The 72,089-nt window shown below is 35.2% G+C and overlaps 4 protein-coding genes and 1 long non-coding RNA gene across 5 annotated transcripts; 3 read left to right on the forward strand and 2 right to left on the reverse strand.

The window, feature by feature from the left end:
• Positions 1–11,181: 11,181 nt before the first annotated feature.
• Positions 11,182–14,723, reverse strand: LOC110686033 (6-phosphogluconate dehydrogenase, decarboxylating 1). Its single transcript, XM_021862602.1, has 2 exons — positions 14,430–14,723; positions 11,182–12,962 (listed from the first exon to the last, which is right to left on the reverse strand). The coding sequence occupies exon 2, from the start codon at positions 12,951–12,953 to the stop codon at positions 11,502–11,504; it is 1,452 nt and encodes a 483-aa protein (XP_021718294.1). The 5' UTR covers positions 12,954–12,962; positions 14,430–14,723; the 3' UTR covers positions 11,182–11,501.
• Positions 14,724–15,891: 1,168 nt separating this feature from the next.
• On the forward strand, positions 15,892–16,704 carry LOC110685686. Its single transcript, XM_021862213.1, has one exon. The coding sequence runs from the start codon at positions 15,892–15,894 to the stop codon at positions 16,702–16,704; it is 813 nt and encodes a 270-aa protein (XP_021717905.1).
• Positions 16,705–20,668: 3,964 nt separating this feature from the next.
• On the forward strand, positions 20,669–21,649 carry LOC110686034 (serotonin N-acetyltransferase 2, chloroplastic-like). Its single transcript, XM_021862603.1, has one exon. It carries the CDS (start codon positions 20,985–20,987, stop codon positions 21,564–21,566), a length of 582 nt encoding a protein of 193 aa, XP_021718295.1. The 5' UTR covers positions 20,669–20,984; the 3' UTR covers positions 21,567–21,649.
• Positions 21,650–21,667: 18 nt separating this feature from the next.
• On the reverse strand, positions 21,668–26,603 carry LOC110686036. The gene is made up of 2 exons (XR_002504142.1): positions 26,460–26,603; positions 21,668–22,486 (listed from the first exon to the last, which is right to left on the reverse strand). It is a non-coding gene; the product is annotated as an uncharacterized LOC110686036 (long non-coding RNA).
• A 33,052-nt stretch (positions 26,604–59,655) lies between these two features.
• Positions 59,656–61,918, forward strand: LOC110686037. Its single transcript, XM_021862605.1, has one exon. It carries the CDS (start codon positions 59,709–59,711, stop codon positions 61,557–61,559), a length of 1,851 nt encoding a protein of 616 aa, XP_021718297.1. The 5' UTR covers positions 59,656–59,708; the 3' UTR covers positions 61,560–61,918.
• The last annotated feature ends 10,171 nt before the right edge of the window (positions 61,919–72,089 follow it).

Raw genomic sequence — 72,089 nt, forward strand, 5'->3', positions numbered from 1 at the left:
TTAATTTTATAGAATTGAAATTATATTTACTGATTCTCTATTATATTTCTTCTTTAAAGTTACAGATTTTTACTGAACTGAACTTATTTTTACTGAATATTATTTTTTTAAGGTGAAGTGAACAGGACCTAAGTAAGAAAATTAAGGGCTTTCTAAAGTGTGACACCACGTTATGAGTTCCTGAACGGATACAAAGTAATAGGGGTATATATATTATCGCGTGGTGGTATATGAATTCAGATTATGTGTCATGCTATTGTCTAAGGCTCTAAGGTAGCAATAAAGGCATATGCCTTGTGCGGATAAGAGTTTGTGCTGTTTGTGCATGCTTGTCTATGCTAGTCAAAGTATGATGAGAAAATCCAAGTTTCACTCCGTGAAAAACATAGAAAATTTATCAGGTGCGGTGTTGTTGTAAATCTTGTAATTTCGCACAGCAGAGGTAGATCTTGGTCCCAATTTTTTCTTTTCACCAAAGAAACTTTGGAGGATTGTCGATCTGATGATTGGAAATGAACTTCTGGAGTTTACAAACACCTTTTCTACAATTTGCTGCTACAATCCCGTCAAAGGTACAATAGATGACGCTAACTAACGGATTAACGTCCTTGCTAACTTCATATTGTCAAAATAATTACGAGATTGCCACTGAGATTAACGTCCTTGACTCCCCTGTTTATTTCCGAGATAAACTTGGGCTTTCTCAAGTATGATGATGAATAATTTAGGGCGAATGAGTACTGTCTATCTATCTGTATTTATGTAGGTTTGATAAACACAAACCGTTGCTAACATGTGTTCCTTTTTTGCAATCTTATATATTTTTCCAATTTTTGTTGCTCTTCTTTTAGCAGTATTGTTCACTATAGTGCTATTCAATAATATTAGTATCTAACAAAATAGATAGGCACTCCTCTTAAATATGAAAAAAATCAACTCAAGAAGCACTAATAATGAATACGTTCAAATGGAATTATAAAAAAAAAAGAAAAAAAGAATTATATAAGTTTCATATTAGATGTATAATTGAGCTAAATTCATTACTGGATTTGATTATTAATAAATAGCTCGTCAATCATTAATTTAATAACTACATATTAAAACACACAATGTTAACTATATAGGTGCTATGATTCTATACTCTATGTAATAAGGGTTTTGAGTATTCACTTTTCAATGCGCACAAAACATTGAGAGAGAGTTTACAAACACTAAGAATAATACAAGATGTAGTTGGTCCGAAGGGAAGCTAGGGGTTGTAATGATGCTTGAGATGGGTGTCAAACATTGTGAGAGATACATACACACATAGAGTTCTTGAGATCAATGTGAAGGGTTGCAATACATGTGTGTTGAGAGAAGGTTGCTAATAATTGTCAATTGATTAGTGACATTTTGACATTTTTTTCCCTGCTAGCTTATCTTTGAATTTTGCACTTATTATTTAATTGTTCATATAATTTTGTTTACTTGTTACTTCACCACGCCTAACCTCGTCTACCTTGCCCCTTATAATTCAATTTGATAGCCAATGGCTGTGTTTGGTTAATAGCTTATTTGATTAACATTAGCTTATCAACTATTAAATAAGCTAGTTCAAAGTGTTTGGTGAAAAGCTTATTTAAAGAGCTTATTCCACTAAATAAGCTCTTTTTTGAAAAGCTCCTAGTAGGAGCTTTTTCCATTAGCTTATTCAATATTTAAGGTCAAATGACACTTATACCACCATTTAATTTATAAACCTATCTCAATTACCTACTCCCACAATTAGCTTATTGGTCATTTCACATACTCAAACAGATTTAAGCTATTAGCTATTTACCAAACACTTTTGTATAATCAGCTAATAAAATAAGTTAGTCAAATCAATAAATACAATCAGCTAGTCAAAATCAGCTAACACAATCGGTTTCAGCTTTCAGCTTTTCACCAAACACAATCAATCTTTTTTCTTCATCTTTCGATTCTGTACAACTCCATCATCATACAGTTTTCAAAGGTAATTAAATTAAGACGTTCTTAATTTCTTTTTCTCATTTTTCTTATATCATAAATTGGTCCATACCGTATTAACCAGTCCGATCTTCAAGTCTAGAAATTTATTTTTCCAGTCTTCGGTCCGATCCAGTCCAAAACCCTTTAAAAATCGGTCTTGGACTTGATCGGTATTTTGCTTAAAATTATGCGTAAAACCATTAATAATGATTAGATTATTCTCAACTAGTTTAAAAAACTTTAATCATATGAGCTTTTTATTTTTACTAAACATAAAAAAAAAATATGTTAAATAATTGCTTTCCTTTATTTTTTTCAATTTTTTCATAAAATTATTTAAAATTTTGAAAAAAGTTTTAAAATCAGTCCGAATTTTGGACCGGTTTTTGGTCCAGGTCTGGTCCTAGCTTAGCCAGTTTGGTCTTCGGTTCTTGAAATTTAAATTTTTGGTCCATCGATGAACAATCCTAGCTACTTATATATGGCTAAATCTTAAATTTTAATTTTTTTCCTTATGTTGACTTGCCTAAAGTCAACTTAATTCTTTAACCTTTTTTTTTTATTTGTCTATATAACGACATTTTATTGCTTCTTTTGTTAGCTATACTCTTTGCTAGCTTACCACTACCTAGCTTAGGGCTCTAATACCATATGTATGAAGTTTAGGTAAATGTGGCTCTCTTGATTAGGGAGTCGGACATTCTGTATATATTGAATAATACATAACCTAATTAATGAATTAACGTATATCCGTCCTTAAACCCTAATAAAATTAAATTTTATACTATTACATTTGAGTTGATAAAATATTAAATCAATTATGGGTCTAACCACCAAGGTCGTTTTTAACTCTATCATGATACATGAGTATCTCACAACGTATTTATCTCCCTATTTTTTAAATAACAATTGATTTTACTTTTAGTAAATACAAGTACTTGAATACAACTAGTTCAGTCAATTGAATGGATTATACACCCAACAAACTATTATTTCTATATTCTATATCTATATTATCCAATGAGCGATGAGCATATAAAATTGTTCTGATGGAAAAGTAGTAAACAACAAAGTACTCCCAAATTTTAACTAAAAGTTAGGTCAATATTGTTTAATAAATTGACTGATGCTTTGCTGATTTTTTTTTTTCTTCTTCTTTATCGTTTGATACATAAGTAATATTTTGACTTACTTTGGACAAAATTGTCTATTAAATCACAAAAATACAATTTTCACTTGGGAAAAATCACATACCCATCTTTATGGGAACTAGTTTATTGACCTTAAAATCTATCATTCGATAAACTGATTACCAAACATAAGTATTTGGAACTTTTTTTTTTAAATTCTTTTTTAAAGACAAAGTATTTGGAACTTGAAATAGTGTAAATAAATTTATTACACCCACAACATATTATAATTAATTTTCAACTCTTTGCTATACATTTCACCCCCCTACAAAAGTACTAGAGTTTAAAGGTCCTTTCTCCGTATTTTATTACTTGCTTCATTTCTCTAAATATTGAGTTTTAGGAGGAATAGTAGAAATTATTATTTTATGATGAAAATAAGGTTGATTGAAGAATAAAAAATTTTGAAAAAGCAAAAGTGAGTATAAGTGGGAAGGAGAGAGAATATGAAAAGATATAAGGGGACTACTAGTGGGGAGAAAAATAGTAAATATTGTTATAAGTTTCCAAAAAAGGAATAGGAGCAAGTAATAAAATACGAATGGAGTAGCTAGGTTTTTTTTATTACTAAAAAGAGGGATCTGACTAAACTAACATTGTTGAGTTCAGCTATGCAGGTCAACGATTGAGAGTAGAGGGGGGAGGTAAGGAAATTCCCCTACTCCCAAACAAGTATAGTTGGTGGGACTCAAACTTGTGATTTTAAAGTCATAAGGTGCCAATTCCACCATGCATCTAAAGGTGGCACATATGAGTGTAATGAGTCTATCATGTTCATTTTGAGTATATTTCAGTATTTAAAAAAAAAATTATATGTATGAATTTAAGCTATACTTAAATTATGGTCAAGTCAAATTTTTTTTATATATTACTTTGGATTTGGATTAGTGGAAAGGAGATCAGACCCCTCTAGCTAAGGATAGACTTAGTCGTAGGCCTGATCAAAAGCAACTCGACCCACTGGCTCGGCTCGAAAACTGTCAAATTTGACTTGATTTTAAATTTAGTTAAACTTTTGGGCTGACTCAAAATTTGGCCCGAAATAGCCGAATTTGGGCCGGCTCAAAGTCTTTGTCAAAAAATGGGTCTCTGTTTTGGCCAAGGCTCAGGTCGGCCCATGATCACCTCTACTTGAGGTGCGGTTTCCCTTACCCCTTCTCCTTACTTCCAAATATAATGGCTTTGCTCATCATATTGTTACCCATATTAGGTTGTTTAATGAGAGGTTTTGGCTCATTAGAATCTCTCTCCTTAAAAAAAAAAAAAAAGCAATTTTCATTTTTGATCGAATTTGTGTCATCTTAAATGCCCACGAGTCAAACATTTTTAAATAAGAGTTGATAAAGGGCTATTAAATTTCAATTTATATTAAATAAGTTTAGACAATTTAGATATACATATAAAAATCAGGTCAATATAATGGACCCTAACAGTAGTGTCATTTGTGACATACATATTAACATAAGCCACATAATTAATACTTATCAAACACACATTTGTGTTTTAATTTGTAAAAGTGAATGGCTAATAATACTTCTTGTTAAGATATTAATTAAAGAAGAAAACATAGAAATAATTAATGAATAAAAAGGTCACAACCAAAAGGACGGAATAAATAGGGTGATAGAAGTGCCAGGTGGAGGAATTAAATCCTGAGTACAAGTCAAAACATACTCCCAATGTAAGTTTAGCTAATAAAGCTTTTATGGGCATGCATGTGTTTAAAGATTGTTAGCTATTTGCTGTTTTGTTGCTTCTTCACTTCCTTTTTTATTTATTTTTTTCTTTTCCCTTTTTTATTTTTTGAGAGGTAAATTAAATAAATAAAGTTTGCATTACATTTTAGTGGTTATTTCAACCCACTCTATTACTCATTGCTCCTACTATATATCCTCCCAGGTCAAAACTCATAAACACAAATAAAACACTATCCTTTTTATTCTCTCTCTCCTAAAAACAATCGTATTTTAATTAAGTTTTTCATACGAAGGAGGTATGGAAGGCGGAGAAGAATGTAGCAGCAACGAGTCGGGATGGACCAAGTATATTGATCCAAGCGAGAATTATAACTACAGCGGGGTTGATGATGACGACGATGATGAAGTCCATCGTCGTCATCATCAACATCATCATCTTCATCATCAAGTCATCAACATCGTCAGACTTACAAATATGAAAAAAATAAGGATGATGATGATGATGATGATTCTTTTACTTCGGATGCATCATCAGGTCCGGGTCATTACCATGACGCCGAACCCGAAAACCAGCACCACCATCATAATCACCAACAAGGGAAGAAATCTAGCAAAGAAGTGAAGGAAAAGAAGAATCATACAACAAAATATGGTAGTGGAAAAGGAAAGGAAACTACAAATAAACCAAGTAGTACTACTTTTGTTTTGAAACAAAGAAAAGGTAAGAAATAAAAACCAAATTAGTTATTTTAATTTACTTGTTAGATTAGGTAGGGGGAGTTGGTAAAAAGGTTGGGTTAAGGGTAAAGACCAAATATCAAATTTGTAGGCAACTTTTTTCCTTTGCAATTAAGTTTATATTATATTTTATTTAGGAAAAAGGAGAAGAAAAAAAAATCCTGCTTGTTAGTTTTGCTTTGTTTTGTTTAACAGCAAGAATTTCGCCTGCATCCACTGATGTGTGATTTTCTGTTTTTTTTTTTTTTTTTTTTTTTTTTTTTTTTTTTTTGTAATTGTTTCAATCCATATAATATGTGTACTTAAATTTTACGAGTACGGATTATATTATTAAGGCGTTACACCACCTTTGCCTAACCAGGCACACTAGAAGTCCGGAGTGTATATTAGACATGTTATAAGAGGTATAAGGTTTTCTTAGACTACCGTAACTTAGATTATGCTATCTAAACATCATTCACTATTGTTTTTTCGCGATTTTTACATTAGGTCATGAGGAATGAGAAGATCAAATATGTCTTCTCCTTTCTCTTTCGTTGTTTGATTCCTAACTCGTCATTAAGAATATAAAGTCTTCTACTTTGATTCCCCACTCTTAGTCTCTCATTGTGGCTATGAATGGTGAAAACAGTTTCGTTTAGTACAAGATCGCTTCACACCTCACAATCTCACATGGTCAGGTCACCATTGTAGATAATTTAAGAATCATGTTTTGGTTCTAAATTCTAATACGTTAAAGCTGTCAAATTTTACTATTTTTGACATGATGGCATTTATTTTAGATTTTTAGCTGTATAATTCATAATGATGTGATGTCCAATTATTATCTCATAATCAGCTTCTTCCCTCTTCTTTATTTTATTTTAGAAATTTCTTTTATATTTGTGTATCTAAAAGCCAAATATAGAGTTCGAATCTTTTAAAGGGATGATTTTATATTTGTGTATCAAAATTCCTTTATTTCATAACAGATACACTTTCTAAGATATTATTTTAAAAAAATACTCGTAGTAAGCACGTGTTAGGTGTCATGACAACAGTGGTCCCTTTCCATTTATGATAATATGACAATTATTATGAAGGGAATAATATTGCTGTATAACAATACCGATAGTACAATAAGAACTTAATATGATCTTCGTCTTAAGAATGGAAAGGTCCAAATGTATTCTTAGGAATAGTGGTTCTTATCACATTCAATTTGACTACTTAAGATTTGAGATAAATTCGAAGTACTACTCTATACCTCAAACCCGTAACAATCAATCCGAATGGAAACGAAGGGAGTAATGTAATTACCTAGCTACCAACCAGAATGTGCAAATGAAAGAACTTTTAAATGACAGCAACATTTTGTTAGCAAAAAAAACTTTTAACCTCGTAGAAAAACCAAAAGTAGTGGGGGTGGTGATGGTGACATGCTGTAATGTTAAGAGTTGTGGGAAGCTCTTTGTTTAGGCTGGCACTATTCATCATCTTAACATGCCCTGAAGTAAAGAATATTTGGTATTGAGGGAAATATTGCATAATTTGAAGATAGGGTTCATGTGCAGAATTATATTCATGCACGTGGAATTTGATGTTACAACATGAAAGAAAATGTATCACAATTTTGATTAAATAAATTGACTTATGGATCTTTTTTAGTAAAGGGGTCCTAGAATTTCACTAGAATCTTTATTCTTTAACAAGTCATAGATACAAGGAATTTTTACAATTTTAAGGAAATTGTTGGACTATTTTGTAGGGTTAACGACAATCATTAGAAAGATAATAATGAGAAAAATGTATGAGTTTACCAGCTTAATTATTGGTTATTAATGAGTTATATAGTTCATGTTCACCTGATTCGAAGTAGGTCAAGAACAATAAACTTTTTTTTTTTTTTTTTTTTTGAATTTATAAATTTTATTACAAGTAATGTTTTATCGAGTGTTGTTGAATACAGAATAGATATGAGGGTTGGTTGAGGAGAATTAATGAGAAGTTTCCCATTCAATGATTGTAAAGGATCCAACAAGTAGATTAACTAACAATTCTTCTTGCAAATAATGTGGAGTAGGACAAAAATTGATATGTGTGTTCTAGGAAATTAGAAAGAATTGGCACATGAATATATCTACCAAAGACACCAATAATACAATTCCAGCAAATTTCAAGCTTGTGGAAATGTGCATCTTTTTCTCACGTATTATCATCAATCACAAGTAAAGGGAAACTAACAACTCACCATTCAATCTCTAAAGACTACTTATGCCATGGTTTTAAGTGGTGTACAAAGATAATTTTGTCTTGCAAAAAAACGGGTTATTATATTCAAAGAATCTAGTTTTCTAATCATTTTGACAAAATACTTATTTCAGTTTAGTTTAAATAGTAGTTAATATAAAAACGCATTTAAAAATGTAAAGAAAATTATACAACAGTCATGCTACGCTCCACCATGTAAATACTCGACTCGACTCATTTACGCTCCAACAGGTAAATACTCGACTTGATTAGTCGATTCATTTACACCCGAAAAAAGTGAGGAGGAAAAAAAAAAAAAAAAGAGAGAGTGAGAGAGAGAGACAATAACAGGTATAGATAAAATCAAACAACAGTCATGCTACGCTCCAATAGGTTCGCCGTTTACACCCAAAAAAGTGAAATAAGACAGTAACAGGTTAAAGTTGAGACAGAGAAGATAACATTCAATGTAATCTGTTGGGATATGAAGTTTCTAAGAAGTAGAACAGGAAAACAAATTCCTTGGGATGCAGTAAACCAATATGGTAGACAGTAAGAGTAAAAGCAGAGTTCATTTAGCATCTCAATGAGATCAAATATACATTACTATTTTTCCTACTCTTGTTGGACCAATCACATTTTTGAGTTCACTGTATAAGACTATAAGTAAATAGTGCTCCTTAAATGATATGTATGCTAGTGGCACAAATGGCTTTTGTGCCACAAATGCAATAGTGGAAATAGTAAATAGATATTACTATAAATCATGAAATTATCTATGAAAGAATGTTCTCAAAACATCAGGACATCTTAAGTAGCATGTGTATGTGAAAAATTGTCAGTTACGGTAACTAACAGGGTGGTGAAAAGTTTATCATGTATTCTATTATGTATTCAGAGCGAACTTTAGCTTAATTCATTAAAGGGTATAATGAAAAATCAATCGAAGTTCTGTTTTCACCTCAAGTACCCATGTCGACTATGGAGAATTCAATGCTATGTTATTAAACATACTCTCAAATCTTAATCAAGAAACAGACATTGAAACAAAACAAGCAGATAAATTAGCAACCTGTAGTTAATGAAAATTTCAGGCAGCAGGAAAATGGATTATTTTGACAGTCTGACTTGCAACAGAAGCAGGGGAGTGTCAGAAATTAAACATGTAAATAACAGCTGGAAAAATTGGGACAGAAATCTCCAACCGTAGGCACATGTTGTATAGGAAAGATGCAGCTGCTTGTAATTTACTACTGCCAGGCTTGCCTATATATGATTTGCCTACTTAGGTTCATAAAGCATCACCAGTGCAATTACTACCACACCACCTACATAGCCTTCTTGATCTAGCCAATCTAATTCTTTCCATTTGCTAACGCTTCTTTATTACTACCACAAACAATGTTGCTCGGACTCGGGTACTAATGTCAGACAAATGTTCGTATTCAAGTGTTTGACTCAGCTATTTTGTGAAAAAAAACTCCATGCTTTTAGTTGAAAATGACGGGTTGAAGTGTTTTATGCATATTTAATGGAAATTTGACACGAGTAGTTGAGGAGAAATGAAGAGCGCTAGTAACATAGAATATAATAGCGTTTGTTGCAACCCTGCAATCCAACAAAAACTAAAAAGAAGTTGAAGTGAGGAATGTATGAGGGTATCTGTCGAATTATTATTAAAAAAAGACAAATTAGCTAAAATCTGAAAAGATTTTCTTTTAATTTTCTTAAAACAAAATCTATTTACTTTACTGTCGCTGTTCAAATGCCAGCTCATCTACATACAGCATTCAATTTTAAGAAATAAAATATCTGAAAATCAGTTTCTTAAAACAAAAGGGATTATTAGAAGTAAATAGGTTTTACAGGGGTTAGGCAAGTTCATAATCATGGTGGCATTTCATTCATGTAGTTGAAATTCACCATCTTATATGTTTAAAATTCACACTAAGAGTTGGGATTTTATGTCTCATCTTGTATCCCACCTTGGCATCACTTTGACGATTTGACCCATCAACTTAAAATCAAATATTAGATGTTGGTATATGTGGATGCAATGCCATGTTACAACCAAAGATAATAAATTACGAAGTATAAGATAACAAACAGAATGGAACAGAAGATCCTAATTAAATATATAATCTTGGAGGTAAAGGAGGGAAATAGGCATAAGATTATCCGATCCTTCAGCAAAATCATGCACAAGAAAGAAATTTAGCAAATGTCAAATGCTTTAACAAATGAGGTGATCAAAGTCTAGCTTAGACAAAGTCGTACCAAAAACCTCAACTCGAAGATGAGAAAATTAGAGGAAGACTTCAAGAACTCCAAGAAACATAGCATCAAATTTTAATCATGGTTAATGCTCAAGGCCGTGCAGGTGTAAGAGAACAGGACCTCAGGCTTCAGGGGTGAGAAAGCTAATGTTATATGGTCTAGTCTTATTTCGTGCAAACTGAGCTCCAAAATAAACTGATAGAGCCACAAATGTACTCTTACTGTAGATAAATAACATTTATTTATAATTCATACTTGTACACATCTGAATTCACTTCAGTCAAAAACAGTCAATTTATTGATTTGCCGGCATAGTTCTGCTAGTAGTAGTATTTATTTATCAATTAGCCTTTGTATATTTATTTAATATAATGGAAGGATGAACCAATCAAAGAAAGAATATTGAATTTCTGAAAAGAAGAAAATGCAGGAAATCAAAATAAAAATAAGAATATACATTACAGGGTAAAATTAACCACCAATCTGGTACTAGTTATTTCTGTATTAACCTTATCCTTCAGCATTTTTTAAAAATACTATTTGATATTATTTGTGAGTTTCAGAATGCCAGAATTCAGAGTTCACATTTATAACTAAGCAGTGTTCAGTAATTTTGTTTCTTTTCTTTTTTTGAGGTAAGGTGCACAACAGCCATTCATGGGGAAATGGAAGAGGGAGAGGACGGGGAGGACACGAAGAGCGAGCTTGATTGCAGGAAATAAGCCTAGAAACCAAGAGGTGAACCAAATTCAACTTTTTAGGCAGTATTCAGTAGCTACAGCTAATTTTATCCTAGTTAAACTTTCAACGGTGTATCTAACAACAACCTCAAACTGAAGGGACTTGCAAAAGCTTTCTAATGGAGCAGGAATTTTTGATTGAAAAACTATAGAGTACTAGCGTAATCAAGGGGCTGTAATTCTGTATCACCTGAGGGTGCACACCGAGAAGTAGAGCTTAAAGATGATAGAGGTACAAAAATATAACGCAGGATGCAATATGGTACATGTGTTATCAGCCAGACAATGTCGTAGTATATAGAAGATTCTATCATGTATAAAAGAATTGATCCATTGAACACTCACACCCCTTAAACAGGATGGGAGTTTTGTCATTCGCAATGTGTTTCCATTTAAGACAGCAGATTTCAAAAGCTTCTAAACTTGAGTTCTTAAAGATTAGCGACATCCAAAAGATATGAAAGCTAAAGAGAAAAGGGAATCTATATAACACAATTAAGAAAGCCTTTCAAGATTAAAAATATTCTCTAACAAATAGAGTAAAAAATAAAAATCATAAAAAGAAACGCACAGCTCAAATTTGGTGGCCGGAAGCTGATTATTAGCGAGTTTGGATAGAAATCAGAAGTCTCAACTTAAATCTTGGATTTAGCGAGTTTGAACCACTCAGTGTGGAAAGAACCAGGCATGTCAACCCTTTCATAGGTGTGAGCTCCAAAATAATCTCTTTGAGCTTGCACCAAATTAGCAGGCAACCTTTCCCTCCTATATGAATCAAAATAAGCAAGGCTGGAGGACATACCGGGGGTGCTGATACCAGAACCGATAGCAAGGCAGACAACCCTACGCCAAGCAGATTGACGCTCAATCATCTCCTTCGAAAATTCTGGATCAATAAGGAGGTTTGCAAGGTTTGGATTCCTGTCATATGCCTTCTTGATGCGGTCCAAAAATATAGCACGGATTATGCATCCACCCTTCCATATCCTAGCAAGCTCACCGAGTTTCAAATCCCACCCTTTCTCAACACTCTTTGCACGGATCAAGTTCATTCCTTGTGCATAGCTACATATTTTGGCAGCATAGAGGGCCTGCCTAACATCATCAATCAATTTCTTCTTATCAACAACTTGGTCCGATAGGGTATCCTCAACCCCTCCAGCTTTGAAGACCTTGGCAGCTTCAACTCTTTCCTCTTTCAGACCACTGAGGAATCTCGAGTCCAAAGATGATGCAATGGTAGGGGCAGCAACAGATAATTCAGCAGCTTGCTGAACTGTCCATTTACCGGTACCCTTCATGCCAGTTTTATCCAACACTTTATCTACCAAATAACCTTCAGCTTTGTCATCTTTAATTCCAAAAATATCTGCTGTTATCTCGATCAAGAAGCTAAGAAGCTCTCCTCTGTTCCACTCTGTAAAAACTTCCTTCAACTCCTCATTAGAGAGCTTTCCAACTGATTTAAGCACATCATAAGCCTCTGCAATCAACTGCATGTCACCGTACTCAATTCCATTGTGAACCATCTTAACAAAATTGCCCGAGCCTCCTTTGCCTATATAGGTTACACAAGGGCCACTATCAACCTGAGCGGCTACCTTAAGAACGATGTCCTCAATGTTCTTGTAAGCATCAAAAGAACCACCAGGCATCAAAGAGGGTCCATTTCTTGCACCCTCTTCACCACCAGAAACTCCCATTCCAAGGTAGAGCAGTCCCTTTTCCTCCATTGCCTTTTCTCTTCTCTCAGTATTCTCATACCACTCGTTACCTCCATCAATGATACAGTCCCCTTTCTCCAAATAGGCAGACAAAGTTTTGATGCTTGCATCAACTGGAGCCCCAGCCTTTACAAGCATGATTACAACACGGGGCTTCTGGATTGAATTGACAAAGGATTCAGGGTCATGAAAACCATACACAGGAAGATTTCCTTCTTGTTTGGCTCGTTCAACAGTCTCATCAACTTTTGAGGTAGTTCTGTTGTAAACAGAGATGGGGAATCCTTTTTCAGCAATGTTAAGGGCAAGATTTTGACCCATAACAGCCAGACCAGCAAGACCAATTCTTGTTGGAGGAGCCATCACTTATACCTATCCAAAAATATAAATTATCAAGGTATAATTTTTTTAAACATACACAGATAGAGAAGTAAACATCAAAACTAGAGAAGGGAAGATAAATGGAAGGACTGCTATATTAGATGGAATTTAGGGATTCTTTGATAACGAGTAGATAGGGGCAAATTGAGTATATTCATATGCTCAGTCATGCTATTATCCACTGGCATTTGATAAAGAATTTATTGACTTTTTATATCTACCCGATGACCCCTTAGGATATACTCCTAATTATTTACATTGTGCTATTATTAAATATTATGTACTTATGTCCTTGTGTCATTTTATACATCCAAAATTGCTAATCAACCAAACAGAAACACAATCTGCTTATCTGCTATTTACTCAAGCTCAATACACCTCTAATATAATGAGCTATATGTTCATCAAATATGTTACGGAGTATCAGCTAATATCAAACATAGCATTAGAGGGTATTTGGTAAACAATAGGCAGGAGATAATAGGTTAGTCAATCTGCTATTTATTGGAGTTCACTGAATCATAGATTTTAAAGCTTATTGAAATTAATCAACAAGTATTATTTTTCAACATGCTATAATTAACCCTTTTCATATCAATTAGTTTCTTCATGCTACTACTTTTTGCAAAATGCACTCATGTCCTTATATCAGTTCATAACATCCAAACAGCAAACTGCTAACCTACCACACTGCTTATCTACCAACACTTCTGTAATTTGCTACCTACTCACTAACATAGCATCTTAAGGCTTAAGCAAGGAAATAAACTCAACTCCTCCTACAACTCATGAATATCACAAAAAGGCGGCCATATGGAAACGAAACACAGGGCTATTCCTATAACAAAAGAATTTTGATCAAAGGGGTGAGAATTTTGATTAAAAAACATCTAGCGCCATGAACACCAACAAGATTCAATGACATCATATCTGCCTGATCCTTGACACTGATGGAAAAGAGCGGGGCGAAATTAAGAGTATATCCTCATTAATCGAATCAAGGCATCAAGCCACTAGGAGTACACAATCTTATAACTTTCTCCAGAAAGTTAATCAAACTAAAGCAGGAAACTTTTCAGGCTTACTCATTTTACAGTAAGCAAAGCAAAATACAGACAAAAAAAACCAGAAATTGTGCCAATTCCATCAGAAATTCATCCAAATTTGATCTAAAATTATATTATCTCCTTGCAATCGAATGGATCTCTAATTCAAACCAATCACAAAACAAATTGAATCAAAAAAGAACCCCACAAAACTGATCATCAAAAAATATTGAAGATCACAATAGATCTTCATATATCTAAAGATGATAAGTAATTCTACCAACTAATTTCACAAACAAACACTAGAAAAACACAAAATTAACAAGAATTGAAAACACCCAGATCAATCAATTCCATCCATCAGCTTCCAGATTATCAAAAATGATATGAATAACAAAGAAAAATAATATACCTGCTTCAAAAATTGGTGGATAGAAAATGAAATGAAAACCCAGATAAAAAATAACGATTTGGGTTTAATAGAAATAATATAGAATTATTGGTGTAAAATGTAACGATGTTGAATCTTTGATTAAATACTGAGAGCCTGAAAAATGCTGCTTTTCTCTCTCCTTCCTAGGAAGTAACAAACTAACAACTCTCAGAAGCAGGTCAAAATTGGCTAACACGATTGAATAATTTCGTTTATTACAAAGTTTTTATGTTCTCATCATGGACCAACCAAACACCCCCACTAAAGATCGAGCAGCCTGAAGCGTCTCACCAACCACCTACCCACATGGCAATATTTCTACTTTTTGCCCTTATATTTGTTTTTTATTTCACAATTCGGCAATTTTCAATTTGGACGTCATTGTGACGAGTTTTAGTAAAGACCTGCCCCATATAGTCGAAATTGCCCTTGTTTCGGTTGACGATGGGGAAGGTTTGGTGAGTGAAAGAACGAGGATGTAGATAAAAATCTACCTGGTAATTGTATGTGTTAAAATCAAAATCCAATTTGGACATGTAAAATACGTTGGTTATTGAGATAAGTAAGATCTTGGGTAGTGAGATGGATAACGATGGTTTTAGTTTTAAGTCCATCCGTTAGTAGGGGCATTGGGGGGTGATAAAATGGTTATTAGAAGGGTAATGAGGCGATGATGGTTTTAGCTTTATAACAATTTGTCAGTAGAGTTAGTTAATGGATATCTATTAATTCGAGTCATCCGCTTTAAATAAATAAATGGATGAAAACCCAAATTGAATAGATAAGAAATGAGTGATGAATTGGATCGGGATCTCAATGGTGCTCCACTTCTTATGTTAATCATCCACCTTCTCAATAACACAGAATAATTGATTGTCTCTAAAAAAAAATTAAATTACACTGAGAATAGTGAAACTCCATTTCAAAAAATGGGTTAATGTTACAACATTGATTCAAAATCAGAATGAAATTGAAAATCAACTTTTCCAACCAAACTTTGCTCATCAAAATGAATATTTTTGGTCTTTCAATTTAATTGATTTGGTTGGTTGTGATTGATAATAGGTTAATGTTATCTTGTTAATATTCTGTACAGATATATCTAAGTGTAATTTAGTAAATATTGTACTCTCGTTATTAGGTTTGTAATCACCTATATATATTGAGTTAATGAGAATACTCCGACTAAGGAGAATTACACCATTCTACATGGTATCAGATTCCAATTAGGGCTTCTCTCTTCTCTTTCTTTTTCTCCTCTTACAAACCCTAGCCGATCCTTGGCCTTGCCGTGAACCACCACTGCCGCACATCACCAACAACTTTCGGCCTATCCTTCCCTTTTTCCATGGCAGGCGATGACACTCCTCCTCCCCCCCTCCACCCCTCCCTCAAACAACACCTTCCACCCGGCCTTTGCCGTTTCAAACATAAAAATCTCATGTCTATTACACTCGATCACGAAGAGGCACAATATGCAACGTGGGTTGAACTTTTTCAGATTCAGGCTTGTGCTTTCAATGTTCTAGATCATATTGATACTACCGTTTCTCATCCGACGGAGATTGATGATGCAACTTGGAAGAGGTTGGATGCTATTGTGAAGCAATGGATTTATGGAACCATTTCCAAAGACCTTGTTCACATCATCATGAAACTGAGTGCCACGGCTCAAGAATTATGGACCTGGCTTGAGGAGTTGTTTCATGATAATAAGCATACTAGGGCAGTGTACTTGGAGGAACAATTTACCAACACCAAACTCGAACACTATGCTAATATGTTTGACTATTGTAAGCAAATTAAGTTCCTTGCAGATCAACTTGCTAACGTCGATTGTTCGGTCTCCAATCAAAAGATGGTTATGCAACTTATTGCGGGAATCACCAAGGGTAAGTATGACACCGTCGCTGCAAACATCTCCCAAACCAAACCCACACCAAGCTTCAACAAAGCACGCTCCATATTCCTTTTGGAAGAAACTCGACAAAAGAAGCAAAAGGAATCGAGTCAACATGTTCTTGTGGCCCAATCCTCTCAAACCCAGTCCATATCAGCTGTGTCACAGCCCAACCACCAGCAGGCGGCAGCCGATCAGCGTGATGGTGGTGCTAACCGAGGAAGGGGGCGGGGTGATGGTATCAACAGCAAGCCTAAAGGCCGTGGAAAGGGTCGTGGGAACAATAATAGTCAACAACAACATCAACAATCTGGGCCACGGTGGCAAGCCCAAAATCAACAGGCCCCTCAGTAGGGTGGGCCGCTCACTTGGCAGCATCTTCCAAACGGGCAATGGGCTTAACCACCCTGCCCATTTCCAACCAGTCCGACCTAATAGCAGCAACAACACTGTGGGTCAACCCCTTCCCTATTGGGCCCTCGTCTAGTACAACAACAAGCATATTATGCTCAACCCAGTTATGACCAGCTTATGACTCCTAAGGAATTGGACCAAGCCTATAGCTTTATGAGTCTCCAGCCTGCTGACAATGAATGGTACATGGACACGGGGCCGCCACCTCTCACATGACTCGTGATTCAGGTAAAATTTCTAAATTGTTTAATTTGAGCATTCCTCAATATATTTTAGTTGGTGATGGCAAACGCATTTCGATTAATGGTTATGGAAATTCTACTACCCCTACACCTAATCCACCCTTCCATCTCAAGAATGTCCTTTATGTTCCTAACATAATTAAAAATTTAATTTCTGTTAGGAAATTAACTTGTGACAATTTTGTGTCTGTTGAGTTTGACCCTCTCGGTTTTTCTGTGAAGGACCTTTATTCGGGGACAACTCTAATGAGGTGCAATAGTGTGGGGTACCTCTATCCTTTCTCATCAGTTTGCGCTACAAATGGCTATAGTCATCTATCTCTATTTCTCCTTCAACTTAATTGGCATCATAGACTTGGATACCCCGGCGATCCTGTTTTTTATTTTCTTAGGAAACATAATTTCATTCGTTGTAATAAGAGAAATAGTTCTCATTTTTGCTACTCTTGTCCATTAGGAAAACATATACGACTTCCTTTTAAGTCCTCTACTTCTGTTACTTCTTCATGATTTGATATTATTCATATGGATCTATGGACATCTCCTATATTTCTAGCAAATTGGGTCACAAATATTACTTAGTTTTGCTTGATGATTTCTCGCATTTTCTATGGGTGTTCCCTATTAAATATAAATCTCAAGTCTATGATATTTTAATTAATTTTCGAGCATATATTCGAACTCAATTCGAAAAGGACATTAAAACTTTTCAAAGTGACAATGGTTGTGAATTTGATAATTCCCCTTTTCGAAAATTTTGTGTGGATAATGGCATGATTTTTCGGTTGCCCTAATACTTCTTCCCAAAATGGTAAAGATGAACGGATTATTCGCACAATTAACAATATGTCTTGCACTATCCTTTTCCATGCCTCTCTTTCCCTATCCTTTTGGGTTTATTCAGTGTCAATGGCTTCCTATATATATCTTAACATTCTTCCCTCCACAACCATACAGAATAAGACTCGTAGAATACCCTCTTACGATCATCTTCGTATTTTTGGTTGCCTATGTTACCCAAATCTAAGTGTCGTTGCGCCTCATAAGCTTGCACCTAGATCCAATCCGTGTGTTTTCTTGGGTTTTCCGTCTAATCATCGGGGTTATTTATGTTATGATTTGTCTTCTAATAGAATAATCATTTCGCGTCATGTCACATTTGTTGAAGATCAATTTCTTTTTTCTACTCTTCAAACTTTTACACAGAATGATTATGACTTTTTGGATTCGGGATTCAACAGTAGAATAAACCCCATGTTCATGCAACCCCTAAGCCAGGCCGACCCACATAGAGTCCCTCAATCCAGCCTAACTCACACCCATACTCCACAATCTCCTTAAACCCCCACCCAAAATCACGCCAACCAGTCTACTCCGTAGGTGGGCTGTGGCACACATGCTTCTGCCACAACCCAGTTGCGGAGCCCACTAATCAGCCCGCCTCACTCGCCCCAAACTCCCCCCACTTCCCCAAATGTGATCCAATTCGGGTCACTTCCTCACCCTAGCCCAATTCCTCACCTAAGGCAAATTCCTCAACCATCTCACACCATGCACACACGTGCCATGAGTGGGATTTTTAAACCGAACCCAAAGTATCAAGCTATTTTTCCACTTCCTAAAAATCCCAAATTAGCCATGCTTGACCAAAATTGGAATGCCGCCATGAATGAGGAATTTAATGCTCTTACTAAACAACATACTTGGGATCTTGTTCCAAGACCGGAGGGGGTAAATATTATTCGATGCATGTTGTTGTTTAGTACAGGGAAAATGGTGATTTGGAGAGACTTAATGCGAGACTTGTTGTCAACGGCAAGTCTCAACAAGTTGGTGTTGATTGTGATGAGACTTTTGAAGTTGGCTACCATTCGTACTGTGTTGAGTATTGCTATGGGTAGAGATTGGCCCATTCACCAGTTGAATGTCAAAAATGCGTTTCTTCATGGTGACCTCAAAGAAACTGTATTTATGCATCAACCATCGGGATTTGTCAATTCTAATGCTCCCACTCATGTTTGTCGGCTCCGCAAATCCCTCTATGGTCTCAAACAAGCTCCTCAGGCTTGGTATCAACGGTTTGCTAATTACCTCTTGCAGATTGGTTTTGTATGCAGCAAAATGGATAATTCCCTCTTTATTTTGCGACATGGTGCTAATGTTGCTTATCTATTGCTTTATGTTGATGACATTGTTCTTACAGTTTCCTCAGAAAAACTCAAGTGTGATATGATTGATCTTCTTAAGTCTAAATTCTCCATGTCTGACTTGGGAAAGCTAAGTTATTTTTTGGGGAAATTTGTAACACGATCACAGCACACTATGTTTCTCAGTCAGAGTAAGTATGCAGAGGAAATTATTCACAGGGAAAAGATGGACAGCTGCAAACCGGTTGTTACACCTGTCGACACTAAGTCAAAACTTGGGCCTCACGATGGTGAGCCAGTGAAGGATCCCTCCCTTTACAGGAGCCTTGTAGGTGCACTCCAGTACCTCACTTTTACCAGACCCGACATTTCATATGCAGTTCAGCAGGTCTGTTTATTCATGCATGCTCCTAGGGAACCTCATTTTAATGCTCTTCACCGTATTATCAAATATATCAAAGGAACTTTGGATTATGGCCTACATTTATACAGTTCTACTCCTACGAGACTTATTTCATACACAGATGCCGATTGGGGTAGTTGCCCGGACACTCGTCACTCCACTTCCGGGTATTGTGTGTATTTGGGTGATAATCTTGTCTCATGGTCTGCGAAACGACATGCTACTTTGTCTCGATCCAGTGCCAAAGCAGAATATAGAGGTGTCGCTAATGTCGTTGTTGAAATATGTTGGCTCCGGAATCTCCTTCTCGAGCTACATTGTCCTATACAACGGGCATCCATGGTTTATTGTGATAATGTTTCTGCTGTTTACTTTTCTTGCAATCCGGTACAACACCAACGTACCAAACACATTGAAATGGACATTCATTTTGTTCGCGACAAGGTCGCACTTGGTCACATCAAGGTCATACATGTTCCATCTCCATATCAGTACGCAGATATTTTCACAAAAGGCTTACCCCGACAACTATTTTTAGACTTCAGAGACAGTCTAAGCGTTTGACCTCCTCCCGCTTCGACTGCGGGGGTGTGATAAATAATAGGTTAATATTATCTTGTTAATATTTTGTAATGATATATCTAAGTGTAAATTAGTAAATATTGTATTCTCGTCATTAGGTTTGTAATCACCTATATATGTTGAGTTAATGAGAATACTCCGACTAAGGAGAATTACACCATTCTACAGGTTGTATTAACAAAATTGATTAGGTGGTATCATTTGATGATTTCTAGCTCTTTAAATCTATTTTACCAAACACCAAAATAACTTATTACGAGTACAAAAATTGCCTAAACAATTTCACAAATAAAGCTTGGAAACACATTTTTTCAAATCAATTTATTAAACTCTATTAGTTTTTTAATAATTTTGTGTCTAATCACCTAATTGCCCCCAAATATATGAAATCTCATCTATTTACCAAACAAGGCCTATCATAGTGTCATGTAACTTTGGATAGGTTTAGGCCTTTGGGTCGAGTAATCTAAATAGCCACAATCGCTAGGTCCATTACTAATTGGCCAAATATTAAACACAACCAACCAAGTCCATTTTATGAGTTTATCGAGTAATACACATCCACCAAGCCAAAAATGATTGTCACTTAGATCATTTCCCGCAGACAATTGAGCTCACTGGCTCAACACACCTTTCCTGCTTTTCCCCAACAACACAATAACAACCACATTTTTTTTATTTTTTATTTTTTATTTTTTTTTATTTTAAGGAAAAAAGGAATATTATTTATTTTTTAAAAAATAACTCCACTAAAATCCATGAACACACAAGACATATCATCATCCCATACCATTCAATTTCAACCATATTCATCTTTTGCAACACAAAATTTGGCACCCAAATACAATGCTCCTCCGCTCTAGCATTGTATTCACCCCTCTTCCATCACCCTCCCTCCGCCATACCAAAACTCACCCTCAAAGACTAACGCTCCCTATCATTTCAGCTCAGCTCCCTACAACATCCTACACCGTGTCCGACAACGCACTCGAATCTCAAGGCTTTACCCTTCACCGCAACACTGATGGTCTCAACCTTGATCACCTCAACTCGGTCTTTGTAGCCGTGGGGTTTCCGAGGCGGGACCCCGATAAGATACGAATTGCCCTTGAACATACGGATTCTCTTATATGGGTGCAGTACAATAAAACACAGAGGCCAGTGGCCTTTGCTAGAGCAACAGGGGATGGTGTGTTCAATGCTATCATATGGGATGTTGTTGTTGATCCTGTATTTCAAGGGGTCGGGTTAGGGAAGGCGGTCGTGGAGAGGATATTAGAGGAGTTGATGCAGAAAGGGATTACGAATATTGCGCTGTATTCGGAGCCTCGAGTTCTTGGGTTTTATAGGCCGTTAGGGTTTGTTGCAGACCCTGATGGGATTAGAGGTATGGTGTACTCTAGGAAACAGAACAAGAAGAAATATTGATCTTGTAAAGTTATGCACATGATACACGAATACTAATGTAGTTATTATGAAAGTTTTTAATTGCATTAAACAGTTCTTATAAATGGTTGTTACAGAGTATGTTTTTTTTTTTTTTTTTTTTTTTTGGGAAGTAATTTTGATCAAGAGAATAAAAAATATACAAGTACAACTCTAAGAGACCAACCTATCTCATGCTTCCGATATTTGATTAATAAACACACAGCAGGGGAGTTCTACTCGCCATCTAGTGGCGGGTGGCGGATGTTGCATACATAGTCCATAAGTCCTCAAAGTCAAAACTCTTTAAATCTACAAAACAAATTTTGTCACTCCATAGTTCAGAGTCCAGACGACAACCTCAGGAAGCCATGCTAAAAATTAGTTGTAGCATTGGACACATTCGCTGAAATGGCTTTGGAGTAATTTGGCACGAATCGGATGAACCAGTTACCAGCTGAAGCATCAAACATGTAGCCAAGTACTGTCAATCTGTATTCAATATCTAAGGTGGCAGGGAAGGCAACAATAATTAACATATATTTCCCAAAACTATATACTCCAATCATTGCGAATTTCTGTTCAAAATTACACAAACCAAAATAAGGTAAATAAAAGCTAATGAATGGTAGAATCACTAATCTGCTTTAACCCAATTCTATCTTAAAAAACCATAATAATATAAAATCTCTCTCAATTTTCTACCTTTTTTGCTCCTAGAGACCTGGACTGCCTCACATTTATTCCAGAAAGAAAAGGGTACTGATCATATGTACACAGGGCGCAGCAGGGTCTGTTGCTGAACGAAAAGGGTACTGATCATATGGACACAGAGCACAGCAGAGTCTCTCACAGCAACTCACTCATCCTTCAGCTGCTTCTTATGCTGCTTCAAGTATGTACACTCATATTTTCAGTTTTAACTGTAAAAAGAGATGCTTAAAAATAGCCAAGGAAATGGCTTAGACTTCCTTCGATAGTTGTGTGTATGAGTTGGACATGCCTTACATATTTTTAGGATAGAGAAATGCAAACTCATGTCAAATCTGAAAATGATTTCAGATTTGGATTTGGGTGAGAAGACAAATTTGATGAATGTAATGAATAGAAAGACATTGCTTAAAACCTTCCATCAAATTGTTTATTGAATTCAATTACCTCTAATACTCTAATAGATTGGCTAAAATATGAAATTTTTAGCAATTGAATTAATATCAACAAAAGCTATTATTTTATTATACTCTTATCAACTGATCAAAGTATTACTTCATGCGCATTGACTCTGGGTTTGACAAACCAAAGCAGATAGAGTACTACTGTCATGGGTTCAGCCAAATCAGTCCATGGAACCAAAGTGAAACTTCCACGCTTACCCACCATGCTAAAGCTGTACATGTCTTATACAATAGATGTAATTCTGTACACTTTTGTTTACTTTTTAGTTCCTAGAGTAAATTTATGTAAATGATTCAACTGAAGGATTTCTATTACCCAACAATGGAAAGTACGCAAGTCAAAATGCAGAAAGCTACCTTTTTTCCAGTTTGAGCCAATAATGATCCCTTTCATATGCAGAAAATAAGTTCATTACTTGATTATGCATTATTGCTTGCAAGTTGCCAATGGCACAGTGAAAATAGAGAAAAATAGATAATATAAGCATTTTGCAACACTCAATTTCAAAATAGGCCTAGATGATGTATTGTTATTATCTACTTGGTGCTGTCAAAGTAACATTGATAAAGCTGTCATTTGAGAACCCAAGACTCCATGTATTAGGTTTAGCATGGTCCAACATTCCCAGTCAGACAAAAAAAAAGGCCTAACACAAGAGAAGAGTTTATACAATGCACAATTAGCGAAGGACATTTCGATAAGCAAGAAGCAGTGACCAATACATAGCTAAAGGATGCAAAGAGTTGCTTACATAAAATTTTACATTTATCCTGGTTAATCTGTAGGCATCCCTTTCTCTAGATTACATCACAAAGTGTTGATACAATTGCAGTATTAACTTCAATTAGACAGATTTAAAGAATTTGGTTGAAAACAAAAAAAAGTTACATTTGAAAAAACGTTTTTAATCAGGTCATAACTTTCCAGGAGTACAATGAAATGTCTATTGCAGAACATATAAGACTTTGCATTCCCCACCCTTTCCCCCACCAAAATCAATACAGCAAGAAGTGGATTTTTAAAATATAATATTTAATAGGATAATAAAGGAATGCATTGTAACAGCTTAGTCTGAGAAGTCAGGCAATGTTGGGGTATAGTTTTTCACTTTTGCTTGCTTATATAATCTGCAGTTTAGAAAAAAAGTGTTCCTTCAACAAATGTTAAGCATTCAGTTATGAAGAGGAACCTCGAGGGAACTATACATGAGGTGTTTAGTTTTCTAGTGACTAAGCAAAGGTTTCCATACTTTCCAACTCTTGGACACACCAGCAATGGAGATAGGTGACTCATGAGAATGAGCTTTTGAATTCAAAATCAGGGAAAAACGACAGTACTTTTCAACAGGATAACAAAGGGAATGGAGACCAACACTTTAGTAGACCGCTGTATAGAAAAGATGAAAAGTGGTGGTCCAAACTCTAAACCCAGCAGTTTAACCTAGAAGGCTAGAACCCTACATTTTTCAATTGGAGCTACAGATGCCAAGAAACATAATGCAAAGGATTTTTCATTAAACCAAGAGCAGGGATGTAAAGAATACTCAGACCTTATACTAAGACAGATTACAGGGGCAAATTGGAATAGGGAGTCAAAGAGTTCCAAGTATGGTTTAAAGAACTAAAGAATACTCAGACCTTGAGAAAAGGATTTTTTAGGCACTGTTCTACCACAGCTCATAGTAATAGGTTTGTTTCAGCAACAAAATAAGTTAAACAAAACATTCAAGTAATCACCCATCACACTGTCAGTAAAAGCTTCTGGTACCAACCATAAACTAGGAAGTCCAACTGAGAAATCCAATTAGCTAATGCTGATAAAGGCATTAATGATGATGACAAAACTACCACAAACCCATCTTTGGAAGGATCAGGAACAAGATTTTCTTTGACTTCCCTAGATTTACCATACAACTTCCTCATCCTTTGTCCCCCCTAACTCATTAACTATCCTTAATGCAATTGCGAAAACTAAATGGAACAGGTAAGGAAACCTAAAACTGACAGCAAGCATAGCAAAATTTATCAAGGGCTCAAGGAGAAAATATCCCCTCTCCCACTTTGAGATTACCGTCCCATACTCGGGCACTGAAATAAGAAGTCAAGTGATAGCTCCAAAACAATGCAAAGGTATGCAGATTTTCACCAGGACTTCCCCAATAGTTTATGCCACCATTATAATAATCCTTATCTTGATTTCATTGCCATTGTTGTTATTATTGTTGTTGTCATGATTCCCGGACTTCACAAACAAGAAAACAGTTCATATGAAGAAAACATGTGTTACGCCTTGAATGCTTCAGTTGTAACTATACTGCAAGGCGTGCAAGCAATTGTCTTTGGCTGTAAAAGTAATTCAAGTGAGGTTTGATGCTTCTCTGTTATGAGATGGCTTTGGCTTGAATGTGAAAATTGCCTAATTATCCAAAGGCAGTACTGCAGAAGTTCAAGTGCAGCCAGCGCATTACATGTTCAGCTGCTATCTTTGAGAGCAAACAAATGTAATCCTGCTTATCCAACGTATTTAAACTTAAGAAAACCCATAATTTTATAGACTTAAGTCCTTCCCAACTTCCCATAAGATCCACAACCCTCGACTTAAAAAACGGAAAAATGCAACCTGCCATAGAGAAACTCAAATCACCCTCTTTCTCTCAAGCTAGACTACTTACACAAGTACACAACAAACAAATGAATATGTTGATTCATACCTCAAGAAAAGGATAGGCTCCTTACTACTAATAAAATAAACTTCTAAGCTTCAGTTCTATGTTCTATCAAATAAATCAAAATAAAACAAAACCAACGCCATATGTTCTGAAAAGGATGATATTCAAGATTCTATCTCTCATGTTCATCCCCAAGACTCTTCCTCCATTCGCTTCTATATTATGTTATATGCTTTTGCAACGACATTTTCTTCAAGTCATTTTGAACTCTTTATCAAAGTTATCCTATGCCTCTAGAATCTAGATACTTCTTTTAAAATCCCATTACCCCAACTAACACAACTAATTCTCCCTTATTTTATCCACAATTCCACTTTCCTACAAATATCAACAAACCTATTTCGACCCCTTAAGGTGTTCCCACATAGGCACATATCAATCTCAACGTACTACGCACATCTTCTTTAATAAATCTACTTACAACATTACAAATTAGAGAATCAACTATCCAAAATCCAAGACTATTCTTACCAAATTTAACTCCCAAGAGTGAAAATCATTTATACAATGGTGATTTTCCAAAAATGTTTTTCATCAAAACAACTGGAGCCTAATTGTTAATTGCTTGCAGAAGTAAGCACTCGATTTTATACTGAAATTCAAGATTAAAAAATTCACCTTACTTCATCAATTTCACCTTTTGAACTTATCTTGAGATAAATGCATGAGATTTTACCAAATAATGGAAATACTCCACAAAATGCAGATTATACACCTATTCTGGAAATCATCAATTAACAAGGAACTGACAATAATTAGGGTAAAATGACCAAATGAGAACAAATACATCGTATTAAACTATAAAATGAGCAACTTTAGAAGATCATAGCAGCTAAACTTTCACAAATTATTTGAGCATTTAAAAATTGCATTCAAATATCATCGAATGATTAAAAAAAATGGTAGAATTTATGAGGCAGTTGAAAAAAAATCAATTAAACCCTCCAATTGCAGAATTTATTATATTTGAGAGTGAAGAAATACATTCATACCTTGATTATACTTCAATGGAAAGAAAATTCATGTTTAGAATGTCGTCTTCTTTGAAATGTCGAGAAATTTGTCGCAATGAAAAGCGATTTCACTGTCGACTGTGAAGAGGAAATGCGTTATTAGTGTATAAGGAAAACTTAGAAAATAACACCATGAGTTTCTCTAAAAATGGATTATAATCTAATATATATATTATATATATGAAGTAGGCATTTTTTGAGAGTATTTGGAGCGCCACGTAAGAAATATACTTATTTCGACCAATAAGAAGAAAGATTTGTATTTTATTTTTGAATTACAAAAGTATGTCGCCACCTAGATAAAAGTAACGAATTAGATTTGATATATCTAAAATTTTAATGCCACGTAGATTATATCCACGAATTAAATTATTTTAATGAAAAAAATAAAGTAAAAATATAGGAAAAGATAAATTTATTAATTCAATACTACAAGTATAAGAAATCCAAAAAAAAAATATACTAAGAAATATTTAAATGATAAATACTTATAATAAACTTTGATACCTATTATTATGTTTAAATTTTGACCTATTATTATAAGATAAATTTTGACAGTATTTATGATAAAAAATACAAATTGTTCGTTAATTATAATAAATTAAAATTTGTGATACCTACCATTATAAATTGACACATCATACGACACAAATAAAATTTCGTATCAATAAAAAACCCCATCAAGAGAATTTTGTGTTAATTTTTGGTCATCAATGGCCATGTAATTTTTAGCTTAATTTTTAAAATCTTATGTTTAAATTAGTATTTCTAATTATTACTTACATTGTATTAATTTGGGATACTCAACGATTATATGTTTATGTTTTATTTACTAAATGTTTTTTTTACATGTAGATCTAACACATCATACGACACAAATAAAATTTCGTATTAATAAAAAAACCCCATCAAGCGAATTTTGTGTTAGTAATTTTGTGTTAGTTTTAGGTCCTCAATGTCCAGGTAATTTTTAAAATCTTATGTTTAAATTTATATTTGTAATTATTAGTTACACTGTATTTATTTAGGATACTTAACGATTATTTGTTTATGTAATGGCATACGATTAGATGTTGTATACTTAATTATGGATGGCTTTGATTATTTTTGGAGATGATGAAAAAATTCCAATGCATAGTTTTGATTTTATATCGCAACAATTTTTCATTTATTGGTAAATATATTGATTTATTTTATATAAATGTAAAGATTTAATTTATATCAATTTCAGTTTGGCTAACATTTCACGATTCAATTTAACTACTAATGTAGTAGGTTGGTTGTGGACGAGATTGGTGATTCTATCGAAATAAAATATATGGTAAAATAATGAATAATGATTTAGGATTTAAATTATTAAAAAATTATCATTTCACATTAAAGATGTTATATAACGGAAAAAAATCATATTTACAATTTATTTATATTTAATAAATTCATTATAAATTATAGTAAAAAAATAATTAAATATTAAACTTTTGTAATTTTGTCTGAAATTATTAAATACAATAAACAAATAATTAAAAATCTTAGATGATCTTAGATGAAAAAACCGTGCATCGCACGGGCTTCCATCTAGTATCATATATTTTTGAACTTTTATTATAAAACCACATAAAAATTCAGAAATTGGATTTCACCACCACTTAACGGATTCTTAGATGAAATCCGTTGGTGGGGCCCACAACAGACATGTGTCAATAGCTTATTGTTTAAAAAAATATATTAATAAAATAAAATAAAAACTAAAAACCCCTTAACCCTAACCCAGCCAGCTCCACCACCGGCACCACCCGCTTTAGCGATCATCAACCTTACCTAAGCCGTCGGCACCCCACCAAAACCGGTGAAACCAGCCCATACTCCCTTCCCCCTCCCCAAAAACCATCCCAGCTCCGCCTACCCTCACAGATCCATGAATTCGCACCCCTTTGAACCGCCGCAACCACCAACCATGAATTTGCACCAAGCAATCCCCGTAACCACCTTCGCAAATGCCGATTCGCACTGATCCGGTGGATTGTGGTTGGTATTTGCGGTGGTTAGCAACCCACAATCATCAATTGCAGCATCGATTAAGGGGGGAAGGGGTAGTTTTCGGGGAGGGGGAAGGGGGGTAGGGGTAGTTGGCTAGTTTCGCCAATTTTGGTGGGGGAAGGGGGTGTCGACGGCTGGGGTAGGTGGCAGCTGGGCTGGGTTAAGGTTTTTTTTTTTAATTGAAATTTTTCTTAACCAATACATTTATGACACGTGTCTTTTGTAGGCCCCACTAACGGATTCCAACCAAGAATCCTTTAAGTGGTGGTGAAATCAAATTTCTGGGTTTTTATGTGGTGTTATAATAAAAGTTTGAAAATATATGGTGTTATAATTAATTTTATGAGAAATTTGTGGTGTTATTTTCTAAAATTTTCTAGAAAAAAAATCCAACTTTTTATCACCTTTATCAACATCACATCAAATATTCAAAGGAAAAATTGTCCGGAATAATCCCACTTTTGGAGCATCCTCTAAAAATAATCCCACCTTTGAGTTATTTTTAAATAATCCGACCTTTATACCCATTCCGCTCAAAATGGTCCCAATCGGTCATGTAATTTGTTATAACAAGTAACCTGACATGTGGCGGCTTGTGATTGGTAAAAAATAATAAAAAAAAAACTAGGCAATAGGCACCCTAACCCCCACGCCACCCTAACTTCCGTCATTCGACCCTCCGGCAGCCCACCTCCACAACTGGTAACCCCCTTTCGACCCTCTCCATTCCTCACCCAGCGAAAATCGCCTCCACTTTCCCTAAAACCACCCCGATTCCAGCTCCTCTTCCCCTAAAACTACCCCAATTCCGATAAATTAATTGAGTTTCAAAAATACGGGAACCGTGACTGAGCTGCTGCCAGCCACGTTACTGCCACTTGCAGCATCCTGGCCACTACAGTAGCCTGTCGTCGAGGCCAGGCCGAAGCCCAGCCTCAGCACCGCCGGCCAAAGCACCCAGATTGAAAACCTAGCCACATCAGCCAGCCACCGCCCCTCTCCAAACTGTCACACCTGCTGCCCCTTCTTGTCCTACCACCAGAGCAGCTTGACTGAGCACCATGCCTAGCTGAAGCAATATCCAAACGCGTAGCCAGGCGAAGTGCTTAGCCACGCCAAAGGCTGCGTTATGGTGGGGGTTGGGTTGCATCGGGGAATTTGGGAATGACTGTTTTTTTTTTATTATTTTTTTTAATAAATAGAATAAAGGTAAAAAAAAAAAGTTAATTAAAGTTAAAACTTATTTTTTTGACCAATCACTTTGTCACACGTGTAAATTAAACTTAATAAAAAATAAAATTACTTACTCAACCGATTACAGGTCACTTGGGATCATTTGAGCGTGTTGGGTATAAAGTCGGATTATATTAAAATAACCTAAAGGTGGGATTATTTTGGGCGGAAGGTGGGATTATTCCGGGCAATTTTTCCATATTCAAGTGCAATGTTGTATTCAAAATAAATTCATAACTTTTGAACGGTATAAAGGTATTACTTGAGGGCTCGTTCGGTATTATTTCTGCCCCATAAGTTTTACTTGAGGGCTCGTTGTATCATTGTAATTTTCGGTTTTGGGGGTTTTTTTAATTTGTTTTTGTTTTTATGTTTTTTAAAGTCTTATGTCGACTTTTAAAAAAAAAAAAACTGAAAACTATAATGATACCCAACGTGCCATTGAGTATCGGTTTTGCTTTTTTATTTTTTATTTATTTACAACGGTCATAAAAGGGATTAATCCCCAATAAACCTACAAAAACAGCAACTAATACAATTTTACTTGTATTAGTATCGGTTTTGCTTGTAATATTGCAACTAGTTTAGGTCCCGTGCCATACACGATAATTTTCAATATTAATCATTAGTTTAACACTATTATTAAACTATAAAATTTATATCTAATTGCAAAATAGGATGAAAGTTCTGTAATTCAAAATTTAAAAAAGTTTATATTTCACTAAAAAAAAATAGAGGGAAAAATACTCAAATACATGCACGACTAATAAAAATAACTATAGATTACATCACAAAGTTATAGATAGGAAAATATTTTTGCATAGTATTGTATAAATTAAAAGAATTATATCTTAGTTAAATGTGTATAGATGGAATATACTTACCAAGTAGGATGAGAAATATAATTGTTGTAAGTATTAAATACTTCTCTCAGATGCTTTGGCAAAAAAAAAAAAAAAAAACATTTGGAGGAAATTTTTTTAACCAGGAGATGACATGTATCACATAGATAGATTTTATTCTAAGCTTCAATGATTAATTAATGAAAAGAAGGGAAGGGAAGATATACGAAATTTAATTTACGGGTACAACTTTTATTTTTCTCACGTTGAATTCATAACTTCAATATATATTTTGGATTTGATTCAGATTTCTTTTAATATGCTGTCATTTGAAATGTCCAATTTTAAATTATTTAAAAATGAGAGTAAAATATAAAACAATCAACTTTTAAATTTGTCGGATATTTAAAAATCAAGTATTTGATCCAAAACGAATATCCAATCCTATTTCTAGATGTTTGGATCTTTCAGATAAAATATTACCCCCTTTGTATTTTATTACTTGCTCCATGGGCGGAGTTTTAGGAAAAATAGTCGAAAGTAGTAAAATAAGAAAGAAGTGGGGTTGGCGGAAGAATAAAGTATACTCTGTATACTTCCTCCATTTTTTTTGTTGACACGCACCATTTGATTGTTGTACTATTCACCAATTATACTTTGACTTACTTTTGTGATCTATAGGTACGATAAAATATAGTCATGTGAGATCTTGTTTGAATCGTCCTAATGTATATATAATTTAACAATGTTTATGATTAATAATATTAATCATTTAAATTGTGCATTGGCAAGTGTGATAATAGAATGATGCCAACTAAAAAATCAAAGGTAGTATGATAGTTGAGAGGAGAGAGAATATGAAAATATTCCTCGATGTTTCGGAGAAGGAAGGGGAACAATAGTGGTGCTTAGCAGTGGATTTCAAGGAAAAGAAAATTTGGATGCTTGACTCTTTGGTTAAAGATCCCTTTGCAGCTCACGCAGACATAGTTACTGAGTTGGTGAGTGTAGAGCTTCAAAGTCAACACCTATTCATATTTGTTGTGCACATTGATTAGTGAGTTGCGGTTATGTGTTACAGGTTCAGGGGCTGGATGTGCTTGCTGGTGCACATCCGCAATGGGTACTTGATCAGATGCTCAATTGGCCTAGAAGAGTAATGGAAATGGCACAACAAACAGACACGTATGTTTATGTTGGTTAAAAGTTGTGGATCATTTAACTATTGTGATTTTATATTGACTCGAGTTGTTGTTAACTATTTATTGTTTGTTGGTTCTTTTCTTTGCATAGTTATTCCTGTGGTGTGTTAATGCTTGCATGCATTAAACATTGTGTTATAAATTTTGACACTCCTTTTTACATTGGTATGATGTTATGTTTATTTCCCTGCCTTTTAGTTAAAACTTACGGGCCTTACTATATGTTGACTAAATACAAATTCACTGCAGGAGAAGTCTATCAATCTCAGGACCAAGGTGTTCTTGGAAGATGCGTACAACAAGTTCAATGCTATCAAAGAAAAACTGGAGGGCCTTCTCCTGAAGAACGCAGAGCACCAAAGAGGAACGGGTCTGTAACAACTCAGTAGTCTTCATGCTGCATAATATTTTCATTTATGTTGTTCGACTTTTTAACTTTGGGTGTCTGTAATGAAATGTTGAAGGATTTTAGGATTTGTTAAGACATTGTGTATTTTAGGTAGGGGGCCTGTGTATAATTTGGGCCCATGTTGAATTTAGGCTCGTGTCGAATTTGGGCCAGTCTTTTGTGGATTAGAGTTACTATTTAACTTGGGCCACTTTAATTATTAGGCAACCTTCAATACATCTCTGTATTTGGTTTTCTTGTTCTTGTTGTTCATTTTCATTTTTCTTACATGCTTTTGTTGGATTATATCACAAACATCCTAAGTCATTACATATTAGGAAGACAATTAGAATCACTCGGTAAACAATCCAATGTTTAAAACTTAATATATAGAAGCCGAAACTTACAATCTTGAAACTGAAAACGTAGCAACCTAAGCAAGGAACAGAATTAGAATCACTCAAGTAATATCTTTCCGAGAAGCACAATTTTTTTGGTTAAGAACACAACATGTAATTCATCAACATTCTTCAAGGTAACCATTCATCACTGCTAGCGGTACTCTAACCACAACTAGAAGCTGTTGAGGAACCATCCTTATTCTCGTACAAGTATTTTGCATGCACCAAACGTTGGACATAAGCTGGCGGGTAGTATGCGTACGTGAACGGTTCAGCAATGACAAGGGGCAGATTAGCCATTTCGTCATATCCATTTTCAGCAAGCATCTTGCTTCTAAATTTCATTCTTTCCTCACTATCATTGCTGATGAGGTCTATCGGGTCATCAATTGAGAAGTTAAGCCATTAAAGTTTTATCTCCATTTTCACCTTGTCTGGTTTGTTTAACCTTTTCGGAGCAGTGAATCTCCTGCCAAGGAGGGCCAAACCATATTGCTCTCCATTTAGGCACTTGTACTTTATGGCATCCTCCACTGTGTAGTACCAGTCTTCTATGTGGTCGTCGAACAACTCGAAAAACCACGTCACGCATTTGCAATACTCTGGGTATGCCATACATTCCAGGATGGTTTTCCTCAAGGCCCGTAAGTTGAAGTTACAGTAATTTTGGCAACATCTACCAAATAAAACATAAAACAATACGCTTCTTTGCGAAAATGTCTTGCTCTTCCAATCTGAAACATTATTAAGAAAGGATAATCGAGATGAAAGTCAATACCTGTGACCGCGTCAACTAAACCCCCTCTTGCAATAGTTGCTAGCTGATGACTAAACATCATATCCCTACTCCGTTTAGGCATGTGGAAGTTCCTAATAACAAAATTCACGTCATGATTTCCATTATCTTTGATTTTTGGAACCCTTCTTAAGAGTCTCTTCCTCCTCCTTTTTTCTTTAGCTTTCCTTTTCGCTGCAATAACAACACAATAAGTTAGTTCCTAGTAAGTAAAAATTAAAAAACACAATAAGTTAGTTCCTATTTTAATGTGACCTTTGTTTCCCATGTTTGAGAGAAAATTTTCAGTGTTGAACAATATTACATGACTATTTTCGTGTTAACAAATGGTGGTGGTATAATATTATATCACTGTAGTACATACATAACAAAAATGGAGAGGCTAGTTATAGGCGTCATTCAAAGCGCGTCTACATTAATCATGTTGTAAATATGCTCGGCACTCATAGGAAGTGGGAATTGACATACGTTTAGGGACACGATTAGGGACAAAGCAAAGTAGGAAGCTGTTCACGGATCAATTAAGGCAACCACGAAAAGGGACAACGATAGGCAACAACGATTGACCCGTGAAGGTTACACCCCATTCATAATCCATGAGATTACTAACTCCATATGGTTCGAAACCACGAAAGGAGGATCGGGGATGATGGTACGAAGTGAGTCATGGAGTCACATTCGCCCGTATTGGCCTCTACATGATTCTTTTTGTGAAAAGTAATTCCTGCAATCTCAAAGGCTACAAACAAAGATTCAATTTTCTCCAAACTAATATTAGGCTAAATTGGTTGAATGTTAATGCAACATACAATTCTAAAATATTAGTGATCACTTTGATTAAACAACAAGATTAAAAAGGAACCTAAACCGGTCGTTTAAATTATATTATTAGGCGTTATATTCAATTACATATTCCCTTTAAACATGCAATATGGTGATCATAAATATAATAAAACCAAAATCAACATTGGAAGCAATTTAACCATAATAACGTTAGTCAATTCAAATCATAATAATAAACCTAATCATGATACTAGCAATAAGAATAATAAAAAGTGTAATTAAGGGAATTAATTATTCACGTTCCTCGCTTCTTTAAATTTCTACATCATGAATTAAAACGTTAGTAAATTCAATAAATATATAAATCAAATTGAAATTAAATTAAATAAAATTAGAGTTGATTTGGTCCAAACCCTCAATCGGTTCTACCTTTCACGCCTTGGTTTAAGTACGGAACTTCAAGTGTTGTTTGGACTATAGGGAGTGGTTAAGGGATGTATGGTGAGAGAATAGGGAAGACTAGTGTTTAGGCTAGAGCATAAGAGAGAGAAGAGAGAATAATTTGGTGTATAAGAAAGAATTGTTTGGTGCCCCGAAACTAAGAAACATGCCTCGTATTTATAGAGAAAATATTAGGGGTGAAGTACGAAACCCTAGAATTGAAGGCGCCGTGAAACAAAACCCTAGAAATTTGCCGTGTCACAGCAAAACTGCTGAGAAGCGGCAGATTATGACATGGCGCGATAGATTTTGTCGTAACGCGGCAAATCTTGCCGTGTCGCGGCATTTGTGTTTTCCAGAATTCCGTCCAGATTCATTTTTATATTTTACTTAAGCATTAAGCACGTGATAATTAGGCACCCTTTCAGCTGTTCCTGACTTATTTCAGGTTTAGGGTTTTAATATTTGTTAATCAGGCTTAATTAATAAATAACACGAAATGAATTAAAAAGGTTTTGGGCTGAAATGTGGATTAGACTGAGTTTGAATAAACATTTGGACTATTTGTTGACTGATTTGTAGGCTATGTTTGACTGTATGTGGGTTTTAAGCACTCCCAAGATTAAATGCTTGACCCGACCAATAATGGCAGTGAAAGGTTGTTCATCATCGGGTTTGGTTTTGGAGAGACATTTTTAGGTGTCTAGAAAGGCCCCCATTTTTACTGAGTTTGTAGAAACGTAAGTTTTGAAACCGATAGTTAAAGTAGTCGATTGGGACGGAGAATGATTTATGACGTTCTGCGATCCTAAATCACTCTGTGTACGCGGATACCTGAAGAAAGTGCTAGTTCCACAGATAAAAGAGTGAATAGATAGAACGCATATCTGACACCTGTACATGGTAACAAACACGTTTAGTAGTTTTCTACGTAGACTACTACGCCTCGAGCAGCCTACTAAATGATAGATGATCACTAAGTATTTGAAGAATGATGATGGTTCGATTATCCTCGAACGTGGGTCGTAGATGGTTCGCTTATCCTCGAACGTGGGCCATAGATGGTTTGCTTATCCCCGAACGTGGGCCGTAGATGGTTCGCTTATCCCCGAACGTGGGCCGTAGATGGTTCGATTATCCCCGAACGTGGGTCGTAGATGGTTCGCTTATCCCCGAACGTGGGCTGTAGATGGTTCGATTATCCCCGAACGTGGGCTGTAGATGATTTGATTATCCCCAAACGTGGGCCGTAGATGGTTCGCTTATCCCCGAACATGGGCTGTAGATGGTTCGCTTATCCCCGAACATGGGCTGTAGATGGTTCGCTTATCCCCGAACGTGGGCTATTGATGGTTCGCTTATCCTCGAACGTGGGCTATACCTGAGACCTGCAAAATGGGATTTGGCAAAGGACTTGCATAAATTGTGATTGACTTATTGACTAATTGACTTGACCAAGCTTGACTTGACACGACATGACATGTGTATGACTTAGTGATTGTGTGTATGTGTATGATTTGAGTGTGTGCGAAGACACAAGCAAATGAAAATGCAAAAGCAAAAAAAAATTCGTCATTTTTTTTTCATGTTTTGTCATGAGTGGAGGGTACCGACTTTCTCCCGAAAAAGAAACACGTGAAAAAATAAAGTAAAAATTTTGAAAAAGTTTTTGAGCTTCCTCAAAAGAAAAAAGATTGAAGAATAGAATAATTTTTGTACTTCCACGTCGAGAAAATTTTGAAAAAGTTTTTGAACTTCCCCAAAAGAAAAGACATGAAAAAATAAGAAGTTTTGAACTTCCTCGTCGAGCAAAGCGAGATGAATCGCATGGATCAAATTAAATTGCTTGTCTTGAAAATAATGTATGCATGATGAATGTTCGTAGGCCAGGAGGCTAAGGACAATTACATCATGTGACACAATCAATGAATGCACTTAGGTCATGAAGCTAAGCACAATAGTTTGTTGTCATTGTATGTTGCTTAGGTTAGGAAGCTAAGCATCATATAGTGTATGAAAAACAATCTTGATGAACGTTGCTTAGGTCTGGAAGCTAAGCACGTATATAGATGAAGTGATTGTTGAGTATTGCATGAAATAATGAATCTTGATGAGTATTGCTTAGTTCAGGAATCTAAGCACAACATGTAATGTATGAAACAACAAAAATTGCTTAGGTCAGGAAGCTAAGAAACTATGCCATGTTTCTTTTAATGAATGTTGTCCTGAAAGATTATGAAGCATATGCATTGTTGAAGTAAGATTTCATGATAAAGGGTTCCTAAGGGAAGGATATTATGGTTATGTGTGTGTGAATGAAGTGTGTGAAAGTGATTCTAAGGCTGGCTGCAAAGGCTATGGCGATGGGAATAGATGTGAGAAGAGTCAAAGATGATGACTCCTTAGGCTAGGTAAGCTAAGTGATGTGGGTTCAAGCCCCCCAAGTCTATCTCTAATTGGATAGGGATGAGCATTAGAAATGCTTCGACACTATCATGTATAACTATGAATGTGAATATGGTCGCACCACAATGTGAGGTTGCCTACGTATCCGTTAGGAATCAGGCTGAACGTAGTTCTAACCGAACTTTGCACAAGTATGTGTACACCTCAAAGTGGTCTTTTGAGGGTTGTAACCTGGTAAGGCTTATGGTCTAAAGAAGAAAAGGGAAAAAGGCTCAAGACCCGAGAGAAGCCCCCCAAGATGTGTATTTGTGTATTTGAAATTTGAACTTTGCAAGTTTTATTTTTTCATCTTTGCATGTTTATTTCTTTTTTATACTTCTTTATAATCAATGTGAGCAATCCCAGATCATGCGGTCCATCACTCACTTAGCATTCATGTTTCTCAAGCACGGTACTAAGCACTCGATGAGAGACGCAATTTGAGACGTGTTCATATCAAAGACATTGGAACACTTGCCCTTAGACATTGTTTTACTATTGATTTACTTTTTTTCTTTTTCCTTTTTTTTTGGACTTGTTTTTGAATGTTACAAAAATCACACACCTTCCCATACCAAGTTTAGGTGGATGTGGGTTGAAGAAATGAAGGTCAAACATTAGACGAGGCTCAAAATGGTTAGTGAAGAAATGGAATATATGTTTGAATGGTTTAAGGGGAATGAATGGGTTGCATAGATGCCTCAAATCATTGGCATACCTTGTGTTTGGTTTGGCAATTGATTTTTTTTTATTCTTTTTTTTTTATGCGAAAATGACATAATTGAGATGTAAAAGAAATGCTTATTTTATTAATGAAAAGAGGTGAACGAAACATACAGAAACACATAGCAACTCAGAATTGTAATAATCTATGCTAGACATGAATGGGGAAAAGGTAATGAATGATAAACAAAATAATCATGAAATCTTGCACGAAGGACTTGCCGCGCGCTTTATCTTCACTACTTCTTGCCGCCTGGAGGGACAGGAAGTTTGTGGGCATCAACTAGATCCCGGATGGCATCTTTTAAGTTCTGACACTGCTCGGTGGAGTGACCGCTTCCTTGATGGAACTTACAGTGAGCATTGGGGTTCCTTGAAACTCCTTTGTTAAGGTTTTGGCTCTGAGAATGGTCCAATAGGTGTAATCAAGCCTTGATCGTAAAGGCAATCAAAGGTGGTGTCGTATGTCATTCCCAAAGGAGTGTAAGTTCTCCTTTTATTTTGAAGGGGAGTATCAAGAGCTAGCACTTCATTGATATCGACCTGACTTACATTGTTGGTAGTATTTTCGGGCTTAGAAGATGAAGAAGAATTAAGGTCGTTCTTCTTGTTTTTCCAAGTGTTGTTACTACCAGCAGTCTTTATTAACTCGTCCTCAATATTGATGCCAATATCGTATACAACTTCGAAAGTGTTCAATGGCAGGAATTTGAGATGCTGCCTGTACTTGTGAGTCAGATTTTGGATAAAGAGATGAGCCATCTCCTTTTCTTTGGGAGGATCCACCAAGAGTGCAGTTGTTTCCCTCCACCTATTTAGATAAGCGGTGAAGCCTTCATTCACTTTCTATTTGAGAATAGAGAGTTCACGTTCAGAAGTTCTAGCTTGAATGTTACACTTGTAACGATTCATAAAACTTTCAGTGACATCTTGCCAAGTTGTGGTGTGCTTGGCATCTAGGGAATAAAACCATTGTTGGCAAGCATGCTCCAAGGAGAGAGGGAACACCATAGGGAAGAGGGCTACGTCCAAACCCTTGAGAGCCATGGTTGCAGAGAAGGACTTCAAATGGAATATTGGATTGTCAGTAGGTTTGAACTTGGGTATGTCAGAAGTGGAGAATTTTTTAGGGAGCTTGTCCTTCACAGCCAAAACAGTGGAATTTTGTTCCACGTAGGTGAACTCTTTAGAAATTTTGCTCACTTGTTCTTTTATCTTGTCAATTGTAGCAACAATGACTTTGGTTTGTTCTATGGTATTGACCTTGGTGGTAAGGGTTTGCATCATGGAAAAAAGTGCCTCGATGGACTTGTGAATGCCCTCAATATCTTCTTTGGTGGCCATTGGAGCGAATTAAAAGTAGTTTGAAGGTGATAGTTGATGTGGAGATGGTGAAGTTTTCTTTGAACACCTCTTAGGTTTAAGAGGTTGTTGTGGTAGTGACTCAAACCGCACTAATCTACCCTTGCTCCTTGACCAAGTACTGTGAAACAAAACATATTCACTTAATGTTTTGTCTCAATATTCCAAAAAGGAAAGAAAGAGGAAAAGACAGAATTTTGAGGTGAGGAAAAAAAACTCCACCCATGCCTATTATGACGGAAAACGACGCATGCATGGTCCTAGTATACGATCATAAAAAATATGGTGCGTGACTCGAAGACAAAGTGTGTGCAAAGACTCAACAAGTGTGATTAGGTGAGTTTATTAAGACTCGTGATATGATCGCATGGCTACAAATGAGGACGTTGTAAGAAAACAAAGGACCCAGATACCAAATAGCATGGAAGACTAAAAGGCAAACTAACTTGATTAATTTTGTCCAATTTTAATGTCTATGCTATTTACTAGGTGATGACCGTCCATTGGAAATTGTTAGTCATAAATAAGATCAACCACAATCAAAGACAAAATACACATGTTAAGGTTAGCACAATAATCACAAAAGACTACCTAGGAAGAAGGACTAGAATTCTAGAAGAGTTAGGAATCATGGGAAAGGACAAAAATAAAATAAAATAAAATAAAATCTACAATCCTATGTTATAACAGTTGACATGGATTAGAGGACTAAGAGAAGTAGAAGATTGCCTAAGACTAGCTTGACACGGAAAGAAATAAAAAAAAGGTTGGACGCTAAAAAGAACTCCTAAACTTGGACATGGTGTATTATTTTAGTCATAACTTTTGATCTGTGACTCTGATTAGGGCGAAACCAACGCCAAATGAAAGATAAAACTCTGGACTAATTATTCATAGGTTCCACAACACGTAACTCTTTCTAGAACTTCGGTTATGAACAAAACAAGTAGACGCTTGTGTAGGATATGGGAATAAAAATCCCAGTTGACTCAAAATAAAAAAATAATAAAAAAAAGAACTATGACTCAATTTGATAAAAAAGAAGAGGGTTAAATAAGAGAAACATGTCCTTGGTTAGTATGTTCAGACATATTTACAAGAAACAAGTCAACACAAAAGGGTTAGTTTAATCACAAACAAGGTATGCACAAGTAAGACATGCACAAGTAGTTAAGTAGTCACAATATGATGCAATGAGTTTGCAACCTAACCATGTCTCTAGTTCTCTAAAGTTCAAGGATTATGGTAGTCAAAAGAGGGTCCATGGTTATGAGTCCGGATGCATCGTGCAGAAGCCTTACCTTTGGAAGGGTTGACGCGTATGGATGGGACCCCGCAAGTCAGACTTGCTTCCATGGTTTAGTGAATTCACAAACTCGAATGTACCCGTCGTTCCATGGAGCGTTCGATTAGGTAGATAGAGCGTGAATTCCCAAGGGCTAAGACCATATATAGAGCACATATAGGTTCGGAAAAGAAGGAAAAACTCAATCAGGAAGTAGAATCGGCGAGACAATACTAGAATCGGTCAAAACAAGAAGGCAGATTCCTGGCTCAATGTCGAAAGAGCTCGGCGTGAGAAAACAGGGTCTATCGCACAACGATAGCAATATCGCGTCGCGATAGAGCTATCGCATAGCGATAGACACTGCTGTCTCGCGATAGTTCCTGCGCTTTGCGGCAGTTTTCAGTGTTCTTAGGATATTCCGATTTTCACAGTATCTTTTCGATTCTAGTTGTGAAAGATATTTCCGGCTTTTCCTACGTGTAAAAATCCTATGTTTTTTACGCATTTCGGATGGTCTTTCCAACGTGGACTTTTTTATGCTTATGCACAATGTTAATCAAAATTATGCACATGAATATTTAGAATCTTTCAAGTGTCATCCACTTATTCTAAAGTCAATTGCCAAAATAAAATTTTGGGAATCAAAATTAGAAATCGTCCCCAGTGGAGTCGCCAAATTGTAGGCGTCATTCGAAGCGCGCCTACATTAAACATGTTGTGAATATGCTTGGCACTCATAGGAAGTGGGAATTGACATACGTTTAGGGACACGATTAGGGAAAAAGCAAAGTAGGGAGTCGCCAACAAGTTTTTAAGGAACTTGTAAACCGTTCACGGATCATTTAAGGAAACAACAAAAAGGGACAACGATAGGGAACAACAATTGACCCGTGAAGGTTACACCCCATTCATAATCCATGAGATTACTAACTCCATATGGTTCGAAACCACGAAAGGAGGATCGTACAAAGTGAGTCATAGAGTCACATTCTGTAACACCCTAGAAATTCCTTTCCTTTAAAATATCCATTTTGCCCTTTTTAAAATACGAAAAAGGAAAATCTAAGAAATTACCACCACCGTAAAAACGGCTAAGGAAAATATCATAGACTCACACACAGACGAAGACTACTTTTAAAACCATTTTAAAACAAGTCAATTTTAAAAAGTCAAACCAAACGAAAGTAAAAGTCAAACTAAGTCAAACGAAGTGAACCTACAATTTGGAACCATTGTAGGCCCTTATAACCCAATCAATATTTAAAACCTTTGCGTTAGTCTCATGATCATAATAAAATAAATAATATTCAAAGCAAATAAAACACATCATATTCCTATGAGAACTAAGCATGATTCGCTCATCACTCATGCCCACCATGAATATGCTCCATCACCTGTAAAGCTCCTCTCTACATGTCCCCACTACTCGCCATTAGAAATGGGTCGTCGTAGGGTCAAGGTAAAGAAAAGGCCAAACAAACATACAAACACACACAATCAGCAAAGCTGAGTACATAAGCGTAATAAAACACACTAACATGCTTTCATCCTAACATCACTTTACTTACCGTGTAGCACCTGTTTACAAGCATACAAAACATTCAACACCTAACTAGACCAATACCAATGTTCATTTAATTTTGATTACACATTGAACGGGTTTCCAACAAAATCCCTGTCTCAAATAAATTGAGGTAAACTACACCGGGAGCTAATCGGGTAAGCAAATGTCACATGAAAGTGACTGGACGTCCTGCGCATAATAATAATAAAAAGGAAAATACGGCGTCTTGTACTCCCAGTAGAAGTTATGGTCAAATATAAAGTCGCATAACTTCCCCCATATGTTCATACTCAAGGTATATATGTTCCAAGAGTTTTGGTGTGTAATCTCTTTCACTTTACGTAGTTTACATATTTTTAGACTTGGTGATGACTCTCAAACCATAATACAATCAATCATAATAAATCATTCAAGCAATCAAATATACCAATTTAATTCCTGAATAATTAGTGTCCACATAAACTTAATAGTTGAACCCTTTTTAATCTACCTAAGTGTCAAAGACACCTTAAACGCATAATGTGCCGCAAATCCTATCTCTCGGTGTTAGAAACACCTTAAGTGCACATAAGTACCGCAATATAATTCATTCCTGTGTACTAAGATACTTGATAGCTCAATTCCCATGATTAAAGTATCAATAAAAATTATATGAACTATAACAAAATTCCCTTTTCATACTCCAAACCAAATTAAACATTTAGTTTAATTGAACATGCTCTCTATCATGCCAATAATAAAAGCGTGGTTCATATCCAACATGCCAATATAATTAATTCCAATCACCAATTCACCATAAATAATTCATACATCACAAATCATTCACCAACATGCATCAATCCAATCACAAATTCCAATCAACACCTATCATGATACTTCTTGGAATTAATTCATCAAAGCCTAGCATGCTTCTGCACATTCAAATAAATAACAAGTACGCGAATGTACTTTGAATATGATCTCAAACGCCACGACTAAATAAAATCACTCACTAGGAAGTCTCCTATAAACCAAAATTATAAAGAAGTATTAATACCTCTTTCACACAAATTTCCAGCAATATATACTTTCTTTAAATCACTCATAAACCCTCTAAAATAACCTGAAATTTTATTTAAAACCCTTACTTTTACTCCCAATTAATGGGTAATTAAAAATTCTTTCAAGAAACCTAATTATAGCTTATATATAAAAATTCCAGCATTATTAAAACTAATAAAATTGTTGTAATTTAGTTTAAAAACATTAATTTTAATAGTTTTAATTAACTACAATCAAATTCCATCAATAGACATTAATTTAGAAACCTAGAGTTTTCAATTTGGGGCTTTTTTTAATTCAGAACCAAATCTGAAAATTAATATACAAAATACTTATCATTAAACATCCTAAAATCATCACAAAACCCAAAAACAATAATTATATTAAAGTTAGATTTAATTAAAAATCAAAAAGAAAGTTTTTTATCTTTATTTTTATTTTTATTTTATTTTTATTTTTTTTGTAAACCACCGGCGCACAACCACCAAGGCTGGCTGTTGCCACCACCTGGTGGCTGCTGCTGCTGGCGAGCACTACTGGTGGTGGCCGCCGACCAGTGGTGGTGTGTGGTGGCTGGCCGGCGTGTGTGGTGATTAAATAAATAAATAAATAAATTAAAGGGGAAGGGGAAAATTAAGGGGAAAAATAAAATAAGAGGAGAGAGAGAATTTACTTTTGGGTGCACTCCACCTTAGGCATATGATGGGTATTTATACCCTCTTTCATAACCTCCTACTTATTACCCTTAATAATCCCTTTCCTACTCAAACTAGGATTCCTAATCAAACTAGGATTTTGACTTTCTTTAAAACTTTGACTTTTAAAAATTATCTTTTATGAAATAATATGCCCTAATATTTCCAAATCATAACTTAAAATATTTTCAAGATTATTAAATAATTAAAAATACACTTTTAATAAAAATCATTCTTTTTAAATTAATGAAAAACCCTAAATAATTCATTTTGAATTATTTAAATACTTTTTAAGAAAATACTTATTTAAATTAAAAATACGTATAAAAATACGGGGTATTACACATTCGCCCGTATTGGCCTCTATACGATTCTTTTTGTGAAAAGTAATTCCTGCGATCTTAAAGGCATACAAACAAAGATTCAATTTGGTCCAAACTAATATTAGGCTAAATTGGTTGAATGTTAATGCAACATACAATTCTAAGAAATTATTGATCACTTTGAATAAACAACAAGATTAAAAAGGAACTTAAACCGTCGTCCAAATTATCTTATTAGGCGTTATATTCAATTACATATTCCCTTTAAACATGCAATATGATGATCATAAATATAATAAAACCAACATCAACATTGGAAGCAATTTAACCATAATAACGTTAGTCAAATCAAATAATAATAAGGGTAATTAAGGGAATTAATTACTCACGTTCCTCGCTTCTTTAAATTGCTACATCATGAATTAAAACGATATTAACTTCAATAAATATATAAATCAAATTGAAATTATATTAAATAAAAGTAGAGTTGATTTGGTCCAAATCCTCAATTGGTTATACCTTTCACGCCTTGGTTTAAAGTACGGAACTTCGGGTGTTGTATGGACTCTGGGGAGTGCTTAAGGGATGTGTGGTGAGAGAATGGGGAAGGCTAGTGTTTAGGCTAGAGCATAAGAGAGAGAAGAGAGAATGATTTGGTGTATAAGAGAGAAAGAGAGAATTGTTTGGTGCCCCAAAACCGAGAAATCAGCCTCGTATTTATAGAGAAAATATAGGGGTGAAGTACGGAACCCTAGAATTGAAGGCGTCGAGAAACAAAACCCTAGAAATTTGCTGTGTCACGGCAAAATTGCCGTGACGTGGAAGATTTTGACGCGACAGATTTTTCCGTGTTGAGCCATTTGTGTTTTCCAGAATTCCGTCCAGATTCATTTTTATATTTTACTTAAGCATTAAGCACGTGATAATTAGGCACCCTTTCAGCTGTTCCTGACTTATTTCAAGTTAAGGGTTTTACTATTTATTAATCGGGCTTATTAATAAATAACACGAAATGAAATAAAAAGGGTTTGGGCTGAAATGTGGATTGGACTGAGTTTGAATAAACATTTGGACTGATTTATTGACTTATTTGCAGGCTATGTTTGACTGAATGTGGGTTTTATGCACTCCCAAGATTAAATACTTGACTTGACCAATAATGGCGGTGAAAGGTTATTCATCATCGGGTTTGGTTTTGGGGAGACAATTTTAGGTGTCTACACTAGTGTATAAAGATTTGGGGGAATTTGATTGTAAAGACGGGTGCCTTGAGCCAAACACTAGTAATTTGGTTGTACTTTGCCTTAGCCCTTGGGTCTTGTCGTTACTTGTTCAAAGCAGTAGGTTTTACCCTTTTAATTATGTAAAATGTAGCTCCAGCAGTAGCCTGACCACACTTAACTGTTGCAGCCTTTACACAAAAGTAGGAGATGGGTTTTAGTACTTATCTTGAATTTTTGGCGGAATTGCAATGGTTATTCAAAAGAGTTTTGAAAGGAAACAATCTTACCCTTCCTTTTTTCATAAAAACCCTTTTACTCTTCACTCTCCAATTACACACCTCATTCCCCTCCCTTTGAAAATACCTCATTCTCTCTGAATTCTCTCTCTTGCTAAGCTAAGAAACCATGAGCAACAACAACAAACAAATTTTCAATATTACTGGTAAGGTAATGCATCTCCACCCAACTTACCCCAAAGCTTGATTTTAACTCCATTTCATACTATGCTAACCACATGGACTTGTTTTAAATGGCCTCCCCTTTACCAACTACTTTACTTCGTGACCAACTTGTAAACTCTCTTGAGTACAAGACTAGAACTTTCATTCCTGAGAGTGTCATGGAAGTTGGTGATAATGATTGTCAACCAACTTACTACCCAGCCATTTCTGATTTGGATGGCTACCTCCACAAGGGGGTAGTTGCCTTCATTAAGTGGTTCTATGAGAAAACAAGGAGTGATGACTGTCCTTTTGTTCCACAGGAGATCATTCCTTTCTTTGATATGAAGCCATATGTCAACCCTGCCCAACTTCCCATCTCCCTGTTCGAGAAAGACACATCGTCTTTAGGGAGAACAATGCTAACATTCATGTGATGGAGGTGAAAGGGATTGTGAAGCTGTTGAATATGGATGTGTTCTCTTGCATTACCCCTCTTCGGAAAGTAAGGTGCCATCGCGTTTCTCTGTATGGCCAGCAACACGATGACGTCCTTGGTTCTGCTAGCTTTCGTATAGGTTCAGTTGTAATTGCTTGGAACGGTAGAAACATCCATCAACCAACTTTCAAAGAGACATATGAAAAACTCTTCTATGATTTCTCACCAGAAGTTGTGATTATTACTGTGGCTAGGGCTGATAATTCAATGCTCCGCTACATCATTGAACAACTAAATGGAGTGTATAATGTTGATGCATTTGGGACTGTGAATGGTTACAATCGAGTTTTTCTTATTTGGGCCTAGAAAGATGCCTACCCATGGGTTCTCAAGCGGGGCAAAGGTTTTTTTGGTCACTAGACGGGTGTCTCCATTGAGGTAATTTGTCTAAAATTTCAGTTTTACTAGGTATTACTTTGATTTTGTAGTGATATGTGCCTTCCATTTTTGTTTAATGTTTTAGGTGGTAGTTATTCAATAATGAAGTAGAGTTGTTTATTTATATTTTATAGTGATATAATATTATGTTGTAGTGGTCAAATTTTATTTTACAGTGGTATTATCTCTATAATTTTTTCTAACATTGGTAAATGGAGCTGAGCATAATTATTTGACTCACTGGAACACGTAATTGTTTCTTTGGCCTAATTGACACTTTATACCACGATAATGTGTATTTGGCCTATTTGAACCTCTGTACCACGATAACGTGTATATGGCCCATGTCACCTATTTTCATGTCACGTTAAGGCAATTAATATGTGTTACAGTGGTACTATTTTCATTTCTATCGTACTACCATTGAACTATTTCATGTTCCATTAAATTATGAATAGGTGTTATTGTGTGTTACAGTTGTATATATTTTCTATTCCATTTGCATAGTCATTTGTACTAGTGAGTTAAAAAAATAAAGTAGGTTTTGTAATAATTTTTCTAATTTTGAACTAGTGAAAGGTGAAACTTATATTATTCGCACTTATTCCTTTTTCGTTGACATATATTAGGCTGGAGCAAGGTTTCGAGTGAGATGAGGATGAGGATATGTCTGATGGTTTTTAAGCTTATCGAATCCGGATACCTACAACTTGGACGTTGTTTTTGTCAATTGTTGGTGGTGAAACGTTTCCCAACCCCCCCACACCCGGCGTATTATTTCTTATGTTGTAATGGATTTATTATTTTATATTGTTAAGTTTGTATTATGAGGTGTGACTAGAACGTTTGTTGAACTATTTTATGCGTATTATGAATTATCGTGTTGGGACCTAATTATTAACGTTATAATGCTTGTAAATGTACTCCCTTTGCCATGAAATTCCTAATTGTGCATTCGATTTCTTTTATATTTCTTGAACTACTTAGTCGAAGCGCATAATTATTAACGTTACAATGTTCGATTAATTTTGGAGGGGTTTATTACAATAATTATTTGTAAGTTTCTTACAACAAAAAATACCAAAGGATTTATACATTGTAACAAATTTATGGGGTGCATATTTAACGAAGCGTTTTAATTGCTAAGAACTGACAGTAAGAAAACAATTAAATTGATAATGGCATCGTTCAGCGTGAAGAGTTGCTTCGTTTCAAGCACCAAAAAAACCTTCACACTTCCAACTGACATTAGCATTATATCATAAATGCATGTCTTTTATTAATTCCCCATTTTAAACCCCTTCATTTTTACTTTCTTTAGTTAATTTTCTGCAAATCAAAACTTAATCTTTTCCCAAAAATGGCAAACAATGGAGCTTCAAGTTCGAAGAATCAACCAGACGAGGACACTTTGTAGCGGCGTCTGGAAAAATTCATGGCGGAATTGCAATGGATGGATGCTCGCCGTGCAGAAAAGGAAAAGAAAATTTTAGAAATCCAATCTCAACTCAAGGAATTGAAATAGAGTGCAGGGAGAATGAGGGAGATGACTAGACGTTTCAGAAGAAGGTGATAGTAAAAGGGTCAGAGTAGGGGAAATTGAAAATGTGAAAGATCAAGGGGTTATAGCCGGGCTTGAGCAACCGCCGGAAGATTAAGGGGTTGTAGCACCTAAAGAGGAACAAGTGGGTAACGGGGAAGTTGGATTCATAGTGCCTGAGAATGGTGATGAAGAATCAGAGGAAAAGGAGGGTTCTAAAGAAGGGGAGGAGGACTCTAATGATGATGATAACTCTAAAGATGATGGTTGGTCTAATAATGATGATGACTCTGATGAGGATGGTGGTGGTGGTGGTGGGAAACTCTCGCATTATGGTTATTACATCGAGGATGGCCAGGAGCTAGATGACCACATTCTTCCCCATTACTTGTCTGGTTCTGGTACTGAGGATGACTCTTCCAATTCAAGTGATGATTCTCACGCTTATGGCCGCTCTCCCCGCAACTACTACAACATGGTTTAGGCCTCCTTTCATTTCTCTTTAATGGTTTATGTATATGAAAACATTACTTTGTGGATTTGATGGTGTTTTAGAATCATCTAAGTTTGTTGTTGCTTTGGTTTTATTTTGGGAATTTGAAAACATTGCAGGTTAGGTTTTGGATGATAAGGTTTTAATGTTTATATATATATAATGGTACGATGAACAAATCACTCCCTTTTGTGTTTTGGTATATAATTTATGTTGATGATGCTAGAATATGTTTGAATGATGAGTGAAAATGTTTGTATAGAATGATCTTGATTGTATACCATTGTTTGTTCTTAGATGAATGAAAAAAAACCTTGTTTTCTAATATTTCTAAATATTGATTCATTGCACAAAGGTAATTACTACTAGCATAAGAAGAAAGATAATAATTTGTTACAAACTGCACTACACTGTTGTCCTATATCTCCATATGAAACCACTAAACCATCAACAGCACAACAAGCCACCACATGTTTTCACCCCTAATGTAGAAGATAAAGGCCACAACCGCAAGAGTCGGAGAGATCTTGATAATTTTTGCAATAATTTTCTCCAGTACCTCAACCCTATGCCATATTATGTCGAACCCATTGTTGTTGTTAGTTCGAAGGAGGTCCTCTTCCCTTGCCCATTGCCAGAAATTGCAGAATTCGCATTTGTAGTAAGGCCTCCTTAGGATAACCTCTGACAGGGAAATTTGAAATTCCGCCAAGACATCCCCCCCCCCCGCAGTTGTATCTCTTCCCAGCAATCCATATTATGTCTGTGTTTAAGTGTTGAAATCTGTTTCCCCGAACAACGGATGCAGAATTCGAACTCATAATGATTTGGTGTTTTTGGTTTGTTTAACTTGCTGCCTCTCCCTTTTTTTTTGTGGGAATTTATGCAGACACTTAGTATGGGTGTGGATAGAGCCTTCAGGAAGCTCTATTTATAAGGCTGAACAAATCTGGGTTTGGCGGTAACACCACAAATAAACTCCCGCCACCCAACTTTGAATTTTTGAAAAGTGTTCAGAAAAGGGACTATGCCTATATGTAGTATCAGTAGAACCTTTCCATCATATAGCAAGACTGAAAAGGACACTAATTAAGACCTTTGAAAGTGTTATTGTGCAACTTAGATATGTGGCCAGTCCTCGTATCAAATAAAGAGTATAATGGTATCATTTCTGTATCAATCACTCTATTACAGGGTAAGGTAATGAAGCCCTTCTAGCTATCACTTTGACTAATTTACAAGTCAAACAGACATTTACAATATTCAGTGGACCTCATCTATATTTTAAGTGATTATGTAGATGTTTCAAAACGTTAATAGCAATACTTGTTGCCTCATGTACCTTTGTGTCACTGTAACTGATGAAAATGATAGTTGTTTAACCTAATGTTACGTAAGAACACTAGCACTACAAGTAGTATTCCATTATACTCTAGAAGGTAATTACCCCTTTACACTTACAATACGATTTGCTTTAGTGTATTGAACAATGAAGGTAATTATTCCTTACACTACACATGTAATCAATTACTCACCCAATATTGATCCATAAGTTAAGATAACCTCTTGTAAGTGTAATAAACAATGAAGCTACATTTAATTACTCATAGCCTTTAACTATAAGTGTATTAATGTCAGTGTATTAATAGGGTGTAATAACTAATGACATTTGTGGTACAATTTCATAACATTAAGAGTCCTATTATAAGGTTCTTCCTTCCCATTTAGTTAAGGTATTGGTAACCATGACATACATAGCTGCTCTTTTTATATTCATAATAGTACCCTTCATTACTTCAGTAGTACCCTTAAGGCTTTAAACACCCAAATCCCTTCCTTAACCTAGACGAGTGGTACCTTTGGAATAAATAATTCGTCTATTTATATTAATAGTGGTACCCTTTGTCCTTTCGGTGGCACCCTTTACTTTTCACCCCCCTCCTAAAACCTGTAGTGCCATCGTTACTGTAGATAACTAGTACCCTTAGAGTACATAACTGATGCGTTTACATTGACAGTGAAACCCGGAGTCAATTCAATGGTACCCTATAATTGAATCACCCCATCCCATCCTATTTTTACACATAATTATCTCATTCAACTTATAGGACATTGACTAACCTCCTATTATCAAACAAACTTTTTTTCATTCAACTCATCAATTACGTAAAATAATGTAAGATTAACAACCATACATTAAGAATCACATTCCCACTATAACACATCAACAAGAAACACAAGCTTAAATCATTGAAATAATAGCTCAACATCGATATATAATTAGAAAAACTAAACGAGATCTAAACTAATATTAAGTAATATGAAATAGATATGCAACTAAATCCACATATAAGAACAATTAAACGAGATCTAAACTAACTAATATTAATTGACAACTCATAAGGAACATGAAAAACAAGAAAAGAATAAACATAGAGTTCACAGTATTGAATTTGAGGATTGTAGAATCAAACAACGTAGAATATTATTATAATTAATAATGTAGTTTATATATGTCCATAACCAATATTATTATAATTAATAATCTAGTTTAAGGACCATAAAACCACAAAACCATAATATTAACAATTATTAACCCGTTAACTTAGTTACACATTTCCCTTAACTATTTTAGTAGTATCATTTACAGTATAGTTAATCTACTTTGACAACAAATGGTACATGAAATAAGGCATATGAGTCCCACAACAGTATAAATCACTAATTCAACGGTACCCTACTATTTATAAACTGTAACCCCTCCTTCAACCCTAAACCCTAAACCTTACACATAACTTTAACCTTGAAGACATAACCTAAGCCACAAGATCATAATGCAACATACTTACAGTGGTTATCCTGACCCCCTTAATGAAACTCTTCTAAATGTCAGTGGTACCCTGTAAAGACCTTAATGGTGATAACTATGCTCATAATTTGTTCAGTGGTACCTTCTGTAAGTCATAGTTCTATTTTTATTTAGTTCACTGGTACCTATAAAGGAGTAAGACACCTTTATACTTTCAAATGCACAATTATTTTAAATACTTGTACCATTTTACTATTTATGGTATCGAAGAATGTACCATTGTATCGAATTAAATGCTGAACTTAATGTCCAATATAATTATTTAATGATTCAGTCATATAATATTTTGTAATAGTGGATTGATAGTAGTTCAAAGGTAACATTCCAAATTTTTCTTCGTTGAAGAATTTGATTGAATATTACAAAGTACCAATTCTAAAAGGCTAATTAGTAACACTACTTAAATTCAGCAATGAATGCTAGATCATTCTCAGACATCCGTTGGAAGTGGAGTTGGAGGTGCGGACGAAGTTAGAGTTGGAGTTGCAGGCAGCCGGGGTCGTGGAAGTATGGGGACGAAACCTCCTTGCCTAAATGCAGCTGATACAGGAGACACAAGGCTTCTTCACCCACCTATGGGCATCGGATAAGGACCCTTAACAACTGGAAGTTGCGGATAAGGAAGGTAGCAACCATATCCACCATCTGTATACCTCCAGCAGAATGAGGGTTGTATTGATAATGAGGGTTGTATTGATAATGAGGGTTGTGCTTAACCATATTGGAGGGAGCTGCCTGCATACATAGGGTATCAATTGTGAACTAATATGGAATTAGAATAAATACATAGCTAAAACAGATTACCTACAGAACTCGGAGTATTCAAGGCTGCTTGTGAGTCCTTGTTCTTTTTTCCTTGTGTGTTCTTTGACGTTTTAGCGGTCTTTCTAGGTTTCTCAAGGCACGACTTATATCTTGAATTGGTGGTGCGATGAGCAGGCCTCTTTGGAAGGGGAGGGTCTTTCGGTATTACTGGATCTTCCCTTTCTTGGGGGTTCACAACTACCTTGTCTTTGGGTTGAAGGTGTACTATCATTTCCCTTCTCCATGCAGACAGATGAAGGTGTTCCAAGTAACCCCTTCTTACTCACCACTGCGATCTTTACATCAACTTGTAGTTCCAGAAGATGTAATGCTTGCATGACCACTGCAGTTGCTTTAGGGTAAGCCGATGCCTTGGAACATACTGAACCAAACCTAACCATCATTTTGTTAAACCTACAAACCTTTTTTGTTTTACTAGGGTCATGGTAACAAACCTTCACCCGTGTGTGCTTTCTTATGACATATTTCCTCCACCTACGTAAAATGTATTTATTAGGTATTTCATAGTAGTTGCTCTTCTCGTACACCTTTATCATATGGCGATAAATAATGCCATTACAATCGAACATCCGGCAGTCACACAAAACTTCTTTACTGGAACTATCATAGACAAGCTTGTACTCCCTCTTTCTCTTTGAAGGTTTCTCCTTCCTAGAGTTTTTTGGCTTATACCACACTCGATCCTAAACAACGTGTTCAGTCACAGTATTAGAAAGTTTGTTCTTACTAATCTCACTCACATACATTATGCGACTGCACTCTCTTTGCACCTCCTTGAATTTGACATCCGTGTATATTTTTGGAAAATCACTGTATGCTTGTCGAACATACCTCTCATTATTGTCGTCAGCCCTTTTCTCACTAGTGGATCTAACCTCTAAGGCATCGATATACCATTCTATAAACTCAAAAAACAATGTGTGCTTGCTCATGTATCCATAAAAAACCTGTGAATACTCTCGACACGCTGCGTTGTTTTCATGCCAGCCCAAAACAAGTGTTTCACATAGGCAGGCACCCACATATCACACTCCTCATACAACCCTGCCCAGATATTGCCCATATTCATAGCATGTATCTATGCCTAGATCACAAAGTCATAACCAGAACAAAGGCATTCAACAGATATACTCAGGCAAAAACAACTATGAAATACTAAACACCCCAAGTGGGTGCGAAAGGTACAAAAAACAAGCAAGCATATAATAGGACCACACCAATAAACAACAATAGCCATCCATCATCTCCAAATACAACAAAAAATATTTTACATGACTAAATACAAAAACACACAAACCTGTTAGCTATTCATCATCTTCTAATTTGTGTTTCTGGATCACCCCTTGCCAATTACTCTCAAACTCTTCACAATCTAGACTGTCATAAAAGGAATTCTCAAGGTCATCATGAATATCTGGATAATCAGGAAGCTTCCCCAACTTCTTGGCAAATTTTCTGAGTAATGTGCCAAATGCATCATCGGTGAGTGCTTCCTTTCATGGTCAAATTTAACGCTTTCCTCATGGCCGGATCCTGATATTTTAGAATCCCAATGGGCTCTTTTTCGCCCATAAACCGCAACTAGTTAGAGAATAACCATTCAAAGGTTTCCGAAATTACAAAAGGATAACTTATATTCGTTAGTAAGGTAGGTAGAGTCAAAACAAACGACATCACCAAACTCCTTATACGCCATCCGACTCCTTGCATCAACCCACAATACGTCTTGTAAGCGACCCATCTCATCCACACGATGGGTGTGGAAAAAATTGGCATTGTCATCTACCATCCGCTTAAAATAATCAAACATAGCCTTGGTATCACCCTCCTGAAATTTCGCTTTTCTTTGCTTCGCCACTTCTTTATGCAAATCCTGTTGAGTGAATTGCATCTGTTCCCTGCCATTTCTTTGACGGGTCATACAGTTATAAATCTGAGATACAAGAACTCTGACTTTCCGATCATTGAACAACTGTTGCACAAGGTGGGGGTTGTCAGCAAGGAACTTCTTCCTAAACTTATTAATGTTTTTTTACTTGCCCGATGTAGGATTGTGACCATCATGTTCAAGCTTCACTCTCTTAATTAACCACTCACCAGCCTTATTCACCGTAGCATTCAAATTCACACCACAATCAACTTTTTTGCTCTTCCGCTTAACCAATACTTCATCACATATCTGTGAATCAGAAACATAAGTCGAACCCATTTTCTTCCTCTTCCTACCTGACAACCCATAACATTCACATGTCCAAGTGATATTCCTCTTATCCTTTGCATTAGATCCTTTTCCAATTGTTGCTCCACATGAGCGCACTACACCAAACCCTGGCCTCTTCTTTCCCATAATTCCTAAAGTACTCGTCAATTTTTTGCCAACTATCAAAGACCATTCCCACAACCAAGGGGGGGGGGGGTGGAAGTGAAACCTCCACATTCGCAAACTCTTCAATCTCCACACTAATAGCCACATTACTCTTTCCTTTTGTAGGAGTTTATAGGACTCCTCCCCAACATTCACCTTGATTCGATACAACAATTAAGTAAAGTGAATACAATAATTATTGGCATGATTATTATATCAGTAATGCCAACCAACCATGATTAAAAAATAGAAAACAGATCCCAACAACTAAGACATACATTTCAACAACCAAATAGGTTAATCAACCAAAAATTAATGCATTATTATATCTAATTAACAACCTGAAATTCCCATATATAAGACCCACCACCATGTTTAAAAAAATAGCATACACATCTCAACAACACATAATCCCCACCACAATGCTTTATACAGATTTGCATGTTACAACAATAATTTCAAGATTGCATAAAAATGAAACCCCTAATTTCAAACAAATTGAATAAAAATAAAACCCCTAATTTCAAAAATTCGAAATTGAAACCCTACATACAAACACCTCGACCAAATATACAGGTAAAAAAAAGCGAAATAGAAATACTTAAGAGGAAAAAAAATCAAACAACAGTCGTGAAATTTACCTCCTTTAGCAATGCTTCAAGTGTTGCTGCACAAGCATCGTCTTCGCCATCCACGACTTCCTCCACTGAATCTCCGACATCCAAACCAACATCCTCGTTCTCGGGTCTAACCTCTTTCCCGAGTTCGACCTCAGCCTCGGTTCCACCCGTAACCCAATGTCAATCTCCTAAACCAGATTCATTCTATATACAATTTTGTAAGAATGGATCATCCATCACTAACATTTTCCTTGCCATTTCGAACCATAAAGAATTTTGATTTCAATTTTTCAAAAAATTGAGGGAAAAATTAGAGCAAATTTGAAGAAAGAAGGAACAAAAGCTAAGTGGGGAACTCATAAAGTGTTTTTGGCTAAACGTGTACTCTACATACACAAGTATTCTATGCTTTCAGCAAATACTTGCAATTCTCTCTTTTTTTTCCACTTTTTCTGAACCCGTTCTGGTTTTTTTAGGTCCCAGTCGTTATTTACCCACCCCGCTTTCAATGTTATGCATTACCAAGTGCATAACTTTCCTCCATTTCTACTTCCTCCTAGATGGGCTCATAGAGACCTTATGCATTGCCGTATTTTGGACATATGTTCAAATCACGGCCGTCATAATGACAAATGCAACGAAAAATTGAGAGATGAGGATGAGGATGAGACATTGTAAAACTACTGCATAGTCTTATATATTTACTAGTATGTCATTTTCATTGTGCGGCTTTTTTATGCCTTATACTAGATTTAAGCCCGTGCGATGCACGGATCTTCATTAATAGTTAAATTTAACATTTAATATTCAATCGTAATAACAAAACATTAATACATAATATTTAGGCCTGTTCACAGATCGGATATCCGATTTGAAATGCGATTTTCGGATCGAATGCTTCGGATATCCATTATCCAATATTAAGTAAAATTGAGTATGATTACTTTCTAAATTTCATTAATTTTACCACTTTTTTATTGCTAAGTTGTACAACATATTTTAACAAAATAATAGTCTTTTTGCAATAAAACTTATCATCAAATATATTAAGAATATTATAATAAGTTAATAGTACAGGGTCAGTTTTATATGAACAATTTAAAAATTTTATATATATTTCACTATTTCAGCCTTTATATTTCGAATATCAGATATCCGAAATTTTGAAAGTCAATATCTAAATCCGCATCCGATATCCGTTTTTTCGGATCGTATATCCGATCCAAAATGAAAACTCGGATCGGATATACATAAATTCAGATCGGTTGCGGATCGGATTTTCGGATTCTCGGATAATATTGTATAGGCCTAATAATATTACTATTTGTTTTTAATTTTATACAATTAAGGTTCACACATACATAAACATTGTATATTTTGTAAAATTTTTGTTTAAACAACAATACAAACCAACTCTTAAAGGAAAATAGAAAGCTAAGAAAGTAAAACATGTAAACCTATATGTTTTTGTTTAACCAACTTTTTTTTCAAATTGTGTACACGGTGAAAATATGATCTTCTAATAAGCTTCCATCATTCTTTATAAATCAATAGTTGATCGTGCCTCATAAGTTGCATAATTAAACCTACCCCTTTGCAAAATTAACATCCTTGCAAAATTAAAACTTACTCATTTTTTTTTTCCTTTTGAACTTGATTTTTTTTTTCTTGAGTAAACTTTAATTAGAACACTTCAACATTGAAACAATTTTTTTTTTCTTTTGCTCTTTTTTTTTTCCTTTTTATCTCATATTAATTATGATCACCATTCATCGTATTCAAGAATAAAATTCTAAATATGCTTCTTTTCCTGTAAAAGTTTTATGTTTATTTGTGTGGGATATTAGATGAGTTTATATAGGATTGAAAAAATATTTAATTTAAAGTGATGATAAAGTTTATTATTAGATATGATAAATTTTTGTTAACGTAGAACTTAATATTTTAGCCGAATAAATGATAAATGATGAACATTTTTTTTCTTTTTTTTTTTTTTGCTAGAGAACGAGAAAAGATATACTTTTAGTTTCAATATTTTTGTCTTATTTTTTGTATCTAATCCAAAACTCTTATTTTTTTTAATTGAACATAATTTCATATTTTTTATGAATTTTTTTTTTATAAAATATTTTATTATAATAACTTCTCATATTCCATTATTTTTTTATCTAATTCAATTTTTTTTAATATCAATTAAACGTAGATTTCAATGATTAAGTTTAATAGTATTTTTTTATATATACAAAATAAAATAATTTTTTTCTTTTATCTTAGATAAAAATTTCAATTTAAAAAGATAATATTTTATTTTTATGATGAATTTAAACTTTTTATTTTAATCCTACGTGGCGCTTTAAAATAATAATCTTACGTGTCATAATCCTACACGTAACGCTCTAAAAATACAAATCCTACATGGCGCTCTATTATTTTTTTTAAAAAAATTAAAATCCTACGTAACTCTCTAAAAACTTGGGAAAAAGCTCCCCTTTATATATATACTAGTTTTGTGTCTCGGCCCAGGTTGTTTATTAAATTTTAAGATAAAACTTTTGGCTTGAATGTTATATACGGTCATATACTCACTTTTGATAATGCTGAATATTTAGACATGCGATATCATACTTAAATATTTTTACTAAACTGAAAGTACTTTTACCGATTAAAACTTATTTTTACTAATTCTCTATTATTTTAAATATATTATAGATGGATCTTATTTTAAAGAAATTTTTAAAATGAATTTGATGATGGAAATAGAACCGAGTTATAAGATATTTATAAAAAGTTATGATTAATTTCGTATATATGAAGTATTAGAATTCTATCGATAATAAAACTCTATATAACATTTTTATCTTAAAAAATCTTTGCAAAATTCGCTTACTTAGCATCATACGTGTCATAATAATACCTATTTATCTCCTACGTGGCGAGATACTTGGCAAAAAACTGAAATGTCAATTGTCGTTGTCTCGTGACTTGGCTGCGAGACCGGCTTTATTTATTAATGATATGATATGATATGATATTTGATTGTATAGCCTTAGCCTTTTATAATTTATCCTACTACAAAATTAAAAAAATTAAGGATATTAATTGTTTAAGTTTTGCATTAGCAAATATATTTGGACAAAACGAAACTAAAAATTATATATATTCTCAGTTCTAAATTAGTTGATACGTTTCTGTTATTACATTTTCTAATGCATATATTCATTGTAAAAATCTCTAATATCAACAACAAAAAAAAAAAATTAAAGAAAAAACTTATAAAGAGTTGACATATTTTGAAAATACACATTGAGAGGAATTAAACAAGATCCTTGATAATTATTGTTTTCGTATCTATAAGGATATACTGACAATTACCACCTACAGTTGTTGCTATTTTAGCAATTACCACCTGCAGTTTTTTTTTTTTTTTTTTTTGAATTTTACCACCTACTATTTTTTCATCAAAACTTCCCACCTACTTGGCTCTCAACTTTTTTTTTTTTTTAAAATACTTAGCTCTCTAACTTAAATGTGACATCATGTGGGGCCCACTAACTACCTTCCCACCATTTTTCCCTCCCTTTCTTTCTTTCTCACTCGATTGTTATTCCCTTGTATTATACTCCTATCAAAATTGGGGAAAAACTGCAATTCGTGAAATAATTAACATGAATATGCAATTTAATTTGAAGTTTTTCCCCATGAGAGGAGTACAATGTCGGGGAATGAGAAATCGAGAGAAAAAGAAAGAAAAAGAGGGAAATAGGGTGAGAAGGTAGTTAGTGGGCCCCACATGACATCACACTTCAGTTCAGAACCAAGTAGGTGGGAAGTTTTGACGTTTTAAAAAATAGTAGGTGGTAAAATTTAAAAAAAAAAAAATGTGTAGGTGGATATTCCTAAAAGAGCAACTATTGTAGATGATAAGTGTCAAAAAATCTTATTTATAAATCACAAAATTTAGTCAAAATATAATTTGTAAATAGTGTCAAAGACCACTCAACTAATTTTTTTTTTAAGTATCAACTATTTTGAAACAGAAAAGTATAAAATATCTATTTGAGGTGGATAGCATATTGTACCATTTAAAAATTTTGTTTGGATATTGGGTTCGGTTATGAGCCTTTTTCTAGTAAAATTATTAGATTATGTCAAAAAATGTCTGTTTTCTAGATTCAACCACTGACATTTGTCAACGAGCTTTGCTAACTTATTATGAACATAAATTGTCAAATAAATCAACTTGGCAATACAAGCCGCCTCAATATAAACATAAACAAAACCAAATGGATGGATTAAATATTATCAAGTACTTCTCTAAAATTACAATGCAACTTAGTTATAGTTATAGTTCCCTATAAATATATGCTTCCCAAAGCATAAATAGATACCTACCTCTAATCTATAAATTGAAAATGGAAGCTTACACAATGAAGTCAGACAAGTTTTTCGTCGGATCATACAACTCAGGCGACGGGATTCAAGTGTATGAGTTGGATAGTCTTTACATGTTACCGGTGAAAAGTAAGCACTGGAACTACATTTATGATCTCAATATAAAGGCCGGGAACAAATATGAAGCGTTGAAGATCGGGGACAAAGAGATTTGGGGTGATCATTTGCAGACACTAACCAATGATCTTTACAACTCCGGGCTGATGGTTAACCGTGAGGGCCTTTGTTTCTTACCAACCAGTGCATCCGCAGCTACTGAGATGCAAATGGAGTACTATAGGTTGTTTGATCTCTATGATTGGTCTAAGTATGGGGTGAAAACATCGCTGACAACTAGATGGGCTCGAAGAGATATTGTGTATGGCCGTCCCTTGGATATAGTAGAATCGATGAAAGGGGATGGCAGTGGTGATGCCGGCGAGTATAAGGTGGAGTTGAGGGAGAAGGAGAAGGAATGGGGGGAGGAGAAGAAAAACTATGAAGCGCGGGTGGATCAGGTGGAGTACCAAATGGAGGTGGGATTAAGGAAGAAAAGAATGGAGATTGATAGAATGAAAGCGGAGTTTGAGGTTGTAGAAGGTAAAAGAGAGGAGGAATTGAAGGAGAAAGTAGAGGAGATGGAGAAAATGAAGAGAGGACATCAAGAGGTATTGGAAGAAATAGAGATTAGAAAACAGGAAGAGTTGAAGATGAAAGATGATGAGATAATTGAGTTGAAGCGTGCGAACAAGGAGGAGTTAGATGCCTTGGAGCAAAGAAAGGGAGAAGAATTGATGGAGAAAGTCGAGGAGATAGAAAAATTGAAGTGTATGCATCAAGAGGAGGTGAACGAGGTGGAGCGCAGAAGGCAGCAAGAGTTGATGAAGAAACAAGATGATATAGAATTTTGGAGGGATGGCAACCGAGATGAAAACGAGTACAAGATGAGAATAGTGGAGAAAGAGAGGGAATGGGAAGAGGAGAAGGGTATGCATGAAGCGGAGCTAGAGACGGTGGAGGATAAAAATGAAGAGATATTGAGGGAGAAACAACAGGAGATAGAGAAATTGAAAGAGGAGTTAAGGGACACAAAGTGCAACATAGAGGAGGAATCGAAGGGAAAACGAGAGGAGATTGAGAAAATGGAGCAAGTGCATAAAGACGAGTTGGAGGAGGCAGAGTTCAAAAATCAGGAAGAGTTGAAGAAGAGTGAAGAAACCCTATTGCAGCATTTGGAAGATTATAAGAACAAGAGGGATGAGGAGGCTCATAATTTCAAGGAGGAACTCGAATTATATGTGTTTAGTAGGAGTGGGTTAAGCAGTACTTCGGATTTTTTTTCCAAAATGGCAGAGAAAATGTGGATTAGCATATCTCCAGTGATAATAAGTGTCAACCTGGATTATGAGCGTAGCAACTGGCCCCCTTCCGGGCCTCCAGACATAGTTATACCTTTGAGTTCAATCGAGCCAGCTAAGTCGTCAACACTTCCGCAAATAACACTTCTATGTTCATCAAACGATCATGAAAACATATATTTTGACTGCAAAAATTGGAGAGTTATGGAGGTCGCAATCCCCACATTAAGCGATAAAGAACTAGAATATAGACCTACAAGATGGACTATGGTTTACTACGAAGGCAGTTGTGAAGACTATTTTGCAGAATCCTATTTTGCAAATTCCTATGACCAAAAGGTTATCTTTCCATCTCCATGTCCTCCTGAAAACATTATGGACTATGGCCCTCTTGATCTAAAACATATTGTGGGTGTCGGTACTAGGTTGGTATACTTTTACACTGCCTTCAACTTGCCTGGTGATGGCATGTAGACTCTGAACTCTTTCACCGCCCTCTCTTTCTCTCTTAAGATGGTTGTTGAGGCAATGGGCAATAAGTGAATAAGATAAAGGTCAAAGCATGTGTGCTTTTAACATGTAATAATAAGTGTTTTTATAAGTCGGCATATTATATTGGTTGGAAGGAATAAAATCAAGCGTTACTACACCAATAGTGTACAGTGTGTTGATACTTTATATATGTCAAAATGCCAACTAAATTGGTAAAGTGTTGAATACCCAAGAAAATGTATTGAATTCCTATTTATACACCTAGGTGTGCTGTGCGCCATTTTATAAATATGTATACTTTGTTGTAATTCAAATCCCTAAGTCCCTATAATACATTGATTATACAGTATAAACTTATTTATAAAAAAGATGCCAATTAAGTTAATCTGTCCTATCCAGAGCTTTATTATAGAGTTGACATAACAATATTTTTTAAAAAAAATTCTTATGTAGTATTTTATATACATGAAAGTAACTACACACGACATACCTTTCAAGGACGCTGCAGCATAGAGCAGAAGTCGCAATATGTATGAGACTTCCCCAGCAGTTAGAAGAGGCTAGGCTGTGATGCTGGGTTGACAATTCCTATTGTTGAATCTTCAAGGAAATGAAATGCTTGCCAGTTCCTGTAAGTCCAACAAAGCATTGGCAAAACCTTGAGCTCAAGTCACTAAAAAAACCGGATACAATATACTAGAGTATCATCGCCAATGTTATTCCTGTTATGATTCTACTGCTATCAATTATTTCAACAGATTCGTCCGAATTTAACTTAAGATTTTCTGTTAATGTATCACTGGCAATGATTTGCTAATGGTTACTTTTGGTTTCTGGTTGCCTTTCCTTAACATCGCTACGCACGTTGACCCAATTTAGTTCTACAGTTGGAATTTGATTCGAGTTGTATAAGTCATCCACACTAAGATTCCTCAAAAGAAGATTCAACATTTTCTCATGTACGACCCTTGCCATCAGCACAGACAAATGACTAGCTTCCTGGGCAACTGGAGGATATCCTGATGTGGAAAAATCATTGCAGAGGAATATCATGTGGACACAAGTGTGAGGGAGCAAACGAGAGGATGGGCAGTATAATTTACATATTTGCCTTGATTTTAACCCTGAACCCACCAAAAATTTGCATATAGAATATTCACAAGTGCATCGAGAATTCGAGATAGACAGTATAATGAGAGGTTCGCGACTTTAACCCTGAACTCACCACAAACTGCATACAGAGAATTCATGAGTGCATCAATACATCTGTAGAGGATGCAAGTTTACATTAAGTATTGTATAAACATTGACCATGACATGCATATCTTCATGCAGCATTTTGCATTGTTAGTAGCAACTGTTCTGCAACAACAGACCACCCAAATTACACTAATGAAAACAAATTGAGCCACGTTTTAGTCCAGAGTCATTCCCAGAGAAATCAGGCATCTTGCAGACCTGCAGATCATGTATGATATAATGTCAACAACAGTAAATCTATAACCTTTTAAGTAATGTCAAGTAATAGATTTTAAGTACTCAGCTAAACAAAGAAATTACGGAATAGTAAACAAAAATGCCTGTTAGCTTAAAATCTAAGCACCATTATATTAGAAGGGAGCATGCTATGAATCATCATATTGAAGGAAATGACAAAGAACTGAAAATGGTGATTTTAACTGATAATGCAGAGATTACAGAAAAATAAAGATAGACATAAATTGTAAAGTATAATATTCCAGAGATTTGACACTCTCCCAAAGCTGAGTAAAGCTTAAGATAAACTCTTCACATAATCCATTCCCCTGGGTTTATAGATTTCTAAATTTTCCTTTCCCTAACTTATTTTCTGCCTTTTTCCTAGAGCTTCCCAACTGGTTTATTGTACGAATCTAATTATACCTCCGTTTGGCTGGTTCAATACAAAAAAGGATAGAAATCAATCATGCTCTGTGAATATTATACTTTACAATTTACGTCCAAGGCTTAGATGTCAACTAGCTTAGTCGGGTTAAATCTTCCGTAGTTGGGGCGATACCCAAGTCCTAATATTGATCCCGTAGCATCAATTTTTATAAAAAAAAACTTGATGACCTAAATTAAGTACTTTAATATGTCCTTTCATCAAAATAAAAAAGTACTTTAATATGTAAAACAAGAAATGGCAAAAGGGGAGGCTAATTTGTGGAAATAACTTTAAAATATCATTATTTTTGTGAAGATCAAAGAAATAAGGTTGTTTGGTTGGATCATTTGGAATGGGTTGGAATGGATTCACAATCCATTCTATTAACGAAGAATATAATCCATTCCAATAGTAAAACCAAACAACTTTGGAGTAGTATGGGTTTTAAAATTCATACCTCTCTAATATGATATTTCATACCAATCTATTCCAATTTGATGAACCAAACACCTAAGCACTATACTATTTACGTTACAAGAAATTTACCCACCAATCCAAAACAAATTGTATAAAATTAAACCCTAATAACAAGTTGAAATCAATGACAAAGCATAGTAAATTCAAAAATTAAAGGTAAGCTAATTCAACACCATAATCATAATCAATTTCCAAATCATGGGCCATTTCATATTCATTCTATAGAGTCAACCTTCAAAATTAACAAACATAAATCAACATATTTAATCAAATTAGGGTAATATCATACCTGAATCTAAAAATGGGCATCAAGAAATCAAGCAGAAACAAGCTTAGCATGCAGAAAAAAGGCAGCAGAACAAAGAACAGATGCAATGAAGCCGCGCGAAAATACAAGACCAATGATCAATAAAATACCAGCCAACGCCATGTTGGAAATAATGCTAAGGAAGCTTTTATTTGTTTTGGAGGAAAACTCTTTGTCCCACATTGGTGGAATAAGGAAGACTTTACTTGATTTATATATTGGAAGAAAAGGGGTTTTGTCTCACATTGATGGGAGAAGTAAATTTTACTTGGTTTAAATATGTGTGTTTATACTTTGATGTTTGAAGTGTTTACCTATTGTTGTGGGCTAGAAGGTGGCATCCTCACGTGCGCGTCGCCGCTGTCCGGCCGGTTCGGTTCGTGGCATGTGCGCGATGTGGTGTGTCTACCTTTTTGTTTTTTTAAACGTTTGTAACTGTCGCTGATTTTTCTCCACTATTATTTCGTGGCTTGATTCTCTTCAACAGTTACGGTTTTCCTCATCCTTATAAACTGATCATTTCGTGGCTTTTGAAATACCCAAAAACTCTTTTCTGCTTCTTCCTCTATTATTTTCAATTTTCCTCTAAAGTTGTTCTGAGCATATTGTGAGTTCCTAATCTCTCTTTTTGAGTGCACATTAAGGGAGATCACTGTGTTAAATCTTGGGGGGCAACGCCATCTCTGATTGCATCATAGTCGAAGCGAATTTTGCTTCTAAGACAGTGAATCTAACACGTCACAGCGTTATACATACATTAAGAAATTCGGCCCACATTCCAATCTTTATTTTCTGATTTTACAGTATCTCAACCTATAATTTAGAAGCAAAATTTTCTACTGTAATTTCAGATCATGGATTTTTCAATCACAAAAACCCTACCCGATCTCTCTAAACTTGAACCCCTTGATGGGACTAACTACAAACGTTGGTCTCAAAAACTGTTAATCTTATTCGAACAATTGGAGGTCGAATGTTCTTGTTCGTGAGTGTCCGGTTCGCCCTCAAGCCGGAGATACCTCTGTTTCTTCATCTTCTACCATAGACGAACAAATCGCTAAATATGAGAAGCATAAAAAGTTCGTTCGAGGTCATCTTCTAAGTCACATGTCCAACCCGCTGTTCGATCTCTTCATCAACAACAAATCTGCCAAATCTGTTTGGGAGACTCTTGAGAAGAAATATGGGAATGATGATGCGGGAAAGAAGAAGTAATTGCAACGGGCAAGTGGCTGAAATTCTAGATTGTAGATGACAAGCCGATCATGGAGCAAGTTCATGAGTACGAGAACCAGGTAGCTAACATTCTGGCTGAGGGTATGAAGATGTTTGAGGTGCTGCAAGCCAACGTTCTGATCGGGAAGCTCCCTGATTCGTGGTCCAACTACCGCAACCATCTCAAACACAAGAAGAAGGATGTGTCACTTGAGGAGCTAGTCGGTCATATGAATATTGAAGAAGCCAACCGCCGTAAGGATAAAGATTCTTCCCCTTATGAACTTTCTGTTAAAGCTAACATTGTGGAATCTTCTGTTCCAAAACATTACAGGTTTAACAAACAAAACAAAGCTGCTCCAAATTCCAAGAAGAACCAAAATTAGAAACCGCTTGGAGTTCAAAACAAAAGGAACAATAACTTCAAGAAAAACCACAAATCTGAGAAGGGTAATGGTGGATGTTATGTCTGTGGAAAGCAAGGCCACAAGGCATGGCAATGCTACAACCGCAAAGATACATCTAACAATGGGCAGAAATCAGACCAGAACAAGAACCAAGCCCATATTGCTGAAGAATCTGATGATGTCATTACTGCCGTAGTTTCTGAAATCAACCTTGTCGGCAACAAAGCAGAATGGGTCGTTGACACCGGAGCCACCAAGAATTTCTGTTCGGACAAAGACCTTTTTACTGAGTTCCATGAGTTTGCCAAAGCTGATCGGGTGTTCATTGGCAATTCTAGCAGTTTCGAAGTTCTCGGTAAAGTAAAAATTCTCCTTAAATTAAATTCTGTAATCTTTGTCTTTGCAAAATGTGTTGTATGTCCCTTCCCTTCGTAGAAATTTAATTTCTGGTGCACTTATAAACAAGGCTGGTGTGAAACTTGTTTTTGAAAGCGATAAGTTAGTGTTATCTCGTAATGGGGAATTTGTGGGGAAGGGATATCTGTCGGGTAGGCTATTTATTTTAGAAACTGTATTTATTAATAAAGCTTCTACTTCTGCTTATATTGTTGAGACTTTTGATCTTTGGCATGCTAGATTACGACATATAAATTATGGTTCCAAGAAACGCTTGTAAAACATGTCTTTAATTTCTAGTCTAGTCTGTAATGGTCAAAAATGTGGAATCTGTGTTGAAGCTAAACATTCCAAGAAACCATTCAAATCTGTTATTAGTAGACAAACTGAATTGCTTGAATTGGTTCATACGGACTTAGCTGACTTTAAGAATACTGTAAGTAGAGGCGGCAAACGGAATTATCCATGAACTTTCTGCTCCCTATACTCCCCAACAAAAATAGAACCCTTAAGGAAATGATGAATGCGATGTTGATTAGTTCTGGATTGCCTGATAATATGTGGGGGGAGGCCATTCTCTCAGCTACTTATGTGTTGAACAAAGTACCTCATAAAAAACTAGATAAAACTCCCTATAAATTGTGGAAAGGCCATGTGCCTAACCTTAAATATTTGAAAGTGTGGGGGTGTCGTGCTAAAGTTGCTTTACCTTCCTTTAAACGGGAAAATATTGGACCTAAAACCTTGATGCTATATTTGTTGGTTATGCTGCAAATAGTGCAACCTATAGGTTCATGTGCTTAAATGACAAATCTATGTGTGAATCTAAAGATGCTGAATTCTTTGAGCATGTTTTCCCTTTAAAGAAAAGTAATGTATCACATGATGTGACTTTATCTGCTCCTTCATCCTCTTCTATTCTTGTTCCTTCTCCTATTGTTCAAAATGATGATGTTGTACAACCTAGGAAAAGTAAGAGACGTAGAATCGAGACTAGCTTTGGTCCCGATTTTTTTACTACTTTCTTAACTAAACTCAATGATGTTGATGAAATAGATGAACTTTTTGTATGTTATTATTTGTTTGATGATGAGCCTAAAACATTTGAAGAGGCCATGAGTTCAATTGATGCTAGTTTTTGGAAGAAAGCTGTTAATAGTGAAATAGAGTCCATCATGTCTAATCATACATGGGAACTAGTTGATTTTCCTAAAGGCAGTAAAGCCATTGGTTGTAAATGGATTTTTAAAAGAAAACTTAGAAGTGATGGTACTGTTGAAAGGTATAAGACAAGACTAGTGATTAAAGAGTTCACTCAAAAATTTGGTGTTGATTTCTTTTACACTTACTCACCAGTGACTATGATCGCCACGATATGTACTTTACTTGCATTAGCTTTTAGCTATAATCTGATTATGCATCAAATGGATGTAAAAACTGCTTTTTAAAATGGCGACTTAGAGGAGGAAATTTATATGGTTCAACCTCCAGGTTTGTGGTTCCTGGACAGGAACAAAAAGTGTGTAAGTTAAAGAAATCCTTGTATGGGTTACAACAAGCCCCAAAACAGTGGTATGAAAAGTTTCATAAAACAATACTTAGTTTTGAATTTGTAACAAACCGTGCTGATACTTGTGTGTACTAAAAAATGTTTGGATCTGATTGTGTAATTGTCTGCTTATATGTAGATGATATGTTGATTTTTGGTACACATATTGATGTTATTAATGAAACAAAAGAATTTCTTTCCTCTCAGTTTGAGGTGAAAGACTTAGGTGAAACTGATGTGATTTTGGGTGTTAAATTTACCAAAACTATTAATGGTTTCTCTTTGTCTCAATCTCATTATTTGGAAAAAGTGTTAAAGAAATTTAACAGTTATGATGTTGTGCCTGTTAAAACTCCTTATGATGCTAGCATTCACTTGAAAAAGAATAATGGAAATAGTGTGTCACAAACTGTGTATGCTAAAATAATTGGGAGTTTAATGTTTCTTATGAACTACACTCGACCTGACATAGCTTATGCAGTTAGTAGACTTAGTTGGTATACCCATAACCCTAATAGAGAACCTTAAAATGCCCTTAGACACCTATTAAGGTATCTTCGAGGCACTATGGATTGGGGTTTGCATTATGTTGGTTTTCCTACTATGTTAGAAGGATATTGTGATGCCAACTGGGTGTCTAACAATGATGAGGTAAGCTCCACTAGTGGATATATTTTCACTTTATGTGGAGCAGCTGTGTCTTAGAAGTCTTCAAAACAGACTTGTATTGCCTGGTCAACTATGGAGTCTGAATTCATTGCTTTGGACTTGGTCGGGCAAGAGGCAGAGTGGTTAAGAAACTTATTAGCAGATATTCCATTGTTGGGGCGACCTGCTGCACCTATTTCTTTACATTGTGATTCACAGGCTGCTATTTTTGTTGCCAAAAACAGTGCTTATATTGGCAAAAGGAGACACATTCATGTGAGACATGAGTCTGTGAGGACTTTGATAGTAAGTGGTGTTATCACTATGGAATATGTAAGATCTGAGAGGAATCTAGCAGATCCATTGACCAAAGGACTAAATAGGAGACTTGTCCTTGATACGTCGAGGGGAATGGGGCTTAAGCCTGTTAGTTGAGGAATTCATGGTGGATACCCGACCTTGTTCACACAAGGATTCATGTGGACTAACGAAGCCATGGAAAGACTCATAATTGTACACTTCCCATTCCTATGACTTGTACATTTGGTGAGGTTAAGCTTTTAGCTTTTAATGAATTCATAGCCTAGAATTTGGGTGGTCCTAATGAGACGGACTTGATGAATTCACCGCTTTGATAATGTGAGGTTGAGTAAAGGCTCTTAATGATTTCATTTCCCAGGTTCTGGGTGGTCTATGTGATAGACTTGATGAAATCACCTACGTGGGTGTGAAGGTTTGACCACCTTCTATGAAAGACGTAGGCCGTCTTTCTGAGGCACTCATGAGCATCCCAAGTTTGATGGCCAATCTTGGTGGTTGATTTTTATCGCGGAACTCACAATGTTTTAATGTAAGATATGTGTTATTAGGATTTAACTTCTGATTTGAGTGAGTTCCAGATTCGTGCACTCACTTAACAAAGGAGTTGCCTAATCTTCACTATGTATTGGTTCAATCGAAACATACCAGTACTTAAGTATCAAACCTATTGAATAATGCTCAGAACAGGTGCTTTTATTTGTCTTAAAATCTTTTTCCTTCGCATTTGTGGGGGATTATTGGAAATAATGCTAAGGAAGCTTTTATTTGTTTTGGAGGAAAACTCTTTGTCCCACATTGGTGGGATAAGGAAGGCTTTACTTGATTTATATATTGGAGGAAAAGGGGTTTTGTCCCACATTGGTGGGAGAAGTAAATTTTACTTGGTTTAAATATGTGTGATTATACAAAATGTTTGAAGTGCTTTCCCTATTGTTGTGGGCTAGAAGAGGGCATCCCCACGCGCGCGTCGCCGCTGCCGTCCGGCTGGTTCAGTTCGTGTTTGTGGCACGTGCGCGGTGTGGTGTCCTTTTTAGGCTAAGTCGTAACTGACGTTTCAGCTTTTATGAGATTTTTCAGTTACGAAGCCCACAACAGCGTTTAACTCGGATTTTTTAAACGTTTGTAACTGTCGCTGATTTTTCTCCACTATTATTTCGTGGCTTGATTCTCTCCAACAGTTACGGTTTTCTTCATCCTTATAAACTGATCTTTTCGTGGCTTTTGAAATACACAAAAAAAAAATTTCTTATTCTTCCTCTATTATTTTAAGTTTTCCTCTAAAGTTGTTCTGAGCATATTGTGAGTTCCTAATCTCTCTTTTTGAGTGCACATTAAGGGAGATCGTTGTGTTAAATCTTAGGGGGTAACGCCATCTCCGATTGCACTATAGTCGGGACGAATTTTGCTCCTAAGACAGTGTTTCTAACACGTCACAGCATTATACATACATTAAGAAATTTGGCCCACATTCCAATCTTTATTTTCTGATTTTACAGTATCTCAACCTACACGCCATATCCATTATTAATTGAATACTCAATAAACCCATCAACATTTTTTCTCAATATCTTGTTTTTTTCAGGGATTTTCAACAGAAGAAGATGAAATTAGAAGAAAGGAGACATTTTTTAAGAGGGAGAATTTATTAAAGGCGGATAATTATACACCACTTTTTATTGTTGCAACTTGCAATTGAAATTGTTGGTTCCTCTAGGGTTTCTCTCTTGGGACGGCTTTTCTAGCCTCTATTTGCTAGTTTTTATTTTTGGTTTTTAAGGTTTTCCTTCACTCTTGTTCTTTTTTTTCTCTTACTCTTTCATCTCTTTTCTTCTGGTCTATTTTGTGAATCTTTGTAGGGGCTTTCATCGATGTTTTTATCGGTGGTAAGCCCAAAAAACTTTTTAATTGCTTTCAATAAATAAATCCCATCTTTGAGATGGTGGGTATTCTATTAGGGTTAATTTCTTTTTTGTTTTGTCTGCCGAAATTTGAAGATTTAAGGTTTCATAATCTCCGGAAGTATCTAGAAGATCATATGAGCATTTTTCACTCAAACAAGTATTCATCAGTGGATCTCAAGCCGAATTAGTGCCAACTCACAGATTGTATTGCTTTGGATGAAGTTTTTTTATTATGGCGATCGTTGATCGAATCTGCGATGTATCTAGTTCTAAGATAATTTGTACTTGTGTTGTGTAATACCCCGTATTTTTATATGATTAATAATTTAAATAAGTATTTCTTAAAGTATTTAAATAATTCAAAATGAATTATTTATGGTGTTTTCATTAATTTAAAAAGAATTATTTTAATTAGAAGTTTATTTTTAATTATTTAATAATCTTGAAAATATTTTATTTTATGATTTGGAAATATTGGGGCATATTATTTTATAAAAATATAATTTTTAAAGTCAATGAATTTTAAAGAAAGTCAAAATACTAGTTTGACTAGGAAGAGAATCATTAAGGGTAGTAAACGAATTTTAAGTAGGAGGGTCATTGAGAGAGGGTATAAATACCCATTATATGTCTAAGGTAGAGTGCACCCAAAGGTAAACTCTCTCTCTCTCCTCTTATTTTCTTTTCCCCTTAATTTTTCCCTTTTCCCCTTTATTTTATTTTACTTTATTTTCAATCATCCCACACACACCACCACGCACGCCGGCCACCACCATTGCTGCCCACCGGCTGGTGGCGACCATCACCAGCACTCACCTGCAGCAACCGGCCTTGGTGGTTGTGCGCCGGTGGTGTTCGAACAAAAAAAAATATTCTTTTTTATTTTTAAATTAAATCTAGCCTTGATCTAAATATTGGTTTTGGGTTTTGTGATGATTTTATGATGTTTGATTTTAATTATGATGTATATAAATTTTCAGATTTGGTTTTGAAATAAAAAGCCCCAGATTGAAAACCCTAGGTTTCTAAATTTATGTTTATTGATGGAAATTGTTTATGAGATTTAAATTATTGAAATAAGTGTTTTAAAACACAATTACAGCAATTTTAAATAATTTAATAAAGCTGGAATTTTTATAGAAAGGCTATAGTTATGTTTCTTGAAAGGATTTTTATCCATTAATTGGGAATAAAAACAAGGGTTTTAAATAAAATTTCAGCTTGTTTTAGAGGGTTTATGAGTGATTTAAAGAGTGTATATATTACAGGAAATTTGTGTGGAAGAGGTATTAATACTTCTTTGTAATTTTGGTTTGTAGGAGACTTTCAAGTGAGTGATTTTATTTAGTCGTAGTGATTTTGAGATCATATTCAAGGTACGTTCG

The sequence above is a fragment of the Chenopodium quinoa genome, unplaced genomic scaffold (assembly GCF_001683475.1).
Source record: "Chenopodium quinoa cultivar QQ74 unplaced genomic scaffold, ASM168347v1, whole genome shotgun sequence".
NCBI lineage: Eukaryota > Viridiplantae > Streptophyta > Magnoliopsida > Caryophyllales > Amaranthaceae > Chenopodium > Chenopodium quinoa.

Excerpts from the sequence above, each read along its gene's own strand:
- LOC110686034 (XM_021862603.1), top strand. The coding sequence starts at position 20,985 with ATGCTCCTCCGCTCTAGCATTGTATTCACCCCTCTTCCATCACCCTCC.
- LOC110686037 (XM_021862605.1), top strand. The coding sequence starts at position 59,709 with ATGGAAGCTTACACAATGAAGTCAGACAAGTTTTTCGTCGGATCATAC.
- LOC110686033 (XM_021862602.1), bottom strand. The coding sequence starts at position 12,953 with ATGGCTCCTCCAACAAGAATTGGTCTTGCTGGTCTGGCTGTTATGGGT.
- LOC110685686 (XM_021862213.1), top strand. The coding sequence starts at position 15,892 with ATGTCTATTACACTCGATCACGAAGAGGCACAATATGCAACGTGGGTT.